This window comes from Pinus tabuliformis, chromosome 3_1 (genome assembly GCF_031772625.1).
Source record: "Pinus tabuliformis cultivar Carrire ecotype Pingquan chromosome 3_1, CPIR1, whole genome shotgun sequence".
NCBI classification, from domain to species: Eukaryota; Viridiplantae; Streptophyta; class Pinopsida; order Pinales; family Pinaceae; genus Pinus; species Pinus tabuliformis.
The window spans coordinates 684,772,901-684,844,989 of NC_142301.1; the positions used below are offsets into that span (position 1 = coordinate 684,772,901).

Consider the following 72,089-nt stretch of genomic DNA (forward strand, 5'->3'; position numbering starts at 1 on the left):
ATGGATATCCCTCAAATCTCTCCTAAATCCAAATTTATCTCATGTGGTTACATCTAATCTCCTAAAAATGTGAGATACATATCCTCTCAAAATACTATCATCCATGATTCTTCTCCTTTTAATATGCATAGATAATGATCCTCATCTTCTATAATTACTTCACAAATCTTCATGAGTTGGAACTTAAAATTCGAACGTGTAGTTAGGAGGTCAAGAAGGACCCTTCTAAAAGCTCCAAGTAGGACTACAATATCACAAAAATTATATCACTTTCATGTATATATGAAAACATGTTAATTTTATAATATTTAATCACAAATTCACTTAAAAATACTTAAAATAAATAACTTTGGAAAATATAATGCTAAACCCACATGATCATGAAAATGGTTACCTAATGTAGGGTTATGTAGCTATAGATTTACAGAATGAGGGTAAAATGATGGGCATTAACATGAAAGTGGATGACATTTTTGAGGCCCAATAGTAGACTTCTATTTGTGTTGTATGGTGGGATGCTTTTGTCCTTGCTACTCCTAGACATGCTTTTTTATGTAGCTGTATTACCAGACTTGATTTGAGTTTTCTCTGTTGAGTTGACGATGGATCAACTACTCTCAGAAGATGTTGTCTTACTTTTTATTTCAGTATCTCAAACACAGTGGGGACCCCTTGGATTCTCAAATTGTATCTATTGTTTTGCTTTGGGGCCATACGGTCACTTAGAGGATCCTTCTCAGTGGCCATCTTCTAGGAAATACGAGCGCATTAATACATGTTGATTACATGCCCAACACTTGGAGCTTCATCAGATGCAATAGATTATTCTTCTTCTTCATCCTCAAGCCAAGCCTTCTCACTGGACGCGAATTAGTCGGACAACTGTGTATCCAAGGCACTCATTCCTTGGTTCCTTCTTGGGAAATTCTTCTCTGATTTTTGTTCGCTATGGAACTTGCAGTAATGATCTATCATGATCTCACTGAGGTTGAGTAGAAGGTTAGAGCTCTACACAGATTCGAGTCACTATTACTGCTTCCTGAAGTCATATTCTTCCTCTGGAAAGCTTAGGATGCTACTTCTCACATTTGTCTCACTAGTCCATTCCTTGAGTTCAGAAACATTAATTATCAAGAATTTAACGAGACGAGTAAGGCTCTCAATTTCACTTGCTTCCTTTTTGTTTGCCTTACTCATAGTAGCGTGAGACCTCCTACCCATGTCTTTGGAGTCCTTGGTTGATTTTTCATTTACAATAACTGCAATAGTGCACATGTCTTTCTCCACAGCAATTGCCTCTTGGCAATTTTCCAATAGTGTTGCTTTCACAGCTCTCTTTAGAAACTATGCAATGCTAGTCGGCAGTGTAGATGTGTAGTAGTCAATAGTGATGGAGCCGTGAGGTTTGGTGTTTGGTGTGAAATTGTTCAAGATACAATTAAAATTACGGTTGAAATCTTTGACTTTTTCTTTCTGCTCCATCTTGAGACTACCTAACTCTTTTAGCAACATGGTGGGGGTTTTGTCTTCAATAAACTTCTAACGGAAAATTCTCTTGAACACCCCTCAATTCTAAATGGAGTTCACAGGAAAGTTGTGGTACCATACAACTGCTCTACCATCCAAGGTACATGGAAACAGTCTACAGGCAATGTCATCATAACTTACCTTGAGTGTTTGCGGATGTAGGTAGAACATGTCTAAGTGATCTTCAGCCTTCACTGTCTTGTCAGGGTTATATTTTGTTAATAGCGTCTCTGCGTGTCTTGGCATCTTATGCAAGAAAGTCGGGAGTGCCAATGGGCCCTGGGTCATCCATTCCAGATTTTTGTGAGACATGTTTTCCTCTTATTTTTCCTCCTCCTCTTCTTGTGAGTCTAATAGTTCTACCTTCGAATCTGTTAGTTCATCTCTGCCTCTACCTCCCCTAATGCCTTCCCCTCCACCTCCTATGCGGAACCCAAGCCCAAGAGTAAGAGGTTTTCTTCCTCTCCCCCTCAGAAAATTGGATGTTCCTCTTCATTTTCAACAGCTTATTTCATTTCTTCAAAAGTGGCGAATATTTCTTCTTCCAAAGATGATATTACCACTGCTGTGGGAGTAGTCTTTTTCTTCCTCTATGAATAGAAAAGAGTGTGCACTCTTGGAACCAGTACACCAACTTTAGCAAATTTATGGGTGATAGGATGGATAACACGAATGTGCTAATATGATATTTATTATTCGAGTCTGGGAGTTGAGGAATAATCATCTTCATAGTTATGCATAGGAGAGAGGGAGTGTGTGTTACCACCTTGAAGAGATGATAGATGAGTGGGGTTGATAGGACATTCAGCCATAAAATGCTAACAACCTTCCTTCTAGTGCTAGAAATGTTGATACTATTGGACCCGCAAACATTCAGGGGATCTACTCGATATGAAGTCCCAACTAGACCTCACACCATTTGCTGTAGGAGTCCCATCTGGTATAATGGATTGGTTTCCATTATCTCAGATATTTTCTTTAGCTCTTGTTGTTCAGCACATGAGAGTTTTATGCTCGTGTCTTCAAAAAGCGAGGTGAGTATGCCTAGTGAGTGTGTAATGTAACTTGTGTCTAGGTTCTCTTAATGTAAATGGAGAGAGTAAAGTGATCCTCTAGATGAGAAGTAATAATACCACCCAGGGAGAGACACACGGAAACCAACAAGGGTATGTCCAACATCTAGTGGAGTAGTCCACAATGGATGTTCTAGTCGTTAAAACCAAAGTGAAAGGGAAAAAACATACACCATCCAATAGAGTAGTCCACATGGAGGTGACGGTCATTATAACCAATAAACAAGAATGGTATGTCTAATGTGCCGCGAAGTAATCCACAAGGATGAGATTGCAGTGATAAATATTACAACACATCTTCAACAATGTAAGTACTAAAATAACTAAATTACTTCAATTATCTTAGTTTCAGTTAAGCAAACATCCATTACAAATGTTTAAAGAGTAGTCTTACAAACATCTACAAAACATTCGTGAAAACAAGTTGACCTTAATAGGCTTATGAATTAAGCAAATTCCCAAGACACATATGCACACCATACATCACTAGTCCTAGTAATGGGACATTGGCGCCACTCCTCACTCCTCAAAGAATAGATTACATACTCTCAAGGCTATGTGGGAGGAACCAAGGTGAAAATTCCCTACTCATATAATGGGAGGGGTATATATAGCCAAGCGTGATGCTTAACCCTTGTGACTCTTTGACTACCCTCAAGCCCGTTCAAGTTCCAATCACTTTTCAACTAACATGACTCTTCAACCTCTTGTGTGCATCCATTGGACTTCACTTTTCATTACATTTATTTACAATGCATATGGCCCATAGTGATGATGTGGCCAAGACAGCTCATGAAACAACTGGAAATGACACTGTTGACATGTACTGGTTGATAGTGGTGTCTATCTCAAGCTACTACGCTATCGAGCGATGGATGTACTCTTCGTGTGATTTGTCTTCTCCTTCGCACGACATAGTGTTTCGAGGTCTTTGATGGTCTTGTTCTTGCTTGATGGTTCCATGCATGTGTTCCTCTCACTTGTTCCTTGATGCGCTTGGTACATATATCCACCTAAAAGCAAGTCTTCTAGCATGTGTGCTCCTTATTTATCTCATTCGTCGTCTTGCCATGATCTATCATTGTACCTATTGCAATTCATTCATGATGGGACAACATCAAATCCAAAACCTCCTAATTTAACTTGGTGCATTTTTCTCATGTTTCGGGTGACAGGGAGGGATGCAAACTCACTAAGAGAGCGCAGAGCATAGCTCAGGAAGGAATGAGGAACTCCAGGAGGACAACTTGCATTTTCGGGAAAAACTATCCAATGACCACTGGGAGGAAAAATTGCGTAGTGAAGGGCACCAGTGCGAGCTGCAAGGTGGGACCTTGAGGGGGGAACTTTTGTGCAATTTCTGAGAGTAGTGTAGGATAGGGAACAAAGAGTCATTTTGGCATCTCTACAAACTTTTGGAGAATAGTGCAAGACATGTCGCAGAGGGATAGGTTGGGCATGTCTTTGCAGTTTCTGAATGTAGTGAAAAGCAAAGCAGTAGAGGAACATCTACGCATGTCTGTGTAGTTTTGGAGATCAATGCATACTGTGGTCTTGGTGCAGTGCATACTTCCAGCAAATAAGAAGGAGGCTTGATGACTGTGCTTGAGAAATGCATAGTTCAGTTTGGTCATGGAGGTAGTTCTCTTTGCAGTTCTGGGAGGTAGAGAGGTTGCTCACCTCCAAGATTGCGTAGTCCAACTGAACTTGAGGAGAGCCTCAAGAACTGTGCAGTTCCGGGTAGAAAAGAAGGGTCACATAGGGTTGAGACTGCGTAGTGTAGCCCAGTTGGAGTCTAGTGGAAGAGGGTTGTCTGATCGAAGATATTTTCAGGAAAATGGAAAAGTGTTGAAAGCAAGTGAACTTTTGCAGACTTGACATTGTGATGACACACTTAGCATACTTCAACGACGAGACAACATAGACCACCGGGACAACAAGACAAAACATGCCCTCGGTTAGACTGTCTTAGAGCTAAGAGAGACAAGCGCGACACTTGAGATAGACCTTCAGATGACTGTGATGATACTTTTGCAAGAGTGATTACAAATTTGTGTGTGAGTACGAAGGATGTCTACATATAGAAGACAACGCAAACCCACAAAGAAAAAACTTCAAACCCACCAGAACAATATTGCAAGCATGATAAAGCAATCAATATGCCAAAAGATGACCACTACTCAAATAAGAAAAAAGGTGAAAAGACTTCACAAGAGCTCATGGGGTGAGCTCGAGTGTTTGCAACCATCAAAATAAAACAAAGGAAGGCTTTGAAATTTTGATGCAAGCCAAAATTTTGCAAGGTGTTGCAGCCGCTACAACAACACTATGTCTCAACACTCAACTTTGAGTCGTATGTGTTTGATCTGAATTGAAACAGGAACATGAAAAATTACAGATATAACCATAAACATAGAAATGTAGTAGAAATAAAACTTCATTTCATTAATCTCAAAGAAATTAAATATGCTTACATACATAATGGAAATAAACTAGCTTGGGTGATGGTAGCTTATCTTTTAGAACAGATGTGGCAGCTACATGCCTTTGAACTATGTTACAATGAGGCTTGAAGGCCTATTTATTATTGAGAAACAATGGAAATCCCCAAACATCCAAAAACCTAGCTTTAGGATATGAAACACCAAACTATGGTTCCCATTGGGGTAAATTGGTACATCAACTTCCTGGGGTTGTAACTTTGGCATACAATCTTCATTTGAGGCGAATGATACCTCGTTAGAAAGATCTATCCTCGGAATAAAAGTACTAGCAACAAATTTCCAGATGAGAATTCATATTCATCATGATTATTTCCCAAAAAAAAGTCGTTTGGGGCCTCGAAACAACTTCGGAAGTTCAAGACCCGAAAAGCTACCAAAAATAGTAAACTATGCTACAATTAAGGAAATTGAAAAACTAAAAGAAACAATTATGGCAGTCCTAGTGGAATAGGGGGATGGCCACCAATATACACTTGCATCAATGTTAGTACTTCAAATATGATAAACATAGGGTCCTACGTTGGCGTCAATACATAAGAAAGGGTATTCGAGGATCTAGAGCCCTGGAGATGGTGTAGGAAAATATATATGTGAAGGGTTAGATGTGTCCTAGGCCTATATAAAACCTTTCCAACCTTCATAGGAGGCTTACTTCGCATAAAATTTGTTGGGCCTTACACCAGTTATGATACACAAAGAATAGATCTAGGGTTTTAAGAATCGCAATGGCACATACCTTTCGATAACATGAATAATATTTGAACCAAATATATTATCATTACTGGAGGATTGACCAACTAATGGAACCTTGAGAATGAGAATGATGCAATCCAACCATTGTACATCAACAATTTCTAGTTATGGTAGGATTATGAAAAGGGTATGATGTTGATGGACTAATGGTAAAATTCACGAGGAGTTAGCAAGATCTTGGAGTCCGAGAACAATATTACCAGTCGTCAGGTATTGTACGTTAGATATTGACACTTCTAATGGAGGGAGGAAATAAGGAAATATCGTTGCCAAGATCCTAAGATGTGTGGGAAATTGGGCTCCACCTTGGCTACTAACTATACTAAATTGATGCCACAAACTTGGTGACATTGCAATCAACATCCTCCAAAATGTTGCCTACTCTTGAATTTTGGAGCCTGTTAAGGATCTTATGATCTATCGTTCTATGGTCACTTCATTGTCAGATGATGCTTTGTTAAGTGACCAAGACTTCTTCTCAGATTCTAATTGTCAAAGCCACTTTCCCACACATGTTCAACCCTTGACGAATTCACAAGCACACCTTTCTTCTCCAAGCTTAAACATGCATTTCATAGTTCTTGAAAGTAAGGCTTGCATAGTCTCTAGAAATAGATCTTACAAAATTCTCAATTAAATTTCTTGCATGCATTCCATAAGGACGGTGTACTACGTAGTCTACACTTACAGTCACTATGTAACATTGTTTAACAGTATCTCTCTCACTTTTGGTTGTAATTGTCCCATCATTCTAGTGAGTTTTCTCAACTGTCATTTTTGTGCACCTTTTCTTTCAAAAGTGTCGCTTTTAATTTCACAAATTTCAATTTTTCTTTCATTCACTTTACCAATAGTCATTTTAAAGTTATCTTCACTTTGGCATGTGTCATTTTAACTTTCTTTGGATTTTGCAAATTTCGTTTTCACTTTTTCTTACTATCACAAGTGTCGTTTTAACAATTTTCACTCATGCATATGTCACACCTTTGCAAATCACTAGAAACATTTCTAGCACACACTTCAGCATTATATTGTCATTTATATCATTAGAATATGTGCTAGACACATTCCTACAACTTAGCACACTTTCTGGTCATAATCGACACTTATGTCACAACTTGTATTCTATGTATCATAATGTGATGCTTCATGTGTCACACTTAGAAATAAGTGTCTCTTTGTTGTCATTTCTAGGTGGCATAATTGATATGAGTATTGTGAATTCCTGTAGCCTACGTTGATGGAATTCAAGTGTGTGATTTATGTTTTAGTCTCGTTTGGATGTCTGTTTCCCCTCATACTCCACTGGTTACACAATTAGGCATTCTAGATCTCTTTCTGAGTGTAAATTATGAAGGAATTAACCCTCTTACTAGTTGATAAGCACTACCTATCCATGAGCCTAATTGATGCAATATTTCCCCCTGAACTTGTGCATTAAGTCTTTCTTAAGGTCATCTCCTATTACTGCACATTTATAACCTTCAAAGCATAATCACCTAACCCTTGTTGCTTGTACTGAATCACCGCATTGAGATTTTATCAGTTTTGCCTTGCATAGTACATGGATCACTTCTAGTTGACAACAAGGACCTCCTTCACCCCCTTGAAAATGTAAACTACATCAGGAAAAGGGCCTCCTTCTTTCACAGTGTAGTGGAAATGCTCCTAGCAAAGTGACTTGAACTTTTGCTACTTGTCTGAGCCAATTGCACAATCTTCTTTTCCAGTGAGCCTCCCTAATAATAGGTTACATTTCTAGTGGAAATTTAGACATTACAACCCTCAATTATGCTAGCATAGGAATCCTCCCCTCAAGCATTGCACATGTTGCAGTTGTGGTACCTAGTCTTTCCTTCTCTGCTGACTACAACCCCTCATTGTGACATGCCGTGCTTTTCTTGCCTCCTTAGCACATGTTATAGTTATAGTGGATATTGGAGCCTTTCCTAGATCATTGTTGAAGAAAACTATGTTCTTCCTTATGCCTACCTCTTAGTTACAATGCATGCCATAGTTTTAGTCATCAAAGAAACCAACCCTTGTTCACTAGACTCCCTTACTATGCAGTCACTGAGCCCTTTCCTCCCTTCCAAGCACATGTCACAATTCGAGTGCATAGTGACGCCTTCCCTCAGTCACGATGAAACTCAACTACACTATCACTACCTTCCTATCCCTTGAGCCATGGACACTACATACTTTTAGTTAGCAAGTTCATCACACTGTCTCAAACACTTTCCCACTACACTCGAAAATGAATAGCCTTTATTTCTATCACATGTTAATGTTCTAGTGAGTAGTTGTGCCTTCTACAGCCACTGTTGAGCTCAACTGTGAAATCCTTAACAAGTCCTTTCTCCTTAGTCCTTTGCACAAGCCCATCACAAGAAACTTCTTCCATGAGAAAATTATGAGCAGAATAGATGATTTCTGGATTGATCATCCCTTGTCATGAGTGAACTCCGTTGGAAGGTGTAACACCTCAACATGGAAAGATGATGCTCAAGGAAGATGTGAAGGAGAAGAATAAACGAGTAGCTTGCAGAGAATAAGTACAAAGAATAATTATCATGAATATATAAAGAGATCCTAGACCATGACAGAGTGAAGATTTTTCATGATGAGTAAGACAACCCCAATATTGATCTAAGACCATTTGGAGGGTGAAGATGAGGAAACAATCAGTCTCATCATCAAGAATGAAAGACGCAATAACAATAAGAGAAGCTTAGTATTTCCACATCATCATGTAGTTCCATCTCATCAATGCCAATTCATGGCTTATACAAGTGTCATCAAAACGTCATATGTGTCAATGGGTCTTGCCACATGATGTGGAATGTAATTATATATTATCAAAAGGGAGATGACAAAATGTAAATGTGTGGAAGTTCAAGAGTCATGTGGAATATGAAAATTCGCATGTGGACCAAAGGTTAATAGAAGTTCAAAAGTCATTTAGGAGTCCAAGAGTCATGAGGGTAGCTCAAGAGTCATAGGAGATACGAAAGGTCATTCCTCTTGTTATAAAATAAACCTCATAACTCAAACAAGGGAATTTTTGGAGGATTAAAATTTGGAGAGTTAGCCTTGGCTTCTTCCATTTGGCATAAGAGAGAAGATCATTCCTTGGAGAAGAAACAAGTGACTTAATTTTCCACTTCTAGAGCTAGTGCCTCACCATTATAACTTTGTACTTAGATCTTTCACTTTAATAATCAAAAGCTCACAGACACAACAAATTTTCATGCATATATCCTAAATATTGTAAGTCTAGCATTTGGATGTTTATGGTATGTGTTATCTTCATATGTACTAAATAAATTGAACTACTTCATTGTCTTTGGTGCTTATTTCGCTGAATGTGAATTTTATTTGCTTTAACATTCATTGTGTCTATGTGAACTATTTCAGTATATAACTAATAAATATTTTCCTTCTATCATGTGCCTCTATTAGTATAGTACTATTACCACCCTTCAAGAGACCCACTCTTGTACCCCTCTCGTGAAGGTCTCCTTTTAGAATTTGCAATTGGTGTTTCACAATGTCAACTTGTTTGCTGGTTTCAAAGGTTATGTGCATACTGTCTTATGTTATTCGTTGCAGACAAGGAAAATCTTATGTTTTTGTTGTTGGGTTGAAACTCTAGATGGGACTCCTACTCGAAATAGTGTGAGGTCTAATGGGGACTTCACATTGGGGAGACCCCCTATATGTTGGTGGTATCCAACACCGTCAACTTTCTGCCCCTAGAAGGAGTGCTAATGATGCGTTGTACCTATTGAGTATGTTTTGAATCTCTTATCTTAAATGGATCTTTCCCAAATCATACTCTTAGGTTTCTTTTCCAATAGATTCAATGGTAAAATTTTAATCGCTCACGAACCTCTTTATAACTTCTCCCAATTAAAATTTGACGGCATGGGTGGAACATTCATAGTCGAGCACATATTTAATTTTCTCAATTTTTGTGAATTTTAAGAAATTTATTGTGAAGATGTTTCTTATATGCTTTTATTCCATACACTTGAAGTTCGAGTTAACCGATGTTGTCAAACCTTACCATCTACTTCCATTTATTCATTTGATCAATTCATTAAGGAGCTTCATCAAGCCTTTTATAGGTGTTATTACTGAGATGTTTATAAATGGATCAATCAACTTAGGATTAAGCCTAATGCATCAACTGAGGCTTTTTCTAATAGATTCCTTCACCCGTTCTATGAGCATTCTTGAGAAGATATGGATTGGAATTTATTTAAAGGAAAGTTTGCATATTTGTTTCAAATCTCTTCACAATGTTGTAAATATGATCCTCCATATGTTTCTTCTCTCTGAATCTTTGCAAGCCTTGAGACACCTCTAATTCCAGAGGAGGAACCTACTTTTCCATTTTTCCTTGTCAACTTCCTTTTCTAGTATTGATTTGGGTGCCTCCCTGGGATGATGTCGAAGTTGGGAAATCTAGAAATCAACTTGTTGATACGTCTTTTCAACCTTCATCCACTTTCCATTATCTCTATCTGATGGAGGAAACCTTGGAATGGTTTATGAAGCCTAATGTGAAGACCAATCCCTTTACTTTTAAATATGTTATTAACGCTCATAAATTCAATCTTGAATATAATTTAATTGACATCATGACCTCTTCAAGGGATGTTTGTTCTCCTTTATTATCTCATTATCATAACCCCTTGTCCCTTGATCTTCTTGATCAATCTCTTCCAAACTCTTATGTTTTTTAGTTTGCCAATCCAAATAGTGATAAGGTTCAAGGTAGTCACATTTCATAGGTATAGGAGTAGAAAGGTGAATATTATTTCGATCTTTATTTTATTTTTCAAATTTTTTTTCAAAAGTGTGTTCCTTCATCCTTGGTTGATTTTGAATCTAATAATATTGGTAGTCAATCAAATGAAATCAATTTGTCTAATAAATCTAAATTCTTTGGTAGCCAACACTCGGATGATGATGACTCCATTGATGTATATGATGAGGAATTCCCAAGTGCACCAACTGATATTTTATATTTTCAAGAAGGTTTTGATTTGAAATATTTAGATCTAGAATCTTATTAGGTAAAAGAAGATATTCTTATGGAAACTCCCTTTTTAGCTCACTATCCCTTGTGCCTTACTGTTTGCAATGCATTAACTTGTAGTGAAGGTACTCCATGCTCTTCAATTTCATCATCTAATGAGTTGAATTTAGGATTGACACAAGGTAGTGAGGTTATCCATAGCGAAGAAAAGGGCAATGAGGTCACTAAGTATCCATTCCATTCCTTGGAATTTCTAGTCTTACAGGAAGATAATTATTCTGTTCAGGTTACTCGTGAGATTGATCCAATTTATCCATCCTTAGATGTTCAATTATAAGAGCCCTATGACTTTTCCAATCTGTTTGTTGTAGTCGTCAAGTCTAATGAAATTAGTGATATAGATGGCTTCCACCCAGATAACAGTAGTCTTATTGAAATTACTAGTAGTAGTTGTGCACACACCATGCATGATAAGATCCAAACTTCAAGCTCCAATTCTACAATCCTTGAAAGCTTAGGGAATTATCAAGATTTGAGGCACTTCAACTTCTATTGATTCTTATTTCAGGTTCTAAATAAGATCCTCAAACTAAGTCAAATGTCGATTTTCTGGCAAAATTGTTTTCTTTTCGTGGTTTCATTGAATGAAAATTCCTTGGATTTGGTATTTCAGACATATCTCTTTTAACATTCAATATTAATTTTTTGATCGGTTCGAGGATTATATTTTAGTTGGTTCATCTCCATGCAAATATATTATATCAAATGCGGCATTAGAGTGTATGGATTTCATGGAGGTACAAATCAATGAGGTTGATTTAAAAAAGATTACCATTGGTCGAAGAATTGATACTTATCAGATATAGCTGAAAATAACCAGCTCCTAGTTTTTCTTGTGAATGTTACAATGTTAATAATTTTATTTATGGAACAATATATCCTGTTGAATGTTAATTAATGCTTGATTTTTTTGTTGAATCAAGTTCCTCTTTTCCATCTATTGTATCTTGATTCGTTTCATGTATTTTCAATACTAGCATTCATTTTTTATTCTTTCGATGATTGTCATGTTGTTTCAGTCTATAAATAGTTATAAGGAAACAATTTGTTATATTAAAAATTAAAAGAATATGATTCTATTTTTCAAATAATTTTCAAAGCCATTCAATTTTATCTATATTTAATGTCCACTAACCGAGAGTCTTATGTCTTAGTCGACCCATATGATCATCATTCTATTCCTAACAATTGTCATTTAACTAGCCATTTTCCCACCATTGCATATGATTATAGTTGTTTTGCATCAATTTATATTTATGGTTTATCATCTTATTATTTGGATACTTGTCAATCATTTAGGGAATTTCATCCTTCGCTAATGGATATGTCAGGTTCTTACAAGCTTGACAAGTCTTTGAAAATGAGCAGAGTGAATTTCTTTCACAACATTCTCATCCTGATTCCATGACATTAATTTACGGTTTTCAAGAGTATGGTTATGAATTTCAAGGTTTATTTTATGATTAGATACAAGAATTCTACTTAGAAATCCCTTATGCTAATAAGAGGCTACGATATTTCTTGATGTTTGCTAAGTAGGACAATAAAAATGAAGGTGCATTCACAAGAAAGCTTCGAGGTTTGTTTGATTGTTGTTTTAATTCTAAAGGTAAAGTTGCAGGTTGGTTAAAGAGAGGTGTTATGGCACAATTTTTTTCTTTTAGGTAAAACCTTCTATATTTCATTCAACTAATCAAGTTTGTATATTCTCTTTTGCATATTATTTTACATTGGTTTTAATTTCTCTTATCTTGGCATTTGTAGTTCAGAAAAAACTTCGGTGGATGCACTAGATATTCTATTACACTTGAAACTAACCTTCTAGGTGGTTAGGTTAGGAGTAGGTCTAGTTATATTCTAGTTTCCCTTTTGCACTCATCGTGCACTTTCTCTCTTTAGTCTTTTCTTTGTTTCCTTCCTTCTATTTTGCATGCTACTTTTACCTCGGTTTTCCATTTGCTTTTTCCTTTTGGTCTTGTTTCCTTGTTTTATCGTGTCTTTTATTTTATGTTTTCCTTAATAATACCTTGCATGAAAGATGTTCATGTTTGACTAAAAAGATAATCTGGAAAATCTTAAAAGGGGAAATTGTGATAATGAACAATGCTTGACTAATATGTTACCTCTTCTCTATCTCAGTTTACATATATTTTAATTCAATGATTTCTGAATGGAAAATACGATCCATTAGAAAGGAATGTTCTGGGTGAAACCATGACATACCCAACTATTTAGGATCTTCATTCCTAAACTTGGGATTTTTATTGGATGGTGTTTTGTTTTTTGATCCAATCAAGTAGAGAAGTGAAAGGGGAAAATCCATATCAAGAAAATCAAATTTTTTGGTATATATAATTGTCTCTGAAGGAACAACCTATCCTTCTCTCAATAAGTAGGGATATATAATTTTCCTCCATAAAATAGTAAATACTTAAGCACATTTAAACAAACAAATAAATAAAGGGTGAAAGAAGAGAAAGGATTTCTACATGGATATGTCAAGCAAGTAAACGCACTTGGATATTGAATAGACTCACTGGCAGTGAAGCAATTCTTGTGTTCCTAGAGTGATTTTACTGAGGTACTGAATGAGCATGTTTGAAACGGAGCAACACCAGAGATGAAAAATACGACTCTGATTATCTTAATGTCATAACTACATATTACCCTTCTCCTAGATTGAAACAATTATGACACAACAAGCTTTGTTAACGTGTTTAATCGAGTAAAGGAATAGAGGAGACTATATCTATAACTAGGTTAAATGAGGAATCAAAGATCATCTTCAAGATGAATCAATGATTCTTGAAATACTGAGGCATTGAACTTAAAGGTAAACCTAAATAGAGAAGCTAGAGTTTTACCAATGTGTCACCAAGTGTTGAAGCTGCAATCAACACCCTCCAAAATGTTTCCTACACTTGAATTTTGGAGCCTAATGAGGATCTTACTATCTGTCGTTATATTTTCACTTCATGTTTAGATAATGATTTGTTAATCGATCAAGTCTTTTTCTTAGATTTTGAGTGTCAAAGTCACTTGCTTACACATGTTTAACCATTAGTGAATTCACAAGTGCAACTTCCTTCTACAAGCTTAAACATGCATTGCAAAGTTCTTGGAATTATGGCTTACACAATCTCTAAAATTAGAGCTTGCATAATTCCAATCATAGTGATTTTCTAGTCATTGTTGACAATGATAGTGCAATCCATAAGAACAATACAATGTGTAGCCTATGTTGGTAGTCAACGCGTAACATTATTTAACAGTCTCTCTCTCACTTCCAGTTACAATTGTCCCATCATTCTAGTGAGTTTTCTAAATGATCTTTATTACTTTATTTCACTTTAACCAGTGCCATTTTCATGTTATATTCACTCTGGAATGTGTCGTTTTCACCTTCTTTGGATTTTGTAAGTGTCGTTTCCACTTTTTCTTACTCTCGCAAGCGTCGCTTTTAACAATTTTCACTCTTGAATGTGTCACACATTTGCACATCACTAGAGGCTTTTCTAGTGAACTTCTACGCATTAGATAGTCCTTTATATCACGATAATATGTGCTAGATACATTCCTACATATTAATGCACTTTCTTTTCACAGTCGACACTTTTGGCGGAACTTGTATTGTAAGTATCGTAATGTGACGTTTCATCTGTCGTGCTTAGAAATAAGTCTTTCTTTGCTATCGTTTCTAGGTTTGATCACCGATCATGAGTCCTTTGAATTCCATTATATTTTATTTATGGCATTCAAGTGTTTTATCATTATTTGAGTCTCGTTTGGATGTATCTTTCCTCTCATACTCCATTGATTCAACACTTTGCCATTCTGGAGCTCTTCTTGGTCCTCCTGCCTATTGCAAGTTATGAAGGCATTTTAACCCTCTTGCCAACTAATGATCACTTCCTATCCATGAGCCTCATTGATGCAATATTTCCCTCCTAGACTTTTGTAGTGAGTCTTTCTTAAAGACATCTCCTATGACTGCACATTGAGAACCTTCAAGGCATAGCCACCTAATCCTTTTTTCTTGTACTGACTCACTTCATTTATTTTTGAACATTTATACCTTGCATAATGTAGTGATCACTTCTAGTTGGTGGCCAAGACCTCCTTCACCCCCTTGTAAACGTAAACTATGTCATGCAAAGGGACTCCTTTCATAGTGTAGTGAGAATCCTTCTGGCAAAGTGACTTGATCTTCTACTGCTTGTCTCGACCAATTGTGCAATATCATTTTTTAGTGAGCCTCCCTAAGCACAAGTCACATTTCTAGTGGACATTTGGCCACTACAGCTATGCTAGCATATGAATTTGACCCTCAATCACTGGACATGTTGCAATTGTAGTACCTAGTCTTTCCTTCTCTACTGACTACAACCCCTCACTACATCACACTTTGTTTTGTTTGCCTCCCTAGCACATGTCATAGTTCTAGTGGATAATGGAGCCTTTCCTAGATCACTATTGAAGAAAAGTGTTCTCTTCCTTATTTTTTCCTCTTAGCTATAGTGCATGTAACATTTTTAGGTAGTAAGCTATCAACCCTTATTCATTACACTCCCTTACTACACAGTCACTGAGTCCTGCCTTGCCTCCCTAGTGCATGTCATAGATATAGTGTATAGTGAGGCCTTGCATCATTCACCATGCAGCTCAACTTCACTATCAATACCTTCCTCTCCCTTCACCCATGCTTACTGTGCAATTTTAGTTAACAAGCTCATCACACTGTCTCTTGCACTTCTCCACTATACTGTACTTTGAAGATCCCCTCTTTACAACACATGTCACAATTCTAGTGAGAAGTGGTACCTTTCGCAACCATTCTGATCTCAACTATGTAATTCTAGAGAAACCCTTCCTCCTAAGTCCTTGCACAAACCCATCACAAGAAATTTTTTCCATGAGCAAAGTAGTGGTAGAATAATTGATTTCTAGACTTATCTTTCCATGTCATGAGTGAGCTTCATTGGAAAGTGTACCACCTCAATATGGCAAGATTATTCTTAAGGAATATTTCAAGGAGAAGAAAAGAGGCACTTGCAAAGAAGAAGTACAAGGAAGAACTATCATGAAGATATGAAGAGATCTTGGACCATGACAAAACGAAGACATTTCATGATGACTCAGAAGTTCCCAATACTCATTTTGGAACCTTTTGAGGGTGAAGATGAATTACAAATCATATCTATAATAAATCATGAAAGACACAATAACAAGAAGAGAATCTTGATATCGACACATCATCATGTAGTTCCATGTCATCAATGCCAAGTGATGGCTTGTAAAAGTGTCATCACAAGGTCATATGTGTCAATGGGTTTTTCCACATGATGTGGAATATAATTATATATTATCAAAAGGAAAATGACAAAATGTAAATGCGTGGAAGTCTAAGAGTCAAATGTGGAATAAGAAATGTCACATGTGAACCAAAGGTTAATAAAAGTTCAAATGTCATTTAGGAGTCCGAGACTCATGAGTGTATCTCAAGATTCATAGGGGATATGAAAGGTCATTCCTTTTGTTATAAAATATACCTCATAACTCAAGGAAATGATTTTTTGGAGGCTTAGACTTTGGAGAATTAGCATTGGCTTCTTTTGCTTGGCATAGAAGATCATTCCCTTAAGAAGAAAGAAGTCACTTACTACTCCACTCCTAGAGTTAGTGTCTCATCATTGTAAATGGGTACTTGGATCATTCACTTAATAATTAGAAACTCAATGAGCCGTCACACTTTCATTCATGTATCATGAATATTTTAAGACTATTCTTTAGATGTTTGTGGTATATGTTTATGCTTTCATGTACTAAAAAAATTGAACTATTTCATTAAATTTGTTGCTTATCTTGTTGAATATGTTTTATATTTGTTTTAATAATCATTGTGACTATGTGAACTAATTGTGTAGATACCTAAAAAATATTTTCTTTCTCTTTTGTGCCTCTCTTAGGATAGTACTATTACTTTCCTTCTAGAGTCTCACTAATGCACCTTCCACATTTCATGTTTGATGAGTTCCATTTCCAAACTCTTCCCTAGAAAATTTGTGTTAGTATTCTTTTATGATATACTAATCTACAACAAGTCTTGGAAGGATCATGTTCAACATGTTGACAAGGTGCTCAAACTATTGGAGGAGAAATAATTATATGCAAAATCCTCCAAATGTTTCTTTGGATTATAAGAGGTGGAATATTTGAATCATATTGTATATCATGGCAGCGTTAAGGTAGATCGTAATAAAATCAAAGCCATTAAGGAATGGAAATTACCCGCAACCATAAAGAATCTTCAAGGATTTCTCTTGTTGACAGGGTATTATCGCAAGTTTCTTAATAATTGTGGGAGAATAGTGGCATCTCAAACATCATTACTGAAGCAAGATGCATTTTCTTGGAATCCAGAAGCAACTAAGGCCTTTAAACATCTTAAAGAGGCAATGTGCCAGGCACCAATCTTAGCTACATCAGACTTCACAAAAACATTTATTGTGGAATGTGATGCCTTAGGAAATGGAATTGTTGTTGTTTTCATGCAAGAAGGAAGACTCATTTCTTTTGAAAGTCGTCTAATCAAAGAAAAATATTTACAAAAACGTATTTATGAGAGGGAAAGGTCGGAAATACTACATGCACTAAAGAAATGGCGACCTTACCTAATGGGAAGAAACTTCAAGGTAAAAACAGATCATGATAGCCTTAAATACTTTTTGGAACAAACATGAGTCACAAATATGTTGGTTTATGACTTTGAAATCATCTACAAAAAAGGGAAGAAAAATGTTGTTGTATATACACTCTCAAGAAAGGATGAGGATGTGGAAGCATTGCTTTGTGCCATTTCTATTATCCATCTTGAGTGGATAACAAAAGCAAGGAATGAATGGAAGAAGGATGAAGAGGTGTGGACAATCATTCAGAATTTGCAGCAATATCCCAGTAAATCTGATGCATTTAGTTGGAAAAATGATTCATTATGGTACAAAGATTGCTTATATCTTTGCAAGAATTCCCAACTCAAACAAAAGATTCTTTTGGAATTACACACCTCCCCCTTGGTAGGGCACTTGGGATTTTTAAAAGCTTGCCACAGGGTGAAGAAGAAATTTTTTTGGGATGACCATAAATCTGATAGTCAGAAGTTTGCAGCAAAATGTTTAGTTTTCCAACAAAATAAAGCTCAGACAAATTAAGGCCCCAGGTCTATTATAACCTTTATCCATTCATAGTTAGCATTGGGAGGAGGTCCCAATGGATTTTATCACAAGTTTACCCAAGTTTGAAGGAAAGAGTATCATCATCGTGGTAGTTGATAGACTTACCAAGTATGCAGACTTTTATGCATTATATCATCCTTTTAAAGCCAGTACAATTGCTACTACATTTATGGAAATAATTCAAAAGCTTCATGGGAACCCAAATATTATTGGAAGTGACAAAGATCCCATTTTCACTATAAAATTTTGGATGAAATTATTTTCTTGTCTTGGTACTAAATTAGCTTATAGCTCAACTTATCATCCACCATCTGATGGGAAAACTGAGATAGTGAACAAAAGATTATAAGGATATCTTAGTTGCTTTATATATGATAAACAAACACAATGGGTCAAGTGGTTATCTCTATCTGAATGGTGGTATAACACTTCCTTCCATACTGCAGCAAAAATTACTCCATTTATGGCACTTTATGGATATCATATACCATCCATCACATCATCTTCAAGAGAAAATTCTAAGGTTCAAGTAGTGAATTATCACATCGAGCATCAATGACAAGTTCTCCAACTTCTAAAGGATAACCTTGCTTTGCCGTAGAATCAAATGAAACAACAGGAAAATCAACATAACAGTGAAAGAAGTTTTGAGGTAGGTGACTCAGTATTTTTACGAATACAACCATACAATCAAATATCCCTCAAACAAGCTAAGAAGGATAATAAATTATCACCCAAGTACTATGGTCCTTACAAGGTGTTGCAAAAGATTGGTATTATGGAATACAAATTGGAGTTTCCTACATCTTCCTGAGTACACCCAATTTTCCATGTTTCATGCGTAAATAAGGTTATCGATGACAAGATTCTTGTTCAAACAATGTTGCCAGAACATGATGAAGAAGGAATACTAATATTTGAGTGTGGAACAATTATGGAAACAAGAACTTGACGGCTACATAATCTATCAATCTCAAAGTATCTCATTAAGTGGGAGAACTTACCCATTGAAGATTCCACATGGGAGGAAGATAATTTTATGCATAAGCATCCAGAACTACTCAAGCATTAAGGACAACACTATTTTGAAGGAGAGGGGCATGTTAGGTCTCTATAATACTGGGGTATCCCCCTTATTGTTATTGTTAGTGTAACCCCCTTAATTTTATTGTTGTGCCCATGTAGTCCCCATATTGTTATTGTTGTGCCCCATAGAATCGCACTGTCGTTATTATTATGCCCTTAAATTATTATTGTTATGTAGGCTCTAATTATATTATGACTCCTTAGCCTCCTATATATATACAAAGGAGGTATTGTCATTTGTATCATCCAAGAATTTTTTAGTTATGTAATGTAAAGGAGGTTTCCCCCTCAAAGAGGATAATTTTTAAATTGTTGATATATCATTTCTTCTATTTTGTGAGTTGGTTGCATAACAATGGCGCTCTTCCATTAGACTAGTTGTGCCTAGTGAATAGCATAGTCACTTGTTAGCTAGCTTCCATGTGTTGTCATGTCAGGACACGTGTCCACATCTTCGTCTACCATGTATTACCATATGTGCCTTCCATGTGTCACCATCTGCACCTACCACATGTTAGCCATGCACGATGCCACATGTCCTACCACATGGTACCAGGTTAGCACCATTTGCCTACAACATATACTCCATATTGTTGCACGTCATCTTGAGGTGTTTCCATGTCACTGTATGCACTTTCCACATAACTATTCATATAGTGCCGTGGCACCTTTTGCTGCTTCCACATGTCAAACCTGTCCAATTTTTGTTGTTCCTTGAAAACCTGATAACGTAATAATTTTCATCTTCAAGGTTTGTTTAAGGCCATTTAAGTTGTGCTGGAATCGTCTCGTTGAGCTCTTCGACGTGGCATTGTTTTAATAAAGTTTTGAACATTTATAATTTTGAGGTTTTTGGACATCCTTCTTGATCAATGTCACAAGAAAAGAAAGAACATTGACACTCGTCATCACTTTATTCACGAGCTTGCCAACAATGGGTAAATATCTCTTCAATTTTGTGGATGTAGAGATCACCTCACAAATATCTTCACCAATCCATCAGAAAGAATAACTTTTGAGTTTCAAAGACAACCCTTAGGTATTGCCAGCGCTAATGAAAGTAACAATTGAGATAAGGTGGAGTGTTAAATTATAATCTCTCGTGTCAATTGAGTGATTCTACCAGAAACACTAAAGTATAATCTCTCATGTTAATTGAGTAGAACTTAGTTATGAGTCCAATATAATTTTAGAGAGATATTTCTAGAACTAGGTAGTCCAAAATATTTTTAAAAATAATTAGTTTTGAATATTTTTAGAGAGATATTTTTGGAAGTAGTTAATCTAAAATATTTTTAAAAACAATTAGTTTTGGATATTTTAGAGAAATATTTTTGGAAGTAACTAATCTTAAGTATTTCCAGGACTAGTTAGTTTTGGAAATTTCTAGGAATTAATAGATTTAGATAATTCTATAAATTTTGGAATATATTTTGAAATCTATTTAATGGTAAGAAATGCATGCAATGCCACATGAGTTGCCAATTTATTTGGTTTCTCCTTTTACTTGTGAATTTTAATACGTGTTGGTTAATTTAAATAAAAAGATTGGCCATGGTCTTTCACCGAAGCAGTGCAAGATGTTGAAAAAGAAAGGAAAAATTATAGGGCACCTTTGTATAGTCCGCTGACGGTTCAAGGTCAAATGAGTTTCAAACATGACAATAAAACTGAAGATCTTTTTTTCGGAGGAAAGTTCCTTTCGTGTGGGAAATAGTTGCAAAAGGTTTTTGCATGATTGCAAATAAGAAAATCTGTAATGTAAATATGTTGTAAATTTGTTCAAAAAATAATGGATATTTTGGATAGATTTTGGTAAAATTTAGTGAAAGTTTTGCAAATTCTAAGTATAGTTTTTTTTGCTAAAGCAAGAGTAGTACCTTCTATATCATTAAGCCAACCAAATATTTACATAGTATACAAAAGTCCAACCAAGCCCGTGGACCACGAAAAAAAGCTAATCGCCTGACGCATGACCATCAACCTAATAGAGGTTGCCTCTGAACCCATGAAAATACAAATAAAGTTTGCGCCAAGTGGACAAAAAAACAAAGGAAAACCGCGGAGTCATCCGCACACTGGTTCCCTTAACTTGCCTTTTGTTCTTGACCATCCAAACCACCCCAATCAATCCACTGGTAGAGAGAGAAATTTCCCGATGAAGTCGAACGAAGTTTAACGGTCCAACCCCCCAAACAGCACGATCGTTACTGATCATCGATCTGCCCCGCGAAATCGAACAGTAGGGAAACATATCTCACGAAACAAGATGTCAGAACAATAGTGCCCGGGGAGGGCGATATTTCTTTCCACTCCCCTGCCACATGTAGGAAGCCCTATGGAATCGCTCCTAAAACACAAAAACCATTTCATGCTTAGGGGCAGTGCGATCACCTAAAAACCATTTCCCGCTTAGGGGTAGCGGTTTTCCATCACGAAAAAGAAAAATTGTGGAACTTGTAGTTGACGGAAAAACCTATCATGAAACCCTGGAAATTTTTGAACCTCACTTTGGTACGCTCACCCGGGAAACTGAGAAAACGCGTGAACGAATACCATGGTTTTCTGAGTCTAACCTCCAAAGAACAATCTGAAGAACAAAGGTAAAACATTCTGCGATATAGTCATTTCATACATGCCTCCTTGGCTTTGTTACGATATACCTCCATATCCTCTTTCGCTTCCTCGTTACAGAGAGCCTTTAGTCTACTCCACGACAACTCCTACCACTTCCTCAAAACCTTGCCTTCTATACAGCACACTCCTTGATTGGCTAGAATATCCGCTAGCTTATTGGCCTTTCTTCAAACATGGTTGAAACTAACTGTGCGAAGACCAAGGATATGACTTTGGATTCTTTGGAAAACCCGGATTAGCCTCCAGTGTTTTGAAACTTTCTCTAGTATAGCTCCACAGCTAATTCTTTTCACCAAATTAATGTATAACTCAGAGTCCACTTTGATAATTACATTAAAGTAGTTGTCCTAGTTTAGAAACTCTAGGAATTGTTCCAATGCCATTAATTCTGCCATGTTGTTGGTAGCTTTGCCTAAATGGCCATGGAAGATAAAGATAATGTTTCCTTCTTCATTCCTTAAAACCTCGCCAAAACCAATAGTTCCCGGGTTGCCTTTTGAAGCACCATCAATGTTGAGTTTCAAAAAACCTGTCAGAGGAGGATGCTAGAAGTCCTTCTCCTCTTCCCTTGTGATCACCTTCCTATCCAAGCTTTGAGGAATGAGCCCCTACAAACCCAATTGTCTTAGAATTCTTAAATCAGCTTCTGACGGAGGATTCTTGGGGTGATTACGAACTATGCAGCCAATTGTCTCCTTAAGCTGCTTCAAGGTTAGCTCAAATAGTCACTGAAGGGAATTCTTTTCTTTTTTGAATATTCTCTTGTTCCTTTCTTTCCAGACCTTCCATATAATGAAGCTTGGCGTTAGGGCCCAAGCCGAGCTGAGGAATTCGTTGTCCAAGAAGTTTCTACTCCAATTATTAAGGGTATTAATGATACTCCCTTTGTCCCTATCAAACTTTTGAAAAATGGTAGTGAATGAATCCCATAACCAGGAGCAGAAAATTAAGCTATTGAGAATATCCTCCATTGTCTCCTCTTGAGCTTTACAGAGCTAGAAAATAGAAGGCCCCAAAATGCCCCTCTTTCTGATATTGTCCCAAGTCAATATCTTCTTTTTGAAAAACTAGCCACATAAAGAGTTTTATCTTCATCCATCCTTGGTGCTGCCAAAGGCTCTGCCAGATTAAAGGTTGCCTCTTTATTGTTGCCCCATCTTAGTTGATCCTGCGCCCCTCCTACTAAGATCATTCTTTGATCCAATATTCTCATAAGTTCTTCTGCTTTTGTTTTCAAGGGTCTATCATCACCGCAATTAATATTTCTCCAGATTCTCCACATTTCTGTATTCTGAGTATGATCCTGGAAATATTTTACCCTATTTAAGCCTTGTATATCTGTTTCATTCTTAAGGCCTAAAAAGTCCTCTTTTAGCAATGTTGATTCCTGTTGCCATCTAATCTCCCAGAATAGTGCTACATCTCCCTCTTTGATTTCTTAGAAGCTATTTTTTATACTAGACCCTTGTTCTCCCAAGCTTTATTCTAAATGTATGACCTTTTTATATTTCCGGACATTCTTATGAGGTCACTTGTTTGCTAGGAGTTGGCATATTTTTCTTTCCAAATAATTTCCGATTGAGCTTTTCGATCATGAACCTAGCGCCACCAAAGTTTAGCCCCTAAAACATTACTGAGAATATCTTGGTCATCCAGGCCAAGGCCCCCATGGTGCTTGGGTCTACAGATTTTTTCCCAGGAACCAAGGCCCATTTATTCCTAGTCTCCTCCTTACCCCAGAGAAAATATCTTTGGATATTTCTGAATTGCTGCAGAACTCCCTTTGGAGCTCGGAGAGCTGATAACATAAAAACATGGACAACTTGTAGTACAGGCTTTGTAAGGACCAACCTACCTACCAGATTTAAAGCTCTGCTGGTCCATTTTCTGACATTGTCCTGCATCTTATTGATCAACAGTTCCCAAATGCTCTTGTGCATTGGTTTGGCAGTTAGAGGAACTCCCAAATATTTTGAGTGGAGGGAATCTCATTGAAAACCTAGAATTCTAGAGATATTTCTCTGAATAGCAATATTGGTATTAAAGAAAAATATTTTTGATTTGGAGAGATTGACTTCCATACTTGTAGCCCGGGCAAAGTTATTCATGATTTGTTTGTAGGCTAAAGCTTCTTTGACAGTGGGGATTCATGGTAGCATGGTGTCATCTACAAATATTTTATGAGTCAGAGCTTGGCCATTCTCTATTAGTTGAAGGCCCTTGATCTTAGCCGTTGCTTTAGCATGCTTGATAGATCGACCAAGTCCTTCCATCATGAGGATTAAAAGAAATGGAGAAAGCAGGTCTCCCTGCTTGAGGCCTCTAGAAGGAATGAAAATATCAGAGGGAGAGCCATTCACCAAAATTGAGAAACTAGAGGAAGTCACAAGGGCCATAACCCATCTCACCCAATTATGATCAAACCCAAAGGAAATTATCACTTTCTTGATGTAGGTCTAGTTCACCTTGTCATAAGCTTTGGCAATATCTAGCTGCATAATCATTCCCGCCTGCCTTTTTCTAGTCAATGAGTGAACCACCTCTTGAGCTTGAATAATATTATTTAGAATTTATTTGCCTTCCACACAACCTAATTGTTCTCCCTGAAACAAGTGGAGGAAGTAGAGGTTTGAGCCTGTCGGCTACTACCTTGGATATGATCTTGTAAACCACATTGCATAAAGCTATGGGTCTATACTTATCAGGAGTTTTAGCGCTTTCCTGTTTAGAGATCAAGGAAATGAAGGAGGTATTGAGCACTTTCAGAATAGTTCTGTTCAACCTGGAATCCTCCACTACATTCAAAATATCCTGTTTAACTATATTCCAACAAGCTTTAAAAAAATCCACATTAAAACCATCTGGGCCCGGTGCTTTTCCATTCTACATTTCTTTGAGGACCTCACTAACTTCCTCTTCCGTTACTGGCCTATTAAGGTTGAAATCTTCCTCTCTAGATACCAGCTTAGGAATTTGCTTAGTAACTTCCCTGATGGCTTGCTCTCTATCTGAATTGATTTCCTGAGTTATGCCACAGAAGTGTTGAACCAATATCGAATCTATATCCTCATGAGAAGTATGAAGTTTCCCATCCTTGTCCTTGATCGAGGAGATTATGTTGTGAGCTCTATTGGCCATGGTAGATCTGTGAAAGAATCTAGTGTTACGCTCTACTTCTTTAGGCCATTGAACTCTTGACTTTTTCCTCCAAAATATTTCCTCTTGTTTGCCCCAATTCTCCCATTCTTGATGTTATCTATCAACTTGATCACTTTTGTCTTTATCAAAGCCATTCGTAATTAGAGCTTGATTTAGTTCCTGCATTTTTATTTCTACTGATTTCTTTTCCACAAAAATATTTCCAGAATCATTCTTGTTGTTGTCCTTAAGCTTGAGTTTGATGTGCTTTAATCTTTTATGTAGAAGGAACATTCTTGTTCCTTGGATCTGAAAATCTTCTAACCACCATTTTTTAATATTGGTGATGATTTCTATGTGAGAAAGCCAGATGTTCTCAAATCGAAAAGGTTTTTTCCTGGGAGTACCTATGCCCTTGATTTCCAGTTGAACTAGCCAATTATCTGAGCCTCCAAAAGGAAGAAATCTCATAGTTATATCCTTATCTATAAGCATAAGGTCTTATGAGATAATGAATCTATCTAATTTGGAGGTGACCTAAGCCTCACCTCCTCTTTTATTATTCCATGTAAAAAGGCCATTGTTCGTTTCCGTATCAACAAGATTCATATTGTCTTTAAAGGTTTGAAATGTGTCTGTGTCTTTACTTAAAGCTTTGGTTCCCCCTCTTTTGATCATGTTGAAATCCCCTCCCATGATCCAAGGAATTCCTACATGTCTATCCCTGAGCTTCACAAGGGAATCTAGAAACTTGCGTTTATCCTTTGTTCTTTGGGGGCCATAAACATTCATGACCAAATAGGTGTCCTTATCTCCTACAGGCTGAATAAAAACTGATAAATAATTCCTAGATGCCTCTGCATCTATTATGCCAATTTTTTGGGGGTTCCATAGAGTGAGGATGCCCCTTGCTATATTCTCTTCTTTGACTTCTAGAAACTCAAATCTATTGAGTCAATTGCTATGAATTTGTCTTACTTTTTGAATGGAACATTTTGTTTCGTAGATGAAAATTATGTCTGGCGCCACTTGCTTCATTCTATTACTAAGCATTCTCTGTTTTCTTTTACTTCTTAAAACCCTAATATTCCAAGATGTGAACTTCATAATTAAATATTTGTAAAGGAGTAGCTAGATAAATCTTTCATCTTACCTGAGTCAATATTTAGCTTTCCACACTCCATCAAGATCTCATTCTGCTTTTTTCTACCTCTTTTTTTTACGGGATTTCCGGTGGTCAACCCAGGGGTTGTTTTCATTGCTTTCACACCTTTATTATCCTGCTTGTTACCGTTTTCTTTCTTCTCAAACCCCTTGGCCTGAGTTTTCCATAAAAACAATTGTTGTCTCTAGTGAGCTCTTCTTGAGGTACCAAATCTACCCCTGCCATGGTTCCCTGAATCAAGAGTCCTTCTAGATCTTGGTTTTCCTTGTCAAGAATCTCTTGAAGCTCTTGGTCCTCTAGTTCCATTTCACTTTGGGTCATTTCCTAGTCCATTTCCAATTTTGCGTCACTCATCATTGTTTATTTTTGGTTATCGATATCCTTTATTTGTTTCTGAGTATCTTCTTTCTCCTTTTCCTATAGACTCCCTTCCATTACTTGATCTTCTTTTGTACTCATTTCTTCCTCCTCTAGAACTTGGAATTTGTTCTTATTGACCTTTCGCCCTTCATTTAGATGTTGCTTTGGCCCTTTTTTCCCTCCTTTTCCTTTATTTACCACTTTGTGAAAACTATCATTGTCCTTCACTGTATTAACTTTGTCCTTCTTCTTTGCTTTACTGAGGGGGCAGTCTCTGTAAAGGTGCCCATGTTCATGGCATCTTCAACATCTGAATGGAATATGCTCATAGTCTACTACTTGCACCCATTCTTCATCATAAACTTCCAATATTACCTCCTCCATAAGGGCTCCAGAAAGATCCATTTCCACACGTATCGTTGCGAAGGACATGTATTTTCCTCTTCTTGTGGCTTCAGAGGCTTTAACAAACCGACCTAATTTATTGCCTATAGCCGCTAGCGATTCTATTTGCCAGTAATCAAGAGGTAAAGAATAGAGCCTTACCCAGACTAGTACAGAAGTAAAAGTTTCCCACTCCAAGACAAAATTCATCATCCATGGCCACATATAGAAGTCAGTTGCTGCATAGAAGTAGGGCCCTCCTTCAAACACTCTGTCTTTGTCCTCAATGTTTGTGAACACTACCGTGAAGAATCCCTTTGACCCAAGATGTAGGTCAATGCTTCCTTTAGGTTTCCACAAATATTTGATCCATGTTTGTAGAGCTTTTTCAGTGGGCCATAATCCCATGAATTTGCAGATAATATCATAAGTCCTCATGGGATCCTTGTACGCCTGCAGAGCAGGATCATTTAAGACTACCCTGGGTGAAATCTCAGCTTTGGTTTTGCAAGGTCCCTTTTGTTTTTTGTCTTTTGCTTCTTGTATTTTGTTTCTTCCTTCTTGTCTTTTGCATCATTATTCTTCTTGGTTTTGGTTCTCCTGTCTCCTCTTTTGGGTTCGTTCTTCTTTCCCTTGCAATACCACCATCATTTTCTAGAGGCTTCTTGCCTCTACTGGCTATGACATCCTTGTAGGAGGGAGTGGAGCTCCCTCCTCTATTCCCCTCCATGAAAAGCAACCTCTGTAACTAGCTGAAACCCTTTCTATTCTCCTTCTTCACGTTCCCCCTCAGTAGCTTCCCCTCGCCTGCATCGTAATTCATTTTTAATGGTGATGAATTTATTTCTACCCCTAAAAAAACAATATTCAAAAACTAGGACAAGTTTTGGCTCCAGAGTCATAACAACTTGGAAAGTGATCCTTTTTCATGTGAAAGCGCTTCTTTCCCTCCAATTATGATTGTACTATTTTCTAAATTCAATAGGTTTCTTCAGAATTTTCACCATGGAAATTGGAAATCCCGAGATTCTTCCACACGAATTACTTGCCGCATCCACGTGTTTAACTATCGAAGATGTTATCTCAATGCATACCGAGTGTAATGGATTGCCAAACTGGATTAGGTTTCTTTTCTTCCTAAACATTATAATGATGGAGTATATAATTATTTTTATTATTACAATGATGGAGTATAAAAATTTTTATTTTTTTTTTGCTGTGGCTCACGGACACCTTAGTCAATGGGTGGCGTCTGGGTTGATTGACCTCGAAGGGAATCTAGCCCCACGACCAACTAGTTAGGCCTGACCCCAAGGGCTTCGAGGAGAATGGACCCTGCTGATCCCCAAGGGCTTTGGGGAGAATGGGCCCTGTTGATCAACCCCAAAGGGAATCTAGCCCCGCGGCCCACTAGCTAGGCCTGACCCCAAGGGCTTCGGGGAGAATGAACCCATGACCTCCTGATGGCAAGGCATTGATTTTGACCAACTAAGCTAACCCTTGGCGCTATAAGTATATAATTATTTTTATTATTAGTAATAAGTTCTTTTAATTGTTAACTATTTGGGAGGTGTATATAGGTATTTTTGTATTTGCTTGTGTAGTAACTAGAGTTTGATTTTTAATTATATTTTTTGCTTTAATAAGATTTTTGTAAAGTTATAAAAGAAAATTGTTCACCAATATAAATTTGTGTTTGTATTTTTTTAAATAAAATTACAACAATATAACAAATTAAAAATTGAATTTAAAAATTTAAATAAATTTAATTTTAAATTGTAATATCTTTTAATTCAACAAAATTATAATAATATAAAAAAAATAAAATTTAGGATGACAAATTTAATCCAACACCCTGCTATTACATCCCATATCATCATATCAAAAGCCAAAATTTATATAAAATATTCTAAATTAATTTAAACTATATACAAATTATGAGCACAATGAAATCATGTATTTTACTAAAGCTAATTGAAAATGGTACACTCTTTTTATATATATATATATATATATATATATAATATTTTAAATTAATTTGAACTATATATTAAATATGAGTTTTACTAAAAACTATATCTATATATATATATAATATTTTAAATTAATTTGAACTATATATTAAATATGAGTTTTACTAAAAACTAATTGAAAGATATACACGGTTATTTATTTATATATATATATATAAAATTAATTGAAACTATATACAAATTATTTTGAGAAATAAAATTATGAGTTTTACTTAAGCTAATTGAAAGCTATACACGGTTTAAAGACGATACTCAATGTTCTACGCAGTTGAGCTCAATTGCAATTCATAGATGCTAATGATTGGAACTGTATTTCTCTGAGTTGTTATTAACTATGCAGTTACAGCCTGGGCTGCCTCCTGCGTCCAATCTTTAGCTACATGTTATCTTTCTTCAACGAAGTTTACAGACGGCAATTGGATTTCCTTCATGATTATGGATACCCTTCATGCTACTTTAATCTAAAGGATTGTAATCATCTCCGAGGAGAGACAATTTCACAAAAGCAAAATATTTTTGATTATTGAGTTTAAGAGATGTGTAAGTTTGTTTTTCAGTTCATGTCTCTTTAAAATAAAATTAAAAAATATGTTTTAAATAAAAAAATAATGTTTGTTATAATTAAAAAAATGAATATGTTGTAAAATGTGTGTATGTTTAAATTTCATATATCTCTTTGGCCCCTTTAAAAAAATATTAAAATTAAAAATTATATTTTAAATAGAAAAATAATCTCAACAATAATTTAAAAAAACGAATATGCTATAAAGTAATTAAAAGTAAGAAAAATGTGTGAATATGTTTAAATCTTATATTTTTCAAAAATATTACAACAATATATTTAAATAAACTATTTGAAGATCTATATTAACTAATTTATGTATTTTTCAGTTTAAAAAAATGTGCACTTGAAGAAGTTTGATTCTCCTAAGCTCATATTACATTCATACTTAAAATAGATCTATGTTGATTCTATAAAATGCAATGACTTTGAAGAAATATTTCCCACCTATAACTATATTTCAATTTTCAATCATATAATTTTGCAAAATATTTATTCAATTACATTTAAGCCTATTTCATCTCCTTACAAAAGCAAAAATAAATATATCATTTTTAAGGCTATTTAATAACTTTATATAAAAGAAAAATTAAATATATCAATTTTTTAATTCTATAAAATTCTTTTGGATGAGATTTTCATTTTAAATAATTGTGAATAAAACTGTTGTTTTTTATTATTTAAAATGTAATTTTAATTAAATATAATTAAATAAATTTAATATTGTAAAATTGTTTTGAAACTACACCATTTAAACTTATAATTTTAATAAAAAAATTAAAACAAATTAATAAAAAATCTACTAACTAACTTCAACCAACATGAAGAGTGAGAACAGTTAGACTATTGCCAGACCGTTTGGTTAGAATTTATTTTGGCTGTTATGGAGATGCTCCCTGTACTGGTAATAGGGTTAATTAACAATGTTTCTGTACAGCTATTGAGGACTTCAACAGGGATTATTTGGTTAGAATTTATTTTGGCTGTTATGGAGATGCTCCCTGTACTGGTAATAGGGTTAATTAACAATGTTTCTGTACAGCTATTGAGGACTTCAACAGGGATTTTTGTAAATAATAATGAGAGCCGAAAATCTAGGTTTGAGTCCGCATTATTGTTATTTTGGTGTGTAATAAGAGTCTGTTATAACTTGAAAAGGATTGGAACATACTTTGTGGTAGATATGGAAAATGAGAATATCTAGGCACACCTACCAAAATGAAAAAGAGATTTTAGATAAGTCATAGAAACATTAACGTGTGTTCATATTTTTCTATTTCAGCGAATCGACTGCAAAGTATCTTTCCATCAATTTTCAACTTTCGATAATAGATATTTTTTCACACAGGAAAACCAAAACAAATTAAAGACTGAAACCTGGAATGTTCGGCGTTGTATTATTAATATTTTTCAAAAAATATTATTCGGATTTATTTTATGCATTTCCGAATACACATAAAATTATGGTTAAATGAGTTTTATTATTCTTATAATTACATTGAGTATATTCATGTGGAAGGTTTTTTATTTCAACTTAAAGTGATGAGGATTTGTATTTAACAAAATGACTCATTTTAAAATAAGATGTGTAATTCTTTTTTTTTCTGGAGTTGAAGTTGACACATAATTTTTTTATATATGGTTAATCAAATAAATGTGTATATGAGTAAGGCATTTTTTTTAATACAATAAACCTTTTGCCATATCAACCACATTAATATTTTTAATGTGGTTCACAAGACTCGACAAGTTAAATGTTTTTGGCATTTTATTTCAATTTGATGATTAATTTGGTGCAAGTCTATTTCTTATATTTTGGAGTTTATTTTAACATTTTTTCTCCAATTTATTTGGAATTTATTTTTTTGATATATATATAACGAAAGATTATGATTTGATCAAAATTTGTTTTATTAGTTAATATATATAAAAAAATTAAATACTTTATTCATAAAAATTAATGAATTAAAATTAAAATTTTAATAATTTTTTATTAATATTTTGAAAAAAAATATTTAAGAAACAAAAATAAATTATTTAAAATATGTGCTCTTTAAGTAATAGATAAAATCTTTTTCCTTCATGTATCCAATGACCCGCCTATTTTATTTATAAAAATTTAACAAGTTTAAATTATAATTTTAATTAGTTTTATGAAAAATTATTTAATAAAAATAATTTAAAATATTTGCACCTTCTTTTTTTTGTGTAAGTCAGGAGATTATATTATATAACAAAATATAGTACAAAAAATCCGCTATGGCGGATCGGGAGCAGGAAATCACAGTGAGCCATTTCTAAACTTCTGCTCAGAGTTTTTACCAAAACAGGACTGTAAACAGCATACCTCGCAGGGTAGCTTGACCGAAACTTTTTCCTATCAGCCGACACAACTAAGACATTGTATAGCATGACAAATACATAGACAAACTGAAACAGAGGCATAGACAAACTGTAACAGGGACATAAAAAAAGCCGAAGAGAGCCACACTGGGAGCGAAGCTAGATGAATTTTCCCATCTGGCTGATGGTGTCCAGTCCCATCTGTCGCATATGAGTATTCATCCTGGCTTGCATTGCTTCAATAGTTTCATTATCCTCTGCCCCTGTTTTGGCAGGCTGCGAGGTTCCGGGAGCAGCATTGACCGTGTCTCTCAGAATCTGGATGAGGAGGGTGAGCTTCCTGTTGACAATTTGAACGGCTTCATGAACTGTGTTGATCCGCCCTTCCAGAGAGTTGTTATAGTTGATAATCTTCCCCATCTGCTCCTCCGTAAGGATCACTTCAGTTGCTATGTTTTGCTTCTCAATCTCCGCAGTTTCCAAGGCTTTGGCTATGAGCATTTTGGTGCGCCAACTTTCGGCCTTCGTCCTAACGAATTGAGTGGCCCTCTTCGAAGGTGTTCCAGGGTCCCTCAGCCAATCGACCTCCGCAGCAATCTCCTCCTCCATGCGCCCCTCCTCCGCTCGCTTCACCTTAGCTTCCAGCTCCTCTACCTTACGCTTGTTCCTCGCAGCAGCACGGGTTTCATAACCTTGCTTCGCCTCCAACAGGTCCTGATTTGCTGCATCACTACGGCAGCCACTGGCTTCCATACTGACCTCTCTGTGTTTCTTCCACCCAGAATTACTCTCGCTCACGGAAGTTAAGTCTGCACTAAGGAAAGACACAGTAGTGAGAACAGAGTGAGAGCCCACAGCTTTATAGCCTTTGCGGGTGTTGCTCCTTCTGAAATCGGTCTGGATCCTGCTGTAGGTAGGAGTACCGTTACCATCAAAGCGAATGAGGTCCACACATGCGAGGCTGATGCCGATCGTTTTGGAATGAGTGTGGTTGCGTATGATCCATAGAGCAATTTGCCAAGTGTGTTGTACTTCTGATCGGTTGTTATGGAAACTAATGGAGTCGGACATACCCAGTTTGCCCTCCTTCCGATTCCCCATGCTTTGTACCTTGAGCCTTCCTGACTGATACACCATGACCATAAATGTCACTGATGTCTTTTGATACGGCTTCCTTCCAGGTGTGCTGGTGTTAATTCTCCTTGTGCTTTGATTTTTGTGGCGCGATCTGTAATGATCGCTGGTTTGTCTGGTCTGCCGCCGCCGGTTAAACCATCTTCCTGTGAGTCCAGTCATGCCGTTAACTCGGTTGCTGGTGTGCTCTTTACCGCAATTATCCTCCCTCCGGTGCCGGATGTCTGAGCCATTATCGACTATGATTGATTTAAATCGTTTGCTGCTAGCCGTGCACATGTTACCTTGAGGATTGGGCAGGTAACTTCGGGCCAACAGCTGTTTGTGATTGTATTCGGATTGTCCGCCCCGTGGTTTGCCAGAGAGTCCACCAGCCCATTAGCCTTTCTTCTCACCGATTGAAAAACTATGCCTCTCAAATCTGCTATCATCTCCTCTATGCTTTCAGTTGCCTTTGCAAGCCTCCAATGCTTGGTGGCCTTGTTGGCTTTTGTTCCTGCTTGCAGACGTCTAGCCACCGAGATGGCCAAAGCAGAGTCACCCTCCACAATGATATTTCCTCGTCTCATGTTTCTTAGAATCTTCAGTCCTTGCTCGAGCGCGGCGAACTCTGCTTCATTATTCGTGCAAACACCTAACGCCCTGCAGTAGATGTGGATGATATCTCCTTCATGGTTCCGAATGGCTCCTCCGATGCCGGCAGTGCCTAGGTTACCCCTTGAAGCTCCGTCGAAGTTTAACTTTAGGCTGCCTTCTGGTGGGCGAAGCCAGCGTTGAATCTGTGTAGAAGGTTGAGCTCTGTTCACCCCCAAAGGTTGATTGCTGGAGTCTTCCAATTGAAACCTTTTTAAAATGCGCATGTCCTGAGCAGTTGGTTTTTCATTCGTTTCAATTTTGCCTTTTACCTGTATTAGCTGTTTGATGTTGATGACGATGGATTCTTTCGCACAGTCAATGCTTCTGGCTTCCTCCATGAAGATCCTTCTATTTCTCTCTTTCCAAGTTGTCCAGGTTATAAAGCCCGGGAAGCATTTCCAAATGCTGTCCACTCTCTGAATTCTAGAGAAGTTCCTTCGCCAATTGCTGATGGTCTCCTGAATCGAGTCCCTGTTCCTATCAGACGTTTCCAAAATATCTTCCATCCATTGCCAGAGCTGGGAAACCCATTCACAGGAGTTGAAGAGATGATTTGTAGTTTCCTCTTCCTTCAGGCACATAGGGCATCTAGAGGGTCCTGTAAATCCTTTTCTCAACAAGTTTTCCCAAGTTAGGGTTTTCCTCTGCATTAGAAGCCAAAGAAACGTTCTGATTTTCGGCCATAATAAGTTGTCCCAAACTTTAGCAGTCCAGGGAATAATGTCAGGCTGCCCTTCCCGCTCAATGATATCTCTGGCTTCTTTCAGTGAAAATTCCCCGTTGCCTTTTGGTCCCCATCTGAGCTTATCATTTTCATCAGCTATTCGGATCTTCCTTTTGAGGAGAGTTTGATTTAAAGCTAAATAGGTGTCCTGGATGTCTTCGCTTTGGGTCGAGTTGAAAGTGGTGCATTCCCGCCAATCCGGGTCCTCACTGGTGGAGTTCCAATATTGGTTAACTCTGAAATTGCCTTGGATTTGGGAGTTATGTTTCGCAGTTTGGAATTGAGGGGTGTCCAATTTCGGAGATTGTTGCCAAGCATCCTCCCAGAAAAGCGCCTGGGTTCCGTTCCTTATCTCCCAGAAGCTGTGATCCTGAACAATGTCTCTGTTTGCTTGGGCATGATTCCATATAGGAGAGCCGGTGGGCATGTCCTGTATCCTTATTAAGTCTAGATTGGAGCCGTTCGGCCTATACTTTTCCTTCCACAACGTAGCCCATGGCAGGTTGGTGTCTGAAATCCACCTCCACCAGATTTTAGCCCCGCAAATCCTGTTGACCACAGAGGGATCGACCAAGTTCAGACCTCCCCTGTTCTTAGGCCCGCATAATTTCTGCCAAGCCACCAGCGACCACTTTTGTTTCTCACTGTTTCCACTCCATAGGAATGAGCGTTGGATGCTTCTCATGCGATCTAGGATTCCTTTTGGAGCAGGTAAGATTAAGAGCATATACTGGGGGATAGCCTGCAGGACCGCTTTGGTGAGAATTAACCTGCCTGCAAAATTCAGAGCCCTATTAGTCCAATGTTTGCTTTTTCTCTCCATATTGTCAAGGACTTTCTCCCAAAGGTTCTTTTTCCACGGTTTGAGAGTCAGGGGGGCGCCCAGATACCTGGAAGGAAGAGAACCAATTTTAAATCCCAATAGCCTAGAAAGATGAGATTGGACGGCCCGATGCGTATTGAAGAAGAAAATAGTTGATTTGGAAAAATTTATTTCCATTCCTGAAGCCTTGCTGAAAAGATTAAGAATGTCTTTGAAAACCATCGTCTCTTTTACTATAGGGATACCATGCAACATGGTATGATCTACGAACTGTTGATGTGTAGTAGCGCGACTAGATCTGGTCGGTTGCAGCCCTTTTAGCAATCCCTCTTCTTTCTTCTTTGCAATTAATCTACCTAGGCCCTCCATAAGAATAACAAACAGGAAAGGGGATAATGGGTCCCCCTGTCGGATGCCGCGAGAAGGGCTGAAGGGAGCAGAGGGGGCGCCATTAACGAGGATAGAGTATCTAGGAGTTTTGATGAGGGCCACCACCCATTTGATCCACTGTTGACTAAAGCCAAAAGCTTTTAACACAGCTTCCAGGTAGGACCAACTGACCTTGTCATAGGCTTTGGATAGATCTAATTGCATGAGCATTCCGGCTGCTTTTTGCGAATGGAGCGAGTGGATCATCTCCTGGGCCAGCAAGATGTTGTCAAGAATCTGTCTTCCTTCCACATAGCCAGACTGTTCTTGGGAGATGATGCCAGGGAGGATAGCATTCAGCCTGTTAGCTATAACTTTGGATATGATCTTATAGATGACATTACAGAGGGCGATGGGTCTAAACTTGTCTGGAGTGTTGGCTTCCTCCACTTTGGGAACCAAAGCGATGAAGGTTGAGTTTAGAGATTTGAGAATCGTTTTGGAGCATCTTGAGTCTTCCACAATCTCCCATATATCTTGTTTGACTATGTTCCAGCAGGCTTTATAGAAATTGATGGTGAACCCATCCGGTCCGGGTGCTTTTTCATTGGGCATGCTTCTGACAGCTTCCTCGACCTCTTCCATTGTGATTCTTCTTCTGAGGGCCCAGTTTTGTTCATCAGTGATTAACTTAGGTATGACCGTGGTTAATTCTTCGATTGCAGCTTCTCTGTCAATTCTTGGTTCCTGCGCTATGAGGCTAAAATGATCTACTAGGGCGGCTGATATCTCGCTGTGATTCTTGAGGAGTTCCCCCTCGTCGTTTTTCAGTTCAAGGATTTTGTTCGCACTTCTGTAGTCCATGGCTGATCTGTGGAAAAATTTGGTGTTTTGCTCCCCTTCCTTCAACCACTGAATTCTTGATTTATGCTTCCATAGCGATTCTTCTTGCTTACATCTATTGTGCCACTGTTGGGTCAGCTCTTTTTCAATTTCACAGGTTTCCTCCGTTCTAGTGCCTGCAGCCCCGTCCTTGTGAATTTGCTCCAGCTTTTGTTCGATGATCGCCTTCTCCTGAAAGATATTGCCAAAAACTGTTTTGTTCCAATCTTTTAATTTCAATTTGATATGTTTTAATTTCGTTTGCAGGTGGAACATTTTGGACCCGGCTTCCTCTAGAGGCTCTGACCACCATTTTTCCACCATTGTGAGGAAGTTGGGGTGCTCAATCCAAAACTTCTCGAACCTAAAGGGTTTGTTTCTTGGAGTACCCTGAAGTTCAACAGCTAAAGATATCGGCCAGTGGTCCGATCCTCCGCTAGGGAGGATGTTCGATTCAACTGTTTTTCCTTCTAGAATGAAGCTCTCCGAGACTAGGAAGCGGTCCAATCTGGAAGAAATTAGCCTTTCCCCCCCCCCTTCGATTGTTCCAGGTGAATTGACCCTGCTTGGGGTGAACATCCACTAATCTTGCATTATCAATAAAACTTATGAAAACTTCCCCATCCCTGTTGAGTTTCCTTAGTCCTCCTTTTTTCTCCAGGAGGGAGGTGATCATGTTGAAATCACCCCCCAAAATGAAGTTGGCACCAGTGTTCCTTTCTAAAAAATTGTTTAAGGAAGCTAGGAAGTTTATCTTGTCATCTAGCCGTTGAGGACTGTAGACATTTATACAGAGGAAAGAAGTAGAAATACCTGTGGGCTGCAATTCCAACGCTAGATAGTTTTTGCTTGCTTCAGCTGTGAGGATCTGATATCTTCTCGTATCCTAGAAGGTAGCTATACCTCCTTCCCACCCTTTGCTTTTGATCTCCAGCACTTCAAAATGTTTTCCTAACTTGACTCGTAGCTTTTCTATGAGGGTTTTGTTGCACTTAGTTTCTTGTAGGAATAATAAATTCGGATGGTTCTTCTCCATTTGCCTTTTCAGTAGCCTCTGTTTGGCTACGCTGTTAATACCTCTTGTATTCCAAGATACTATCTTCATGATTAAACGATTTTAGGAAAGGAAGGATACTCACTTAGCTGCCTTACCTGACCTGCGTTGATTAGCATCTCTCCTACCTCCTGCAAGTGTTCCTGGGCAGTCTTGCGACCTCTTCGGCGTATGTGCCTAGAACCAGAGGTTCTGCCAAGTACTATTTTGTGATGTGGGATATTTCCTTTGATAATGCCTAACTTGTTCTTCTGTTTCTCATAAACTGCCTTCTTCTGCGCTATGAAGAGGTGCTGCTTCAATCCCTTTGGCTCTCCATCTTTCGACGAGCTGCGTGAGGTCCAAACCTTCCTTTTCTAAGATATCTTCGAATTCTAGATCTTCACTCCCAACCTCGCTAGTTAGCATTTCTGTTTCTTCGTCCGTTTCTACTGTTCTGTCCTGCATATGGATTTCGCCACCGAAAGCCTCATCCCCAATACCTTCCCCTGTAAATTTTTTCGGTTCTCTTTGCTCTGCCTCCCCATCAGGTGTGTTCTTTTTCGCCTCCGAGTCAGTATCTGGATCTAGGACCTCAAAGGGGTTACTGAGGTAGTTTCTTCCTATATTTCCTTTGGTGTTCTTTCGTCTATTGGCTCGCTGTCTGTTCCTTGGTTTTGTGAAGTTATTCCTGTCTTTGTTGCTTTGAGTCTTGTCCTCTTCTGCCTCTTTTCTGTTTAATGGACAATCCCTTACCAGATGACCATGCACATGGCATTTCCTGCATCTAAAAGGAATTTGTTCATAGTCTAAAGCTTGGAAGTATTCCTCATCTCTGTACTCTAGCCACAGCCCTTCATGGAGTGCTCCGGACACATCCATCTCTACACAGATTCTGGCATAGGTAGTGTACCTCTTTTGCATGGTTGCTTCTGAAGCTTTGACGAATGTTCCCAGCTTATCTCCTATTTTCTTTAGGGCCGATAAACCCCAGTAATCAATGGGGAGAGAGAAGAGTCTGATCCAAACCGGGACCTGAGTGAAGGATTCCCTTTCTGGTACAAAGTTCGGCTTCCATGGTCTCATATATAAGCCAGCTGCGGCTAAGAAATATGGGCCACCTTCGAACACCCTATCTTTATCTTCTAGGCCGGTGAAGACAACTGTGAAAAACCCTTTGGCTCCCAGATGTAACTACACATCTCCTTTTGGCTTCCACTGCTGTTTTATCCATTGACATAGGGTTCTCTCGAAGGGCCAAATTCCCATAAATTTGCAAATGATGGCATGTTCAGCCATATGCTCCCTATAGGCCTGGATATCAGGGTCAGTGATAGTCACTCGTAGACTATCCTTTTTCTTTGGCCTACAGGCATTGTCGTTCACCGGGTTTCTATTGGGGATCGCGCTGAACTCCCCTTCCTTCTCCGGCGGGGTTTTGTCGTTTTTCCCACCCTCATCCTCGTTTTCTGAGGGCTGGGAGATAACATTGGTATTGTCGTGAGTGCCTGCACGATTCTGCTTCTCAGTATCTTTGTCTCTTGTTCTGATATCTGTCCTATCCGAGGACATTGGTTTCTTTTCCTCTCTTTTCCTGTTGTTCTGGCTCGCGCTGTTCAGCCCTTCTATTCTAACGCCTTCTGGCATATTCTGCTGATGTTTCTGCAGTAGGGCCTGTTTAAACGACGGGGTCCCACTGGACCCCTCTGCCCCCATCCACTCCGACAACCGATGGCCCTTTCGATACAGTGCTGCAAGTTTAAGTTTGTAGTGCTCCAGTGCTGTAAACCGACGCCGTTACGCAGAAACCCTAGCTGCGCCGTTCACCCGCCATTTTCAAAGCTCGCAACCACCCATGGAAGTAGGGATTTGCACCTTCAACTAATAGATAAAATCATAAAATCATATTTTTTCATGAATCTAATGAAACAATTTTGGAGGAAATTGTGATTTCTTTTTTTTAAATGTTTTTTTTAATGCATAAATGGATTCGACACTTTGGATAACCTAAAACACTTGAACTTTATAAACCAATCTAGATCCATCTTGATTCGTGACTTATCAAGTGCCTAGAGGGATGAATATCTTGACCTGCAAACCTCTTTTCTTAGTGCAAAATTTGAGGAAATTTTTTCACCTCGAGAGAATTGATCTCTCTTGGAGCTTGATAGATCTGGAGTTAAAGATGGATCTAGGTTGGTTCAATAATTAACCATCATAAATCCATCTTAACCATAGATTTAACATTAGACGAGAGAGATACCAATTTCTACAAATATATGATCGAAATTCTCATATGGTATATGGTATACGAATATACCTTCTTGAGAACTATATGGTATACCAATTTCTATACATCACAAATTATCATTTAAATAAATATACTACTTGTGAAATAGTGTGCATATTAAAAATAGAAGACACATAATTATTCATCAAATTGAGCATCTCACACATGAGGAGCTTCACCCGGAGACTGCCTCTAACAGAAAGCTCTACACATTTTTCATTAAGCATCAAGAATATATAGTTTACAAGCAAATAGGAGAGTTAAAACAACCTTCTCAGATGTAGGAACTAAATCCTAATCTAAGGCTCATGCAAAATTAATGAACTGACTCTCTCCAAGAATACATTTCTCCATTAATTTCAACGCTCCCCCTTAATGGAGAAAGGGTTCACTAGTACTCTTAACACATCCACATGGCTACAATGCATTACAAGAAGAACAATAGGAAATGACTCAATTGGTAGAGAACACAAATGGAAATTCAAAGCTCATTGCTCCAAACTGCACTATTTCACACTCTTGAACCTGTCGCTCTACAACGCCTCTACATTGCAACTCAATATTCCTGCTAATTCTTTTTTCCGAAGTGACTTCCTGCAAGAAATTTTCCACGCTCTTGCAATCATGGCACTTGAAACCCATGGATTCAAAGAATTCGAGCACATTATCATGGGCAATGATATACAATCTAACCCTGTACAATTGTAAACCAAAAAAAACAAAACTGCTATACCTCAAACACCATGTTTCTTTGGTTCTCCTCCAATTTAGGATAAAAAAGAGGCTCCTTGAAAATGAAATATCACTCTTCACAGGCTTCTACAGATGGGTTTTTCCACATCCCACAGATCGATCTCTTAACTAAAATTCGCATCGCTCCCCTTGAGTATTTATAACCTCTCAAAATGTTATGGCCTATCGTGGTTCCGTTCTCGGGACATGAACCCAGGTCTTTCGGGTGAGAATCAGTTCATTAGTTATGTGTGAGCCTTAGATTATGATTTAGTTGCTACATTTGAGGATGTTGCTATAACTCTCCTATTTTATTATAAACTATATATTCTTGATTCTTAATGAGAAATGTGTAGAGCGTTTTACAAGAGGCAGTCTCCAGGTGAAGCTCCTCACCTATGAGCTGCTCAGTTTGATGAATATATTATGCGTCTTCTATTTTGAACATAGTATCAGAGCTTGTTTGGGCCTTGGCCTTGGCCATTAGTGGGTTTAGGAAAATAAGAGAATATATTTGTATTGTTTTAGTCTTTTGTTTGTCCATCACTCTACCTGAACTAAAACCTACATTTGTGCCAGGCTAGACTTCCTGCTCAGTGACAAGTTCAGCATTGGAGGTATCCATGTATGCATCTTCCTAGCAGGCCTTCTTCCATAGTAAAACCTACAAATTGATCTCGTCCTCAAAAAACCACAACGTTTGCCACTCTTTTTCCTTCAAATCGGAAAGTGTTCTAATTCGGATGTCAGATCCATGCTTCACTGCGTAGATCCAGACACCAATGATCTCGAACTTCAGGCCCTGCAAGCATACTGACTGCTTCAAGTGATAACGGTGTTCTGCTCAGACATCAGCAATCCAACTCACCTACTCCCAATCCACCAACTCACCACTACAAAAGTCTACGAAGATTGCCAACTCAACACTGTAGTAATCTTCCAACAATCTTCCAGGATCTACAACTCAAATATAACAACACAGGTTTCAAGTATCATATCCATGAAAAATATGCCTCTCTCCATGCTACACATTCAGAGCTTAGTTTTTCAACAAGCCCTCATCACTTTGACATACAAATATCTCCAGTCTTCCATATAACATTGCCTCCTTACAATTCTAATTGTCATTGCAATCACAACACCTGACAATATGTCCACCAACAAACCTTCCTACTTTGAACGGAGGTGCTTTATGGAGAAGGGATCATTTCTCACAGGTAGATATCTAATGGACAAACAAAAGACTAAAACAATACAAATATATTCTCTTATTTTCCTCAGCCCACTAGGGGCCAAGGCCTAGGCCCAAACGAGCTCTGATACCATGTTATAAATAGAAGACACAATATATTCATCAAACTGAGCTTCTCACAAGTGAGGAGCTTCACCTGGAGACTGCCTCTGGAAGAACCCTCTACACATTTCTCATTAAGCCTCAAGAATATATATTTTACAAGAAAATAGGAGAGTTATAACAGCCTCCTAAAATGTAGGAACTAAATCCTAATCTAAGGTTCACACATAACTAATGAACTCACTCTCTCCAAGAATACATTTCTCCATTAATTTTAACAGTGCACTCAACACCAATACTCATTTGAATTAATATACTACTTTGTGAAATAGCGTGCGCTTAACACTGCTTTTATCTACCCCTCTTGACATTCAGACAACTATAATCCCTCTTTTACAACATCACATTATGATCTATTCAACATATTTACATGTCTCTACTCTCACACAACAATGTCCTTAAGCAGTCTATGATACCTTTTTATTTTCAAGTACATGAGTTTAATATAACCAATTGTTTGTTTATTTTTAGTAATTACACCGAAGGTATTCTTTTTATGGAGTTGGTTGGGTAAACACTATTCATCCCATCCAATCCCTCAACTCTATTTTCATCCTCCTTCATCAAATAGTTCTTTATCGTGTGGATGGTGTTGTCAGAGCAGATCCACCTCATATTTGAGTCTCCCGGTCTTCACTTGTGTTGATACTTTTCCATCTCATGGGTCGAATCTTGGGCTCGCTCAACGCTTTTGGGCATGTCTCTACATGAATGGCCTTAGAGGCTTCATCCCCAACGAGATAACGAATCTCTTCAATATGAAAGTTCACCTGACGATGATGGAGTTGTTGGATTGGAGCATGAATTGTCTCATAGGGTTCATCCCCAACCAGATATCGAAGATATTTAATTTACAAATTCATTCGCTATATAGGAATAAATTAATAGGCCCAATGCCACTAGGCATTGTCAAACTGAAAAATATTTTTTATTTCTTGTTGCTTGAAAATTCCCTCAGCTAGACTCTTCCTCACAATCTTGTCCTCAACACTAGCTCCATGTCCTTCTAATTCTCAGACAATGAGATCCATGATTAGATTATCTCTTCCATGGGGGCATGCTTTAGAACCCAAGCCTAAATGGTAATCATTTCTTGGGCTCAATTCCAAATGCCTATGGAAAATTCCATAACCTTGTCAAACTTAACTTTCAAAACAATGAACTAAGTGGGGATTTTCAAGTAGGTTTATGGGATATTCTAGGCATAGTCACAATCCTCCTGTTATGTTGATTTGGGTTCTGATTTTTTCATTCATAGTTGCTAGGGTCATACTCATGATGGGCTTAATACTGTTAAGAAGATTTGGCAAAAGAATGCAATATGGACCTAGAAAACCAAAGTAGAATACCATAACATTTTATCATCTCGGAGTTAATGAGGATGAGATCATCTCAAAGCTAGATGGAAACAATTTGGTGGGAAGTGGGGCTTCTAGAAAGGTTTATAAAATTACATTACTTGGTGGCGAGGTTGTTGCAATGTTCACCACCGGAATATCATGGAATTGCTTTGTTGTCTTTCTAGTGAAGAAAAAAATATGTGCCACATGGTTGGTGAAATTATGTGCGCTACGTGGGAAAAGAAAGTAGCTAATCACTCTAAATAATCACCACAGACAAATTACTAATTATAAGTCATTTAAAACATTAAATCATAGCATTTCATTTAAAAACAACATGAAGAACCTAAAGTTTCATTAAATCACATCACGTATTTGTCCTTTAAAAGCAGCATACGCGTTGAGTTTCCAACTACAAAATGCCTATGGACCCAAGAAACAGATCTCATCCTTATAGATGCCACCACATCATTCTCTCAAGGATAATAAAAAAGGAAACTATATATCATGTTTCCATTTGTTTTATTTTTTTTCTTCACTGCCTTACACAATGTTGATTAATTTTAAACTCTTATCAACCACTTAGATGACAAACAATCCTTCAGCCAACATTGTGCAGTGCCTGATGTAGCCTACTAGGCAGCCTTTAGATTTGAAATGAATGGTTAAAAATTTAGTGGTTTGTCTACCACTCATTCATAACATTCAATGATACATAGTAAAGAGAATATTGGCCAACCAATACCTCTATCTCTTCAAATTATGTATAAACAACCAAACAAAATTGAAATATGTTTCCAAATAGGCATCTTCAATTATTGTCATTTTTACCAGTAATAGAGGTGCTCCTCAATTACTTCCTTTTAATGAAAATATTCGTCATCATTTTATGTCTCTAGGATACTTTCTTGTGAAATAATCCAACCTGACTTTGGGGCATTTCGGCGATAGGGTGGACTCTTTCTCACATGCCCATCAAATGTTATAAATTGAAGAGTTTTCCATACCTTATACACATGCATTCAATAGCAGGCTTTGTTCATGATAGGATGATCTTCCCAAATCTCTTATTCCTTCGGTTTGTCCTTGCACATTTAGGGGAAATTGCTAGTTTAGTTCTTTTATTATGGAATGTTGTAAATCATATATATAACATGATGAGTTATGAATATGTCATTTTTTTGTTTTGTTTTGTTAAACAGTATAGAATTATTTTAATTGTGAATTTATCAAGTATTGGGAAGACTATGCTCTTACAGTTTTATTTTGAAATGTAATTTTTTTTTAAGGTTTTATATGTTTAATCCCTAGATGGAGCAGATTGAGAGAGGGTCAGGGGCAGGCTACAATTGTCACGTTAGGTTACATGCCAGGGGATGTGCTAGCATGCCCTGATCCAGGTGGATATTGGTGGCCACCTGCCAAGTCCACCTGGACCCCCACCATTGTCTTTATCAGCATTTTCAGTTTCCTTAATTGTAGCACAACTTACTATTTTTGGCAGTTTTTCGGGTCCTGAACTTCCGGAGCCGTTTTGAGGCCCTAAACGACGTTTTTTGGGGAATCCAGGGGCAACACGAGTCCATGGAATGGACTGGTGGACTGGTGTTGCCCGTTCCAACAATGATAGTGCTCGGATAGATCTTTCTAATGAGCTATTGTACGCGTCAAACGGAGATCATATGCCAAAGTTACGACCCCGGGAAGTTGATGTACCAACTTACCCCCAAACGGGGCCCACAGTTTGGCGTTTCATCTCCTAGGGTTAGGTTTTGGAATGTTAAGGGTTTTTCCATTGTTTCTCAACAATAAATAGGCCTTCGAGCCTCATTGTAACACAGTTCAGAGGCATGTAGCCATCACATCTCTTCTCAGAGATAAGCTACCATCGCCCTAGCTAGTTTATTTCCATTTCTGTCTGTAAGCATATTTCAGTATTTTCCATTAATGAAATGAAGTATTATTTCCGCTGCATCTTTGTGTATATGGTTATCTCTGTAATTTGTTGCGTTCTTGTTTAAATCCAGATCAGTGGTATCAGAGGGGTCTGCTTTTTCTCTGTTTTTCTTTGCATGTCCCCAACAAGGTCGGGATATAAGGAGTTAGGGCTTGAACTGGTTGAACCTTTGCAAGACCAGCCTCGCAAATCCCGACGGCCTCCCATGGCGGACGAGAAGAAAGACGAGGGGGCAGGAGATCCCATCAAAATCTTGCTCGAAGAAGCGCTCGAGCGACAACGGAACGCGATGATGGACAGCTTTGCGCAGATCCTTCAGCGGCTACCCAGAAGCGGCGCATCGGCTTCCAGCAGCTCCTCTGTAAACGCCACACCCTTTAAGGTACAAGTTAATTTTGAAATACCCATATTCGAGGGTCAGATAGACGCCGATGCCGTAGATAAATGGTTAAATCTGCTAGAGGGTTATTTTTCTGTTCATGAATTTTCGAGTCGGGAAAAGATTGTTTTTGCTCTTCTCAAAGCAGCCCCCCACGTCAAGGACTGGTGGGAAACCTACTGCGAGCAGAAGGATGAAAGTACTGGCTCACTATTTTCAGCCGCACCCACCTGGGATTCGTTCCGGGATGCCATCAAGGAGCAGTACTACCCTGTCGGAAGCTATGAGGATGAATACATAAAGTGGACCACGCTGCGGCAGGGAAGAGACCAAGACGTGCCGGAGTTCACCAATCTTTTCCATACCCTTCGCACAAAGTTGGGTATCAAGGATTCGGAGCAACATTTGATACTCAAATATCGTGGCTGCCTGCACAAGTACATCCAGGAAGAAATACAGTTCCTAAACATCCCCTCGCTCGACGCAGCATACCGGTATGCCGTCAAGGTCGAGCAGAAGTTTAAACAAAAGAAGCGAGACTTTGGATCTGCGAATCCAAAGCAGGGGAAAGGTGCCCCTAAACCACAGAACAAAGGACAAAGCCAAGGCGGGACAGCCCAAGACAACCAGCCGAAGCTGCAAGCAAAGAGCAACGCCGCGAAGCCGAGAAAGGACACTGGAAAATGGTGCGAGTTCCATAAGAGCTCCACTCACAACACAAGTGAGTGTCGGGCCAAGCAGTCACTGGTGGCTGAGCTAAAGGTTTCAGAATCAGATGCATGTTCCGACTCTGAGTCAGAACCCGATAAGGGGTATAAAAAAGGGAAGCAGATCATTGATGCGGATCCCAGCGCCACTGTTGCTACCGCAAAGATCCAGAAAAATGAACCCGAAGATCCAGAGGAGGAGGAGCGTCTCTTCCACTCCCAGATGTGGGTAAAGGGCTCCCCGATACAGTTCATTGTTGATAGCGGGAGTCAAAAGAACCTCATTTCGGCAGAGGTCGTGAAGCGGTTGGGCTTACCGACCACAGCACATCCACAACCATACACCATTGGGTGGCTTCACCAAGGGCGAGATCTTCGCGTGAGCCAGCAGTGTCGCCTTCCATACAACATCAAGCCCTTCACGGATGAGGTATTGTGTGACATTGCTCCCCTTGAAGTTTGTGACGTATTACTAGGACAACCATACTTGTGGAAGCGACATGCTGTGTATGAATCAAGGCCCCGTGTTGTTATTATTACATTGGGAAATAATTTGTTCAGGATACCAGAGGTAGCACCACCTACCGCCATCTCTTTGATTACTGCAAAACAATGCAGTAAGATCATTTCCAAAACCAGGAAATTTGTTTTCCTGATGATACGCCCTCAAGGGAAGAAGAAGACAGTGGCCGCGGCCTCCAAACAGGGTCCCTCTGCACGGCAGCTACAGATGGACAAGATTGTGGAGGAGTACGAAGACATCTTCACCTCCCCGGCAGGGGTTCCTCTGCACTGTCAAGTCAAGCACTCCATCGATCTGACCCCAGGTGCGCCGCTACCCAATGGACCAATTTATCGGTGCTCTGTTCTGGAGAACAATGAAATCAAGAGGCAGATTCAGGAGCTCCTGCAGAAAGGTCACATCCGTCCGAGTTCTTCGCCCTGTGGGAGCCCGATAGTGTTGTTACAGAAGAAGGATGGGACGTGGAGACTCTGTATTGACTATCGGGCGCTGAACAAGATCACTGTCCGTAATAGGTACCCGATCCCGCGGATTGATGACCTCCTAGACCAACTAAAGGGGGCGAAATATTTCAGCAAGATCGATCTGAAGTCAGGATATCACCAGGTACCAATTGAACCCTTAGATGTGTGGAAGACTGCCTTCAAATCCAAGGAGGGCCTCTTCGAATGGTTGGTCATGCCTTTCGGATTGACGAATGCTCCTGCAACCTTTATGAGGCTAATGGATGACATCTTGCGGCCATTCACCAACTCCTTTGTAGTAGTATACTTGGATGACATTCTGATCTTCAGCCAAAGTTGGGAAGAGCACCTCCAACACATCCGACAGGTTCTCCAAACACTGCGGCAACACAAGCTATGTGCCAATTTGGAGAAATGCACTTTTGGCATGACCGAGGTTCAGTATCTGGGATACATCATTGATGAACAGGGGGTGCATGTCGATCCAGCCAAGGTCCAAGTCATTCAGGATTGGCCCTCTCCAACCACTCTAACAGAGCTCCGCAGCTTTCTAGGTCTTGCCAACTTCTACCGCAGGTTTGTGTTGGGATTTTCTCATATTTCTTGGCCCTTGAGTCAAGTCACCAAGGGCGGGGCGAAAGCAAAATTCTTTTGGTCTGAATCTCAACAGAAGGCATTCAGGGAGTTGAAGGATCGCCTCTGCACGGCACCAGTGCTCGCGTTACCAGATTTACAACAAACATTTGAGGTCGAGACAGATGCCTCTGACTATGCTATTGGGGCAGTCCTTACTCAACATGGACATCCAGTGGCATATCACAGTGAAACACTTTCAGACACAGTCCAGAAGTACCCCACTTATGATAAAGAGATGTATTCCATTGTACAGGCCTGCCGACAATGGAAGCATTACATTTTGGGGAAGGAAACGGTCATCCACACAGACCACCGACCTCTGCAGTTCATACAGACCCAAGGGAAATTGCAGAATGATCGCCATCAGAAGTGGTCTACATACCTGCAACAGTTTCACTTGAATATCAAGTATAAAAAAGGCAGCACCAATAATGTTGCAGATTGCCTCAGTCGACCACCGATCATGGCGCTAACCACCGTGCTCAACTCTTGCGGGCACGAGACTTCTGATTGGCCACTTCTCTACAAAAGCGACCCAGAATTCGGCCACACATACCAGACACTCTTGGAGGGTCGGCAGGTTGCAGATTTTCACCTCCAAGATGCCCTATTATGCCACCTCGGTCACCTTTGTGTTCCTTCAAGCGAGCGTGCCAAGATGATTTGGGAAGCACACTACAGTCGGGCTATTGGGCATTTCGGGGTCGAGAAAACAGTGGCAGTACTGCAAAACTATTTCTATTGGCCGAATCTTCGACAGGATGTTGGGAAGTACATCCGATCATGTACTGCCTGTGCCATTGCCAAACCGACCATTAAGAAGCAAGGCCTCTATACCCCGTTGCCTACCCCTAGTCGACCTTGGGAATCCATCTCCATGGATTACATGTCAGGCCTTCCTTCCACTAAGCATGGAAATGACTGTGTTTTTGTGGTCGTCGACAGGTTCTCAAAGATGGCCATTATGATGGCCTGCAAGAAGAATATCACAGCAGAAGCCACTGCTAAACTCTTCTTTGAACGAGTGTGGGTGCACTTTGGGATCCCACAGTCTATCATCTCAGATCGGGACAGTCGGTTTCTCAGCACCTTTTGGTCCAGTCTCTGGTCAATGCTGGACACCAAACTCACGAAGTCCACAGCCTTCCATCCTCAAACTGATGGCCAGACAGAGGTTGTCAATAGGATGATTGTGCACATTCTGCGCATGTATAACTCAAAGCATCCACGCACATGGGACGAGAGCCTCCCCTACGTTCAGCACAGCTACAACCGAGCTCTTCACAGCTCCACTGGCCATAGCCCTTTTCAGGTGGGTTTGGGATTCCAGCCACTATGCCCCATTGATGTGGCCATGCCACTTGCAGCTACTCACATGAATTCAGCTCATGTCCAGTCCGAAACAGATAAGGCCACCAGCTTCATTGAGCGCATCCAACATATTCGCCAGCAGGTCCATGACATTCTTGAGAAATCAAATGCCAAGTACAAGCAGCGACATGATCAACATCGGGTGCCACACAAGTTTCAGGTGGGCGACAAAGTCTGGTTGCATTTGCAAAAGGAACGCCTTACTGGAGCCTATCGGAAATTGAGACCACTCCGATATGGTCCTTACACCATTACTAAGGCTATGGGAGACAATGCATTTGAGCTCAGCATTCCCCCATTCCTTGGCCTGCACCCAGTATTCAATGTGGACCGCCTTCGGCCATACTTTCCACCATTGCTAGACACATCCGACATTGCAGAACAGCTCAAACCCACAGAATTAAATCCAGATTGCATGGAACAAGCTGCAACTGATCGGATCATGGACACACAGATCAAGAACACTCGCCAACAGAATATCCAACTGTATCGAGTTGTCAAAGCGGGCCAACTCCTTCAGCAGGGCAAGTGGCTCACTAGGGAACAAGTTCAGCAGAAGTTTCCTCATCTCATGGAGGAGCTCAACGCAATGGGGACCATTGCTTCCTAAGGGGGGAGGAATGATCCAGGTGGATATTGGTGGCCACCTGCCAAGTCCACCTGGACCCCCACCATTGTCTTTCTCAGCATTTTCAGTTTCCTTAATTGTAGCACAACTTACTATTTTTAGCAGTTTTTCGGGTCCTGAACTTCCGGAGCCGTTTTGAGGCCCTAAACGACGTTTTTTGGGGAATCCAGGGGCAACACGAGTCCATGGAATGGACTGGTGTTGCCCGTTCCAACAATGATAGTGCTCGGATAGATCTTTCTAATGAGCTATTGTACGCGTCAAACGGAGATCATATGCCAAAGTTACGACCCCGGGAAGTTGATGTACCAACTTACCCCCAAACGGGGCCCACAGTTTGGCGTTTCATCTCCTAGGGTTAGGTTTTGGAATGTTAAGGGTTTTTCCATTGTTTCTCAACAATAAATAGGCCTTCGAGCCTCATTGTAACACAGTTCAGAGGCATGTAGCCATCACATCTCTTCTCAGAGATAAGCTACCATCGCCCTAGCTAGTTTATTTCCATTTCTGTTTGTAAGCATATTTCAGTATTTTCCATTAATGAAATGAAGTATTATTTCCGCTGCATCTTTGTGTATATGGTTATCTCTGTAATTTGTTGCGTTCCTGTTTAAATCCGGATCAGTGGTATCAGAGCGGTCTGCTTTTTCTCTGTTTTTCTTTGCATGTCCCCAACAAGGTCGGGATATAAGGAGTTAGGGCTTGAACTGGTTGAACCTTTGCAAGACCAGCCTCGCAAATCCCGACGGCCTCCCATGGCGGACGAGAAGAAAGACGAGGGGGCAGGAGATCCCATCAAAATCTTGCTCGAAGAAGCGCTCGAGCGACAACGGAACGCGATGATGGACAGCTTTGCGCAGATCCTTCAGCGGCTACCCAGAAGCGGCGCATCGGCTTCCAGCAGCTCCTCTGGAAACGCCACACCCTTTAAGGTACAAGTTAATTTTGAAATCCCCATATTCGAGGGTCAGATAGACGCCGATGCCGTAGATAAATGGTTAAATCTGCTAGAGGGTTATTTTTCTGTTCATGAATTTTCGAGTCGGGAAAAGATTGTTTTTGCTCTTCTCAAAGCAGCCCCCCACGTCAAGGACTGGTGGGAAACCTACTGCGAGCAGAAGGATGAAAGTACTGGCTCACTATTTTCAGCCGCACCCACCTGGGATTCGTTCCGGGATGCCATCAAGGAGCAGTACTACCCTGTCGGAAGCTATGAGGATGAATACATAAAGTGGACCACGCTGCGGCAGGGAAGGGACCAAGACGTGCCGGAGTTCACCAATCTTTTCCATACCCTTCGCACAAAGTTGGGTATCAAGGATTCGGAGCAACATTTGATACTCAAATACCGTGGCTGCCTGCACAAGTACATCCAGGAAGAAATACAGTTCCTAAACATCCCCTCGCTCGGCGCAGCATACCGGTATGCCGTCAAGGTCGAGCAGAAGTTTAAACAAAAGAAGCGAGACTTTGGATCTGCGAATCCAAAGCAGGGGAAAGGTGCCCCTAAACCACAGAACAAAGGACAAAGCCAAGGCGGGACAGCCCAAGACAACCAGCCGAAGCTGCAAGCAAAGAGCAACGCCGCGAAGCCGAGAAAGGACACTGGAAAATGGTGCGAGTTCCATAAGAGCTCCACTCACAACACAAGTGAGTGTCGGGCCAAGCAGTCACTGGTGGCTGAGCTAAAGGTTTCAGAATCAGATGCATGTTCCGACTCTGAGTCAGAACCCGATAAGGGGTATGAAAAAGGGAAGCAGATCATTGATGCGGATCCCAGCGCCACTGTTGCTACCGCAAAGATCCAGAAAAATGAACCCGAAGATCCAGAGGAGGAGGAGCGTCTCTTCCACTCCCAGATGTGGGTAAAGGGCTCCCCGATACAGTTCATTGTTGATAGCGGGAGTCAAAAGAACCTCATTTCGGCAGAGGTCGTGAAGCGTTTGGGCTTACCGACCACAGCACATCCACAACCATACACCATTGGGTGGCTTCACCAAGGGCGAGATCTTCGCGTGAGCCAGCAGTGTCGCCTTCCATACAACATCAAGCCCTTCACGGATGAGGTATTGTGTGACATTGCTCCCCTTGAAGTTTGTGATGTATTACTAGGACAACCATACTTGTGGAAGCGACATGCTGTGTATGAATCAAGGCCCCGTGCTGTTATTATTACATTGGGAAATAAGTTGTTCAGGATACCAGAGGTAGCACCACCTGCCGCCATCTCTTTGATTACTGCAAAACAATGCAGTAAGATCATTTCCAAAACCAGGAAATTTGTTTTCCTGATGATACGCCCTCAAGGGAAGAAGAAGACAGTGGCCGCGGCCTCCAAACGGGGTCCCTCTGCACGGCAGCTACAAATGGACAAGATTGTGGAGGAGTACGAAGACATCTTCACCTCCCCGGCAGGGGTTCCTCTGCACTGTCAAGTCAAGCACTCCATCGATCTGACCCCAGGTGCGCCGCTACCCAATGGACCAATTTATCGGCGCTCCGTTCTGGAGAACAATGAAATCAAGAGGCAGATTCAGGAGCTCCTGCAGAAAGGTCACATCCGTCCGAGTTCTTCGCCCTGTGGGAGCCCGATAGTGTTGGTACAGAAGAAGGATGGGACGTGGAGACTCTGTATTGACTATCGGGCGCTGAACAAGATCACTGTCCGTAATAGGTACCCGATCCCGCGGATTGATGACCTCCTAGACCAACTAAAGGGGGCGAAATATTTCAGCAAGATCGATCTGAAGTCAGGATATCACCAGGTACCAATTGAACCCTCAGATGTGTGGAAGACTGCCTTCAAATCCAAGGAGGGCCTCTTCGAATGGTTGGTCATGCCTTTCGGATTGACGAATGCTCCTGCAACCTTTATGAGGCTAATGGATGACATCTTGCGGCCATTCACCAACTCCTTTGTAGTAGTATACTTGGATGACATTCTGATCTTCAGCCAGAGTTGGGAAGAGCACCTCCACCACATCCGACAGGTTCTCCAAACACTGCGGCAACACAAGCTATGTGCCAATTTGGAGAAATGCACTTTTGGCATGACCGAGGTTCAGTATCTGGGATACATCATTGATGAACAGGGGGTGCATGTCGATCCAGCCAAGGTCCAAGTCATTCGGGATTGGCCCTCTCCAACCACTCTAACAGAGCTCCGCAGCTTTCTAGGTCTTGCCAACTTCTACCGCAGGTTTGTGTTGGGATTTTCTCATATTTCTTGGCCCTTGAGTCAAGTCACCAAGGGCGGGGCGAAAGCAAAATTCTTTTGGTCTGAATCTCAACAGAAGGCATTCAGGGAGTTGAAGGATCGCCTCTGCACGGCACCAGTGCTCGCGTTACCAGATTTACAACAACCATTTGAGGTCGAGACAGATGCCTCTGACTATGCTATTGGGGCAGTCCTTACTCAACATGGACATCCAGTGGCATATCACAGTGAAACACTTTCAGACACAGTCCGGAAGTACCCCACTTATGATAAAGAGATGTATTCCATTGTACAGGCCTGCCGACAATGGAAGCATTACATTTTGGGGAAGGAAACGGTCATCCACACAGACCACCGACCTCTGCAGTTCATACAGACCCAAGGGAAATTGCAGAATGATCGCCATCAGAAGTGGTCTACATACCTGCAACAGTTTCACTTGAATATCAAGTATAAAAAGGGCAGCACCAATAATGTTGCAGATTGCCTCAGTCGACCACCGATCATGGCGCTAACCACCGTGCTCAACTCTTGCGGGCACGAGACTTCTGATTGGCCACTTCTCTACAAAAGCGACCCAGAATTCGGCCACACATACCAGACACTCTTGGAGGGTCGGCAGGTTGCAGATTTTCACCTCCAGGATGCCCTATTATGCCACCTCGGTCACCTTTGTGTTCCTTCAAGCGAGCGTGCCAAGATGATTTGGGAAGCACACTACAGTCGGGCTGCTGGGCATTTCGGGGTCGAGAAAACAGTGGCAGTACTGCAAAACTATTTCTATTGGCCGAATCTTCGACAGGATGTTGGGAAGTACATCCGATCATGTACTGCCTGTGCCATTGCCAAACCGACCATTAAGAAGCAAGGCCTCTATACCCCGTTGCCTACCCCTAGTCGACCTTGGGAATCCATCTCCATGGATTACATGTCAGGCCTTCCTTCCACTAAGCATGGAAATGACTGTGTTTTTGTGGTCGTCGACAGGTTCTCAAAGATGGCCATTATGATGGCCTGCAAGAAGAATATCACAGCAGAAGCCACTGCTAAACTCTTCTTTGAACGAGTGTGGGTGCACTTTGGGATCCCACAGTCTATCATCTCAGATCGGGACAGTCGGTTTCTCAGCACCTTTTGGTCCAGTCTCTGGTCAATGCTGGACACCAAACTCACGAAGTCCACAGCCTTCCATCCTCAAACTGATGGCCAGACAGAGGTTGTCAATAGGATGATTGTGCACATTCTGCGCATGTATAACTCAAAGCATCCACGCACATGGGACGAGAGCCTCCCCTACGTTCAGCACAGCTACAACCGAGCTCTTCACAGCTCCACTGGCCATAGCCCTTTTCAGGTGGGTTTGGGATTCCAGCCACTATGCCCCATTGATGTGGCCATGCCACTTGCAGCTACTCACATGAATTCAGCTCATGTCCAGTCCGAAACAGATAAGGCCACCAGCTTCATTGAGCGCATCCAACATATTCGCCAGCAGGTCCATGACATTCTTGAGAAATCAAATGCCAAGTACAAGCAGCGACATGATCAACATCGGGTGCCACACAAGTTTCAGGTGGGCGACAAAGTCTGGTTGCATTTGCAAAAGGAACGCCTTACTGGAGCCTATCGGAAATTGAGACCACTCCGATATGGTCCTTACACCATTACTAAGGCTATGGGAGACAATGCATTTGAGCTCAGCATTCCCCCATTCCTTGGCCTGCACCCAGTATTCAATGTGGACCGCCTTCGGCCATACTTTCCACCATTGCTAGACACATCCGACATTGCAGAACAGCTCAAACCCACAGAATTAAATCCAGATTGCATGGAACAAGCTGCAACTGATCGGATCATGGACACACAGATCAAGAACACTCGCCAACAGAATATCCAACTGTATCGAGTTGTCAAAGCGGGCCAACTCCTTCAGCAGGGCAAGTGGCTCACCAGGGAACAAGTTCAGCAGAAGTTTCCTCATCTCATGGAGGAGCTCAACGCAATGGGGACCATTGCTTCCTAAGGGGGGAGGAATGATCCAGGTGGATATTGGTGGCCACCTGCCAAGTCCACCTGGACCCCCACCATTGTCTTTCTCAGCATTTTCAGTTTCCTTAATTGTAGCACAACTTACTATTTTTAGCAGTTTTTCGGGTCCTGAACTTCCGGAGCCGTTTTGAGGCCCTAAACGACGTTTTTTGGGGAATCCAGGGGCAACACAAGTCCATGGAATGGACTAGTGTTGCTCGTTCCAACAATGATAGTGCTCGGATAGATCTTTCTAATGAGCTATTGTACGCGTCAAACGGAGATCATATGCCAAAGTTACGACCCCGGGAAGTTGATGTACCAACTTACCCCCAAACGGGGCCCACAGTTTGGCGTTTCATCTCCTAGGGTTAGGTTTTGGAATGTTAAGGGTTTTTCCATTGTTTCTCAACAATAAATAGGCCTTCGAGCCTCATTGTAACACAGTTCAGAGGCATGTAGCCATCACATCTCTTCTCAGAGATAAGCTACCATCGCCCTAGCTAGTTTATTTCCATTTCTGTTTGTAAGCATATTTCAGTATTTTCCATTAATGAAATGAAGTATTATTTCCGCTGCATCTTTGTGTATATGGTTATCTCTGTAATTTGTTGCGTTCCTGTTTAAATCCGGATCAGTGGTATCAGAGGGGTCTGCTTTTTCTCTGTTTTTCTTTGCATGTCCCCAACAAGGTCGGGATATAAGGAGTTAGGGCTTGAACTGGTTGAACCTTTGCAAGACCAGCCTCGCAAATCCCGACGGCCTCCCATGGCGGACGAGAAGAAAGACGAGGGGGCAGGAGATCCCATCAAAATCTTGCTCGAAGAAGCGCTCGAGCGACAACGGAACGCGATGATGGTCAGCTTTCCGCAGATCCTTCAGCGGCTACCCAGAAGCGGCGCATCAGCTTCCAGCAGCTCCTCTGTAAACGCCACACCCTTTAAGGTACAAGTTAATTTTGAAATACCCATATTCGAGGGTCAGATAGACGCCGATGTCGTAGATAAATGGTTAAATCTGCTAGAGGGTTATTTTTCTGTTCATGAATTTTCGAGTCGGGAAAAGATTGTTTTTGCTCTTCTCAAAGCAGCCCCCCACGTCAAGGACTGGTGGGAAACCTACTACGAGCAGAAGGATGAAAGTACTGGCTCACTATTTTCAGCCGCACCCACCTGGGATTCGTTCCGGGATGCCATCAAGGAGCAGTACTACCCTGTCGGAAGCTATGAGGATGAATACATAAAGTGGACCACGCTGCGGTAGGGAAGGGACCAAGACGTGCCGGAGTTCACCAATCTTTTCCATACCCTTCGCACAAAGTTGGGTATCAAGGATTCGGAGCAACATTTGATACTCAAATACCGTGGCTGCCTGCACAAGTACATCCAGGAAGAAATAAGTTCCTAAACATCCCCTCGCTCGGCGCAGCATACCAGTATGCCGTCAAAGTCGAGCAGAAGTTTAAACAAAAGAAGCGAGACTTTGGATCTGCGAATCCAAAGCAGGGGAAAGGTGCCCCTAAACCACAGAACAAAGGACAAAGCCAAGGCGGGATAGCCCAAGACAACCAGCCGAAGCTGCAAGCAAAGAGCAACGCCGCGAGGCCAACAAAGGACACTGGAAAATGGTGCGAGTTCCATAAGAGCTCCACTCAAACCACAAGTGAGTGTCGGGCCAAGCGGTCACTGGTGGCTGAGCTAAAGGTTTCAGAATCAGATACATGTTCCGACTCTGAGTCAGAACCCGATAAGGGGTATGAAAAAGGGAAGCAGATCATTGATGCGGATCCCAGCGCCACTGTTGCTACCGCAAAGATCCAGAAAAATGAACCCGAAGATCCAGAGGAGGAGGAGCGTCTCTTCCACTCCCAGATGTGGGTAAAGGGCTCCCCGATACAGTTCATTGTTGATAGCGGGAGTCAAAAGAACCTCATTTCGGCAGAGGTCGTGAAGCGGTTGGGCTTACCGACCACAGCACATCCACAACCATACACCATTGGGTGGCTTCACCAAGGGCGAGATCTTCGCGTGAGCCAGCAGTGTCGCCTTCCATACAACATCAAGCCCTTCACGGATGAGGTATTGTGTGACATTGCTCCCCTTGAAGTTTGTGATGTATTACTAGGACAACCATACTTGTGGAAGCGACATGCTGTGTATGAATCAAGGCCCCGTGCTGTTATTATTACATTGGGAAATAAGTTGTTCAGGATACCAGAGGTAGCACCACCTACCGCCATCTCTTTGATTACTGCAAAACAATGCAGTAAGATCATTTCCAAAACCAGGAAATTTGTTTTCCTGATGATACGCCCTCAAGGGAAGAAGAAGACAGTGGCTGCGGCCTCCAAACGGGGTCCCTCTGCACGGCAGCTACAGATGGACAAGATTGTGGAGGAGTACGAAGACATCTTCACCTCCGCGGCAGGGGTTCCTCTGCACTGTCAAGTCAAGCACTCCATCGATCTGACCCCAGGTGCGCCGCTACCCAATGGACCAATTTATCGGTGCTCTGTTCTGGAGAACAATGAAATCAAGAGGCAGATTCAGGAGCTCCTGCAGAAAGGTCACATCCGTCCGAGTTCTTCGCCCTGTGGGAGCCCGATAGTGTTGGTACAGAAGAAGGATGGGACGTGGAGACTCTGTATTGACTATCGGGCGCTGAACAAGATCACTGTCCGTAATAGGTACCCGATCCCGCGGATTGATGACCTCCTAGACCAACTAAAGGGGGCAAAATATTTCAGCAAGATCGATCTGAAGTCAAGATATCACCAGGTACCAATTGAACCCTCAGATGTGTGGAAGACTGCCTTCAAATCCAAGGAGGGCCTCTTCGAATGGTTGGTCATGCCTTTCGGATTGACGAATGCTCCTGCAACCTTTATGAGGCTAATGGATGACATCTTGCGGCCATTCACCAACTCCTTTGTAGTAGTATACTTGGATGACATTCTGATCTTCAGCCAGAGTTGGGAAGAGCACCTCCAACACATCCGACAGGTTCTCCAAACACTGCGGCAACACAAGCTATGTGCCAATTTGGAGAAATGCACTTTTGACATGACCGAGGTTCAGTATCTGGGATACATCATTGATGAACAGGGGGTGCATGTCGATCCAGCCAAGGTCCAAGTCATTCGGGATTGGCCCTCTCCAACCACTCTAACAGAGCTCCGCAGCTTTCTAGGTCTTGCCAACTTCTACCGCAGGTTTGTGTTGGGATTTTCTCATATTTCTTGGCCCTTGAGTCAAGTCAACAAGGGCGGGGCGAAAGCAAAATTCTTTTGGTCTGAATCTCAACAGAAGGCATTCAGGGAGTTAAAGGATCGCCTCTGCACGGCACCAGTGCTCGCGTTACCAGATTTACAACAACCATTTGAGGTCGAGACAGATGCCTCTGACTATGCTATTGGGGCAGTCCTTACTCAACATGGACATCCAGTGGCATATCACAGTGAAACACTTTCAGACACAGTCCGGAAGTACCCCACTTATGATAAAGAGATGTATTCCATTGTACAGGCCTGCCGACAATGGAAGCATTACATTTTGGGGAAGGAAACGGTCATCCACACAGACCACCGACCTCTGCAGTTCATACAGACCCAAGGGAAATTGCAGAATGATCGCCATCAGAAGTGGTCTACATACCTGCAACAGTTTCACTTGAATATCAAGTATAGAAAGGGCAGCACTAATAATGTTGCAGATTGCCTCAGTCGACCACCGATCATGGCGCTAACCACCGTGCTCAACTCTTGCGGGCACGAGACTTCTGATTGGCCACTTCTCTACAAAAGCGACCCAGAATTCGGCCACACATACCAGACACTCTTGGAGGGTCGGTCGGGTTGCAGATTTTCACCTCCAAGATACCCTATTATGCCACCTCGGTCACCTTTGTGTTCCTTCAAGCGAGCATGCCAAGATGATTTGGGAAGCACACTACAGTCGGGCTGCTGGGCATTTCGGGGTCGAGAAAACAGTGGCAGTACTGCAAAACTATTTCTATTGGCCGAATCTTCGACAGGATGTTGGGAAGTACATCCGATCATGTACTGCCTGTGCCATTGCCAAACCGACCATTAAAAAGCAAGGCCTCTATACCCCGTTGCCTACCCCTAGTCGACCTTAGGAATCCATCTCCATGGATTACATGTCAGGCCTTCCTTCCACTAAGCATGGAAATGACTGTGTTTTTGTGGTCGTCGACAGGTTCTCAAAGATGGCCATTATGATGGCCTGCAAGAAGAATATCACAACAGAAGCCACTGCTAAACTCTTCTTTGAACGAGTGTGGGTGCACTTTGGGATCCCACAGTCTATCATCTCAGATCGGGACAGTCGGTTTCTCAGCACCTTTTGGTCCAGTCTCTGGTCAATGCTGGACACCAAACTCACGAAGTCCACAGCCTTCCATCCTCAAACTGATGGCTAGACAGAGGTTGTCAATAGGATGATTGTGCACATTCTGCGCATGTATAACTCAAAGCATCCACGCACATGGGACGAGAGCCTCCCCTACGTTCAGCACAGCTACAACCGAGCTCTTCACAGCTCCACTGGCCATAGCCCTTTTTAGGTGGGTTTGGGATTCCAGCCACTATGCCCCATTGATGTGGCCATGCCACTTGCAGCTACTCACATGAATTCAGCTCATGTCCAGTCCGAAATAGATAAGGCCACCAGCTTCATTAAGCGCATCCAACATATTCGCCAGCAGGTCCATGACATTCTTGAGAAATCAAATGCCAAGTACAAGCAGCGACATGATCAACATCGGGTGCCACACAAGTTTCAGGTGGGCGACAAAGTCTGGTTGCATTTGCAAAAGGAACGCCTTACTGGAGCCTATCGGAAATTGAGACCACTCCGATATGGTCCTTACACCATTACTAAGGCTATGGGAGACAATGCATTTGAGCTCAGCATTCCCCCATTCCTTGGCCTGCACCCAGTATTCAATGTGGACCGCCTTCGGCCATACTTTCCACCATTGCTAGACACATCCGACATTGCAGAACAGCTCAAACCCACAGAATTAAATCCAAATTGCATGGAACAAGCTGCAACTAATCGGATCATGGACACACAGATCAAAAACACTCGCCAACAGAATATCCAACTGTATCGAGTTGTCAAAGCGGGCCAACTCCTTCAGCAGGGCAAGTGGCTCACCAGGGAACAAGTTCAGCAGAAGTTTCCTCATCTCATGGAGGAGCTCAACGAAATGGGGACCAATGCTTCCTAAGGGGGGAGGAATGATCCAGGTGGATATTGGTGGCCACCTGCCAAGTCCACCTGGACCCCCACCATTGTCTTTCTCAGCATTTTCAGTTTCCTTAATTGTAGCACAACTTACTATTTTTGGCAGTTTTTCGGGTCCTGAACTTCCGGAGCCGTTTTGAGGCCCTAAACGACGTTTTTTGGGGAATCCAGGGGAAACACGAGTCCATGGAATGGACTGGTGTTGCCCGTTCCAACAATGATAGTGCTCGGATAGATCTTTCTAATGAGATATTGTACGCATCAAACGGAGATCATATGCCAAAGTTACGACCCCGGGAAGTTGATGTACCAACTTACCCCAAACGGGGCCCACAGTTTGGCGTTTCATCTCCTAGGGTTAGGTTTTGGAATGTTAAAGGTTTTTCCATTGTTTCTCAACAATAAATAGGCCTTCGAGCCTCATTGTAACACAGTTCAGAGGCATGTAGCCATCACATCTCTTCTCAGAGATAAGCTACCATCGCCCTAGATAGTTTATTTCCATTTCTGTCTGTAAGCATATTTCAGTATTTTCCATTAATGAAATGAAGTATTATTTCCGCTGCATCTTTGTGTATATGGTTATCTCTGTAATTTGTTGCGTTCCTGTTTAAATCCGGATCATGCCCCCATAACATTTTAGGTGATAGCATGTAGTATGGAAGACATCCATCCCACAGTCTTTTGATTAATATGCACATCATTTCATCCATTGGAAGTGTTAGCACATACAAGATTCCTTTGAAATCAACTCTCCTATGTTTGACATTTAAATCCGGGGTCCTAAAAAATATTGATTTGCCAATTGTAAACAAGTGTTTTCTTTTAATTTTACAACATTCATCATTATGATATAAATAAGAAGGGTTGCCAAATAAAGTGGCAGCTTTTCAAAAATCAGAGTTTTGGTAGATATGTTATTTCTGGAAGCATTTTCTCCTATAGCTAGACTATTTTGAAGAGATTGAATGATTCAAAGATAAACGTTGGCACTGTATAAATTCTATGCGTGCTCATGATCTTTACCAAATTATTTTGTAACACTTATAGTTTCAAGCTTTTCTTGTAACTCACAAATTCAAAATTTTCCACATTATGCCTTCAACCTCATGAGTCTGCCCTCTTCTATCATGTTATTTCTACCTTCAACCTCATGAGTCTGGACTCTTTTATCCTGTTATTCCTGCCTTCAACCTCATGAGTCTAGCCTCTTCTATCATGTTGTTCTTGTGGCACTAGTTTCTCTCACCAAATTTCATTTATAAATATTTTTCATATAAAATCATTATGTTAAAATTTTAATTTTATATTTTAAATAAAATAAAAAAATAATAATAAATGAAATCTCACAGCTCCCACTTATCTTACCTTACCCCATACTCCCACTCCACATAGTTTTCTACTTATATCTTACCTAACACATCCCACTCACCCTCCACCTCATATTTCCACTCACCTCACCTACTCCCACCCACCCATTAAACGTTCACTCCATTTAAATAAAATTGTAACAATATTTATCTTTTCACTTATTTTCATATACAAATATCAATTATTGGTAGGGAAAAACAGGGTATCGATTTCGTATGAGTACTCTGGATGATTCTGCTCATTTCGCAACTATTTCAAATCAACGGGCAGGGGAAAATAAATTTGGGTTCACTAAATTCAAGCATGATTTTGTTGAATTGTTGCAAAAATGGATGAACGAGAGAGATGTGCGTCTTTCACATCTGGAAGTTGTTATTAATGTAAACATATAATATATAAAAATTGGAAAATTATAATTAGCCTTTTTAAATTTTCCATTAGGCCACCTACCTTTTTAATATCTTTTATTTTTCCATAATTATTCTTTATTGCAATTATTTTGGATAGTATAAAACATATACTTAAAAACTTATGTGTTACAATGTAAGTGTGATATGATACATGAAAACATAGTTATAAATGTTATGTTTTATTCCTGGTTTTAATTGAAATTTCGAAATTATTAACATAAATATTTAATAAGAATTTTTAAATTATTTAAATATAAAATATAATAACAATTTTTTAAAAATTCTAAAAAGAGATGAGGTTAGAGTGGTAATACAAGTGGTTGGATTTGAGTATTTAAGAGAGTTAAGGGTTTCTTTTAAAAGGTGTAGGGATGTGATCATCAAAATAAACTAATACATGTCATAGGAGTTCCTTTCGACTAACGCTATCTCCCCCTCTATCGGGAGGGATAAAATGTTGCATGTGGTTGGACTTTTTATTGGTAGTCTTGTATTCCATGGTCAAAATTGATCATTTTCATGTCTCGACAAGATAAATGTTGACAACGTTAATTTCAGTGATGTAGGTGTTAATGTTGGTGGTGACCTTGTCATCTTTGTAGTGGATTTGCTTAAGTCACGGTTGTAACACCCCATTTCGAAATGCCAAGTTTTATAATTTGAAATTAAGATTTATATTCATGGAAATGGTCTACATGGCTATCTTGAATTTTTTTATGCAATGTAATACTCATTCTAATATATTTCTACATGTTGAAGAAGATAGTGGTCAACAAAGATTCTAATTCCCGAGAGGAAGTTGTGAGGGGAAATTATGAAGTTTTCTATATTACCTTGAATTGAATGTTCAAATTTTAGATTTGGTAGTTGAACTACTCGACTGCTAGTAGTTATGAGAAATAATGAGAGTGTTGCTAAACTACTCTAGAGGTATGGTTAATTTACCATCTCAAGACTTTTGATTATCCACACAGTCCAATATGGACCCTGAATTCTCATATAGGGCAATCAAGCTGCGGGGAGAAAGTGAACAATAATGTCTAGAGAGTGTGAGGTGGTCATGAAAAAAGAGACGGAAAAACCTATTCAAATTGTAGATAAAATTGGTGAAAGGAAAACATACACGCATGTGGGTACTAAGAGTATGACTTGAAATAGAAGCCTAGAATAAATACCTTTGATTCACATAATCCTGTGTGAAGTTGTGAATTTACCTGAATGCATAAAGAGAATAGTGTAGAAGTATTCAACCTTAGTTAGATATTCCAAAGATTTTTTAGATAAATTTTCTACATTAGGCATGAAAGGAACTAAAACGATGAAGTATCAAGGGGATTCTAGATCAAAGAATCACTCCCTTTGTGCTATGTGTGCCCATTATGGCAACATTATGAATGGTAAAAAGCCCTAGCTTAGTGATTGAAAGGAAACATATTGACTTCTATGTGTGAAGGAGAGTGGCCTTCATCTTTTCTACCTTTTTTTAAACCATGTTAATCCTTAAGCAAGTGCTCCTCGTAATCCATCAGATCTAGCTCAGTGTTATCTAGTTTCAAGAAAACTACATTGCAACTGAGCATATGATTGGGTAGATAATGGGTCTCCCTTCTTCATTGTTAGGTCCCTGTAATACTACTGTAGCCCCCTTATTGTTATTAATTTGATCATGTAGCCCCCATATTATTAATGTTGTGCACCATAGAAGCCCACTATTGTTATTGTTGTGCCCTTACATTATTATTGTTAAGTAAGCTTTGATTATATTGTGACCCCTTAGACTCTTATATATGAAAAGGAGGTATTGTCATTTGTATCATCCAAAAATTATTCATTTATGTAATGTAAAGGAGGTTTCTCCCTCAAATATGATAATTTTTAAGTCGTTGATATATCTTTTCTTCTATTTTGTGAGCTTCTTGCATAACATTAGGTATCAAATCTTTGGATTCTAGGGTTTCGCTCCTTCAAACATGTCATCATGGAATTTTCTCTATAACTTATTTTATACAAAGTTTCAGAAGAACAAGTTGAAACCAAGTAGAGCTAAATGCTTGGTGAACTTTGTGCCAGAATTTCAAATCTTAGTTCACTATATTTTCTGAGATATGGTCCAAAGAAGTTAGGGTTTTTTCATGTTCTAGAATTCAGTCTCAAACAAGTGACTCAGGGAAACTTGTCATAACTTTCTCTTCAAGAATCAAATTGGAATTTTATAAAAAGAAGTGGCAGAAGGAGAACAAAATGTAGTTTCTTGTGTATCAATTTTAGGGCCAAAGGTTGAAAGAGTGACATGTGGAATTACATTCAAGTTATCTCTATTGAACGAGTCCATAATTAGGTCATTGTGGGAGATTTAACATAACATTATCTTGAAGAATCCAATTTCGGTTTGACTTGTGGCATTGGAAAGAAGATTCAGATGGATACCACAGGAAGGAATTTCATACCTTGGAGATCGGAAATTACAGAGTTACAACCGTCTAAAGGTAAAGCTCCTAAAAGCAAGAAAAATGTGTGTATGTCTTTTAAAAATTACATAACTTTTGTTTGAATATTCAGTTTGAGGTGATTCAAATGGCACATTGAAACATATATATTAGTATTGGGTTCTAAAATTCCTCCCAAATAAAAAAAAAAACATACACCCATTAAGCCCTCAAAAATCTCTAATATGAAGCATGAAGAGGAAGAATTGTTGCATGATATATCAAACTTATAGGACGAGATGCAACAAATTTTTCTCTCACAAAGAGAAACCAAAAGGGGACATGGATGGCTTAAAAGAATAAATAAAAGGTAAAATGGATGGTATAAAAGAAACATGGAGGTTTTTAAAGGAGACATGGATGTGATGAATGTCAAGTTGGAATGGTTGACAAATTTGTTGCAAGAAAGACTTCCCGATAGGGACAAGGTAATCTATGAAAACCATGATGAGGAAAAAAGGAATATGATTTATGATTTTAAAGGCTCCAATGTGGGGTTTAAGAGCCACCACACTCCAAATATATATATGAGGAAGTTTGATGGAAAGTATCCAGTAACATAGATACTATATATGGAGCAATATTTTGATCGCCAAGACGTGAAATCCTCACAAAACATACATATTTCATATTTATATTTAGAACCCAATCAATTTGTATGGTATAGATGGTTTTGTTCTCGTAAACCACTTGCCACCTGGTCAATTTTTACAGAGGAAATGAAAGCACATTATGAAGATATAAAGAGAAACACCTTCTTTAGCCAATTCTTAAATCTCAAACAAAAAGGTTCAATGGTGTAGCACATTGAAGACTTCCAAAAATTGAATAGTAGGGTAACCGATATTCCAAAGGTGAATAGGATTTATGTTTTCATGGGGACTTTAAAATATAGCATCCAACATGAGGTTTTCCTATGGGAACATGATTCATTGGAGAAGTCATTCAGGGTGGCATGAAAATTTGAAAGAAAAATTATGGAAACAAGGAAATCTACCACTCACAACTACAAAAATGGAAGTGTTGTTGCTCCTAGTATTCCACAACCTACAAGGTTGACAGCAGTACAATTGGAGATAAAGAGAAAAAGGGCATTGTTACATTTGTGATAGAAAATACACTAAAGGTGATAGGTGTGTTGAGAAGAAATTATTCTACATAGATTGTGAAGAGGAGGAATAAAAGGAACAAGAAACATCAAAAGAGGACGATATACACTAGGAACCAACCCCATAGAAAGAAGAAATGACTTTGGCCATATCTTGTAATGCATTGGAAGGAATTAACACTCCTCAAACTCTCTATATAGAAGGATATATCAAGAATAAAAAGATAATAATGTTGACTGATTCAGGTAGTACCTATAATTTTATTCATTGTTAGATAACCAAGGAATTGAATTGCTTCCTATTAGGGAAAATTTTAAGAACCCCCCCTAAATTTATAAATATAATAAATGGGTGAATCTCCATGGTATATAGGAAAAATGGAAGGCGATTTTATCAATAATATAATATGTATATATAATTTTTTGGCGAATCTCTCACCAGGCATGGCGAAAATTTTACTCAATTATAAAATCTTGGAAGACCTTGGCGAGTCTTTCACTAAATAATAAAACTTTGTAAAGTCCTAGTGAATCTTAGCATAAGCTACATGCTAGTTTAATTCCCCCATTTAAATAAGCTACAGTCGAGGTGAATACCATGGGTCAATACCATGTGCCATTTTGGTGAATACCATGGGTCAATACCATGTGCCGTTTTTATTTTTATTAATTCTAATATTAGGGTTAATAATGGTTTTTTGCATGGTATTAATAACAATCTAGTCCATGGTATTTGTCCCATGGTATTTGTCCCATAGTATTTTGGCCATAGGTTTCACCTAAATATAACCCATTTTTTGAGTGTTCGTAAATATAAGGTGACTTACAGAGTAAATATAAAAAAATGTTTTATTTGTTTACCATACCTCTCATTTATTTATATTTTTTTATTAATTTACCATACCTCTTTTACAAATATGGTATTTGGCCCATAGGATTCACTTAAATAAAACCTCTTTCTTGAGCCTTCATAAATAGAACGAGGGTTATGGACTAAATATAAAAACAGGTTTTATTTATTTACGATACGTCTAGTTTATTTATATTTTTATTTATTTACCATACATTTTGAGTAAGTATAAAAAGACGTTTTATTTATTTACCATACCTCCACTTTACTTATATTTTTATTTGTTTACACCCTTACATGTATATAAGGTGACTTATGGAGTAAATATAAAAAATGTTTTATTTATTTACCATACCTCTCATTTATTTATATTTTTATTAATTTACCATACATCTTTTATAAATATGGTATTTGGCCCATAGGATTCACTTAAATAAAACCTATTCTTGAAAATGGGCGAATGGATTCACTTAAATAAAATCTATTCTTGAAAATGGGCGAATGGAAGTTTGTAAGTCCTAATTTCAAGGGCTAAATTTACCTTTTTTACCCTCTCCCTTAAAATAAGGTGGGCTATTTGAGGTGATTTGTAAAAATGTACTATGATACAAAATATTCGCCCACTAAAAATTTAAAACCCCTTAATTTCGCCAAAGGGCGAACATTCGCCCCTAAAATTATCGTTGCTTCCTATATCCAGCAAGAGAGTGTCAAGTCATGGTTGCAAATGGAGGAACTATAAATTGCTCTAGAAAGTGCCATAATATCAAGCTAACCATGGGGGAATATGTATTGAATATTCCAATGCTTTCCATTCCATTGGGCGGTGCTGATGTTGTACCAGGAGTCCAGTAGTTACAATCTTTGGGGACAATAACTTTCAATTTTTAAGAACTTCTATTGATTTTTTTTGGGAAGGAAAGTAAGTTGAATTAAGGGGAATTGCAGGGAAACCAAGAAAGATAATTAGCTCTAATGGCATGAAAAATATTCTTAAGAAGGAATAATTAGGCGTAATCGCACAATTATTCTCACTACAGGTTCAAACATAAAAATGATCTATTTCTCCAGATCTCCAAAAAATCTTGGAAAATTATTCGAAGGTCTTTAAAATTCCAAAAGGCCTCCCACCTATTCATGATAATTATCATTCTATTCATATTATTCTAGGAGATGTTCCTCCAAATAGCCGAGAAATTGAAAATTTCTAGCAAGAAGTGTTTTTTACTGCTTTTAAGAGAAAAATTAGTGAGAGAAAATTCATCCATGTTGGGATGTACTCAAAAATAAACAAATAGAACAATTGGTACACGAAAACAAGGTGTTTTTAAGGAGCCTAAATGGATACCACCCAAGAGGGAAGTGGGGCATGAGATCTAATTATTGTCAAGCTCCCAATTGCTAACATTGGGTTGTACAAGAAGTCTATTATAGAAGAAAGGTAAAGAAGTAGTTGGAACAACTAATAGAATAGGGTGTCACTTGACCAGGTACCTCACCATGTGGGTCACCCATTATAATTGTGCCAAAAAAGGATAGGATTTGGAAGATGTGTATTGATCAAAGGGTGTCAAACAAAATTACACTCAAGAATAGGTACCCACTAGCAATGATAGATTATCTTTTAGATTATTTTCAGTAAGTCAAATACTTCATCAAGATGGAATTAAAGTTTGGATATCAGTAGGTTTGAGTTAGATAAAAATATACCTAAGATACTTCCTTGAAAACCATAGAAGGATTTTATGAGTGGTTAGTCATCAAATTTTGCCTATGCAATGCACTAGCTATGTTTATGACGTTAATGAGTGATATATTGTTCTATCTTATATATTCAATTATTATTGTTTATTTGGATGCTATATTGGTATACAATTATACCTATTAGGAGCACATCTCACATTTATTGTAGGTGCTATAGACATTAAAGAAGCAATAGTTGGTGGCAAAATCTGAAGAAGTGTGAGTTTGTAAAATATTATTTTGTGTATCTTGGGTATGTGATAGTGGAGGAGAGTTGAAGATAGATCCTTCCAAGATGGAGGCAATGATTAAGTTTTCAGTTCATATTATTTTGTGTATCTTTGAGGAGTCAAAGAAAAATAAAATTCAAGCATTGGTTCTAGCATCATCAAACTTGTAGTAGCCCTTCAAGTGGAGGAAAATGCAAGTGGTTATGCCATGGGAGTCATCTTGATGCATTGAGGAACACTTGTATGCTACCATTTTTGAAGTATTTCATTGGCCAGTTCTAAAATACCATACCAAAGAGAAGAAGTTTTATGCATTAGTGCAAGATATGAAGAAGTGGAAACACTATATGAAAGGAGGCAGATAGTAATCCACGAAAATCACTAGCCACTATAATACTGACAAGCCAAGAGTCGGATAAAAAAATACTAAGACTTATAAGTGGATGGGTTATTTATAACCGTTTCATTTAATGATCAAGTTTAAGAAGGGTAACACAAGCAAGTTTACTAACATGTTTTCAAGGCCACCCACATCAAAGAACACAACTTTGGAAACTCTTATGTGCATGGAGGCATTAACTAATGATGCATATAGAAAGGCATATTCATGGGATGAGGACTTTGAGGAGGTGTTTTAGTAGTTATAGAGGTAGATTCATGTTCACAATCAACAACACAATTTCCTACCATATCCAAGATGGGTTAATTTATAGGTTGTATAAGTTTTGTGTTCCTAGAAGTGCGTGAGTATAGCTGATCAGAAAGGCTCACACCTCCAAGGTTACAGGGCACTTTGGTGTAGGGTTTGATAATGGTCAACTTGTCGAGGTATGTGTATTGGCCTAATATGAAAGAAAATGTAACTAGATTCATAAGAGGATGCATGATTTGTTTTACCAACAAGTGTAGTAATAGGAAGTAGGGTCTATATCATCCCTTGGTTGTCCCCACTCATCCTTAGGAAAGCATTTCCATGGACTTTGTCAAAGGTTCACCAACAACCAATAAGGTATACAACTACTTGTTCATCATATTTGATAGGTTCAACAAGATATGTATTTTGATACCGTAGAAGAAGACCATCAATATATATGAAGCATCAAACTTGTTATTTGGATAATTTTGGGTGCACTTTAGAAACCAAATAGCATTGTTTTAGATAGGGACACCAGATTTCTCAACACATTTTATACTACATTGTGGGAGAAGATGGACACAAATTTGAAGATGTCTACTACATCCCATTCACAAACAAATTGGAAAACATAAGTAGTCAAAAGGACATTGTTACATATTTTGAGGGCTTCTAATTAGAAGCATCTAAAGACTTAGGATGAAAATATGGTATAACAAAAACACTTTTATATCAAAGAAGTCTAAACATATATTGGTAAGTCCCCATTTGGATCTTGTTTTGGATATTTTCTACCTTCATCATTGGATATGGCATATTGAAAATAAGGAGTGAGGGAGAGCTTTACATGGGATGCCTTAAATGTAGGAAATTTATTGAGAAGATCGTAAAAATACATATTCAGGTACATGAGACACTGCAAACTTCACAGGAAAATTATAAGACCATGCATGATTAGCATAGAAAAAATAAGTCCTTCAAGGTGGTAGAAAACGTAAGGTTATAGCTGAACAAAGAGAGGTTATAGGGTCCTAGTAAGAAAATCAAGGCTCTATGATATGGTCCCTTTGAGATACTAGAAAAGGTGTGAAATAATTCCTATAGACTCATTCTACCCCCATACGTGTACACTTACTCAGTCGTAAATGTGGAGAATATGAAACTCTATGAGCCTTCCATGCTAGATTAGGAAGAGTAACAAAACCCCCTTTCTGTAGAGGATTTGGCACGAGATGCTTAGGTAGTATTGACGAAATATACAGTTTTTCATAAGAGGTACAAAACTACAAGACAAGGGAGGCATGACATTTGGAAGATTTGATTGAAAGGGAAACTTACATGCAAGGCTAAATGGTACACCCAAGAGAAGGTAGAGGAAAAAATTTCTCACCTCATTAAGTAGAAAGTTTTGTTGAACAAAAGCCTCCAAAAATGGGAGGTGTGATCTATATTGGATCATTATATTATGTTTCATCCACCTTAATTATTTTAGAGTGGAACAAGTGGAGGAATCAACTCATATGACCATTTTTACTAGTGGGACCTAGTTTGAAATGTTTTGGGAGTTGTTTGAGGCATGCAATGACCTTTTCTGGGGGTAATTTTTTTTGTTCAAGTGCCAGTCATTATATTGTTATTATATGCATAGATTCCTTTCCATTGAAACTAGAATCATCCAAATTAGATATGTATTCAAAAGTTATGCCATTAAGATGTTGACTTTCCTCTTTTGACAACCATAATTGGAGAGGATGCCATGTTAGACCCCATTATTTATGGAAAAGGGGCTAGCCACATGATCATGATGAAGAAAAAGCTACAAGTGTTCACATTGTAACTATAGTTAAGATTTCAATGAGTCAGACTTAACCACTAGTAGGCTATCAAATTGTGTTATAACTAAATCACTAGGAGGAAAAGACGTTTGATTCTATTCAAGTGCATTTTGTGCCATATATGAGTAGAGTAGTCGAGAGTGGATAAGGATGAAGGGAACATAGAGGATTTGTGCACTATAGTAGCCCACAAGCCACATGCCTCACTTTTTCATACTTGCATCCTTTTTCCATTCAAAGAACGAGTGTAAGGTGGTCTCACCTTCCAGTTGGGTTTTCTCTCGAAAATGATTCCCAAGGTATATATTTTGTTAATTTTTTGATATACAAGTTTAATTTTTCTATTATTTGTTTTCCACATAATTATAATTTCCATGCATATGCAATCAACAATAATTAACATATTCCTAAATCTAAAGAGAAACAAACCATCATAGTCTAGATTTCAGATTTTCTAATATATTTTAGTAGATTTATTGTGACAAATTGTCTAATAAAATATTAATAATATACAAATCATCACAAAATTCCTTATTATTACAATAACAAAAAAAATCTAAAACTATTTGATAAATATATTAATTATTTTATATATTAACCTATTTCCTTATATTTCAAAAAGACAAATTCATAACTAATTAAAAGCATTTTTAAATATTATTGCACAACCAAAAAACTGTAGTTAATTTTACAAAACCTACTATTTCTATTATGACATATTGTTAATTACATTGACCCCATATATATAAAAGCAAAAACAATTATCATGTGAATATATTCTATTCCATTCATCATTATAAATTGACGTAACAAACAACTACATTCAAGTATATTCAAGTCATTTCATCGTTTTAGGTGGACCAAATGGGCAAAGTATTTTGCTTTTATCACGTGAATACCATGCTCACAGGCATATGCGAGGAGGGTTTACACTATCTAATGTCGATTTCCTTCCGGGGACTCTCACTCTAACCAAAACAACCATAATTGGTAAACGATGATTAATGAAATGCTACAAGAA

At 39.3% G+C, this 72,089-nt stretch overlaps 1 protein-coding gene across 1 annotated transcript; it reads right to left on the reverse strand.

Annotated features, from left to right (window-relative positions):
• Positions 1-33,277: 33,277 nt before the first annotated feature.
• On the reverse strand, positions 33,278-36,796 carry LOC149188965 (uncharacterized). Its single transcript, XM_089410090.1, has one exon. The coding sequence runs from the start codon at positions 36,794-36,796 to the stop codon at positions 33,278-33,280; it is 3,519 nt and encodes a 1,172-aa protein (XP_089266216.1).
• Between the last annotated feature and the right edge of the window lie 35,293 nt (positions 36,797-72,089).

What these genes read in the sequence shown, in the direction of transcription:
- LOC149188965 (XM_089410090.1), bottom strand. Translation starts at nt 36,796, where the DNA reads ATGGTGGAAAAATGGTGGTCAGAGCCTCTAGAGGAAGCCGGGTCCAAA.